This window comes from Meriones unguiculatus, chromosome 16, assembly GCF_030254825.1.
Source record: "Meriones unguiculatus strain TT.TT164.6M chromosome 16, Bangor_MerUng_6.1, whole genome shotgun sequence".
Lineage (NCBI taxonomy): Eukaryota > Metazoa > Chordata > Mammalia > Rodentia > Muridae > Meriones > Meriones unguiculatus.
Window position 1 is genome coordinate 19,400,585 of NC_083363.1, and position 72,089 is coordinate 19,472,673.

Consider the following 72,089-nt stretch of genomic DNA (forward strand, 5'->3'; position numbering starts at 1 on the left):
CTCGAGAGGCAGAGGCTCTTCAAGACAGCAAGAGTAAGATGACTAACCAAAGAAGATCCTGGCTTTCAATGAGCTTGTGTGCTTTTCCAGGGATAAGGGACCTGCAATGATTTATTATTGTGTATGTCTCTGTTTGTGTCTCTGTGTTTGTCTCCCCATAGGTGTGTCTGTCTGTGTATGTGTATGTGTGTGTGTCTGAATGTATCACATGTGTGCAGGTAACAGTGAAGGCAAGAGAAAGGCACCAGATCCCTTGAAGCAGGAGTCACATATAGTTGTGAACCACTTAAAATGGGTGCTGAGAACCAAATTTGGATCCTCTGTAAGAACACAGGGAATTCTTAAAGGCCAAGCCAAAATAAAACCTACTTATGATGAAGTGATCAAGTCAATCAGTGTTCTAGCATGGAGGGAGGATTTCTGCAAGAGCCCAGCCCCTCTCTGAGATACTGAGAGCCCCTGGCATTTAGGAGTGTAAAAGCCAGTTTTCCTTAAGAATGAGGACTCTGGTATGTCAGTCATGATCCACTGGCTGCTTCCTCTCCCCCTCTCCCACACTATGAGTACATAAGCAGGATAAATTAGACTTGGTGGGTTGTTTTTAAAAAGGGGGACTTGAATTTGAGGGAGAATGGGCTTAGAAGGTCTTTTAGGGAGATTTGATGATCTGGGAGGTGAATATGATCAAAATACATTGAAATTATCAGTGAATCAACGAAAGAGTTAATTTTCTAAAAGACCTGCAACCAAATATAATGCCACAAGAAGATAAATATAAACTTACTGTAGAAAGCAGTGGTGAACACTGCTTACAAAAAAACACACACAAACACACACAAAACAAAAGAAAAAAGCAAAAAACAAAAAAACAACAAAAAACTCCCAAGGCTTCTGGCTTTCCTCTTTTCCCTGAATGGGGTACTATTAACTCTATTTTGTCCTGTTCAAAGTTTTGGGTTGGGGGAGGGGTAGACAATGGTTAATATATTTGAAATTCAGGAAATTCAGAATTTCTTCTTTTTGCTCTCCTCATTAGTCATGTAGCTTGAACAAGTAAGTCATCCAGTGAGTCCTTTTGAGGGGGAACATGTTAGTTATTTGCATAAAGAGATAATCCCTCCAGCCATATATAAATTGCCAAGCTCGGATTTTATCATCACTGTTTCGTCTTCAGCAGTGTTGTAATTATATCTAATTAAGTAGATTTATGGTTTGGAACACCAATAGTCATGAATAAATACATTTCCCCTGAAGCTATTTGCTCAATTTACTCTTTATGTCTTTTAACTTGCCTCAGTGATACATATTCTGCTTAATCCTTCATTTATTTATTTAGCTAAAGTGAGAAGGAATCCTGCATGTGAAGGCTGGTAGATCTGCCCCTTGGTGTCCTTTTTAAACTACTTGTTTTGAATAAAGCACTTATCTAAGATGATTAGATGACCTATTGAACAAGAAAATGGCTATAGATTCTTCCAGGCCACAAGAGGCTTTTTTTTTTTTTCCTTTCCAAAATTGTAGTAGGAAAAATAGGCATAAGAAGTTAGACTAATGATGGTGTAATGATGGTTGTGGTGCTATCAGAGAAGTTGGAGGGGGGGAAAAAGAAGCAGATTTGATCAAAATGCATTATATGTATATATGAAATTCTCAATGAAAACAAGAAAACTGGTTAAATTGGGGTTAGATTTATATTTAGGAAGGTATTAATGACAGAAACAATGGCAATGAATATGGAGGAAAGTGCAAACCTATAAAGAGCAATCAGGAGGCTGAGATGACATGATAGCAAATTTACAGTCAGCCTTGAGTGGTAGAGAAGCCTTGTCTCCAAAAGCCAAAGTCAGGGGCTGGAGAGATGGTCCAGCTGTTAAGAATGAGTGTCTGTTGCTCTTGCCCCGGCCAAGGACTGAATTGGCCTGCCAATGCTCATGATGGGAAGAGGCTTGGCTGATATTAATATAAAGACTGGGTTGTCATGATCTACTGGCAGGTAAAGCACCAACCAAGAAAGTGTGAATACCCGAGTTCAGCACTCCAGGACATTTGAAAGGCTGGGTGTGGCCAGGACAGGTCTGCAATCCTGAACCTTTTATGGTGAGAAAGCGGGGGAGGGGAGCAAAGAGCTGAGAGTCCCTGGAAGCTTCTTAGCCAGACAGCCTGGGGATTACAACAGAGAACTGGAGATCCTGTCTCAGACATAGTGAGAGACAAAGACTGAGGCCACGTATGTCCTCAGACCTCCACACACTCCTACACACTGACATGCACAGACAGACAAACATAGACACACACAAACACATGCACACACAGGGCGGGGAATTTGTTCAAAGAAGACTGATGATGTCTTGAGAAGTTCTTGGTTCCTGGCTAGGTTGAGAGGAAGGTATACAGAACACCCACCCACTCTCTGACTCAGCACTGTCACCATCCCCATCACAACCACATCGTTATTCCTGTCAACTGAAGAGGTAAGTCAGGGTATGGGAAGGACAAACCACAAGGAAGATAACCAACCAGAAGGATGAATTCCAGCTGCTTAGAACTTATTCCTGCTTACGAAATAGCACCCAGGAACAGATAAAAGATACCAGCTATAAAACTGTCAGGCTGGTTTGTACAGTTGCCTTGGTGACAGGCTGGCGAGGCACAGTGACTGTGCTCAGGCACTGGTTACATGTTATAACCAAGAACGCAGTGAGAAGGAAAGGAGCTTTCCTGGGGTCATGATTGTTATGGTGTCACAGAGACGTTGAGTCTGTTGTGCCTGGTCAGAATGAGCAAGGGGACTGTAGTCTCATGCTTCCCCTGTGTGCAAGAATGTTGTGATCTCATTTAATTAACAATTGTGTGTGTGTGTGTGTGTGTGTGTGTGCACGTGTGTGCACCTCTGGGCATGAACCCATGCATGTACCACTGTGTAAGTGCGGAAGTCAGAGAACAACTTGCTGGAGCCAGTGTTCTCCTATCCTGTGAGCTAGGGATGTTATTCAGGTCATTGCCTGATGGTAAGTGGCTCTAAGATATTTCTCAGCATCTGCTTCTATACCCTGCTGGGTAGAGCCCTTCAGAGGCCCTCTGTGTGGCTCTTGTCCTGTTCCTTGTTTTCTCCTTCTTCTTATGTTCATCCCTTTGCCTTTCTGAATGAGGATTGAGCATCTTCCCCAGGGACCTCCTTTTTGATTAGCTTCTTTAGGTGTTCAGATGTTAATATGTTTATCCTGTATTACATGTCTAATATCCACTTATAAATGAGTATATACAATGTGTGTCTTTCTGCTTCTGGGATACCTCACTCAGGATGATCCTCTGGGGAGCAGCCTTACCAGGCTACAGAGGAAGACAATGCAGCCAATCCTGATGAAACCTGATAGGCTAGGGTAAGATGGAAGGGGAAGAGCACCTCTCCTATCAGTGGATAGGGGAGGGGTACGAGACGAAAAGAGGGAGGGAGGAAGAGCAGGATTGGGAGGGGATGAGGCACGGGGCTGCAGCTGGGCTACAAAGTGAATAAATTGTAATAAATAAAAAAATAAAAAAGATATCTCTCGTTATAATCAGTGAACTCATATTAGCATGTCACTATCATGCAGAGTCCATCATTTATTGGTGTCACTCTCAGCATCATATACTTTGGGTTTTGGAGAACTCAGTCATGATATGTAGCCATTATTATTGTATCAACAATTTTTTCTTTTGCTGCTCTCATTTCTCATGATTTGCCTTTTTACCATGACCACCCCATTCTGCTAGCTCTCCCCAGGAAACCCTGGTTTTTCACTATTTTTATAGTCTTATTTTCCAGAATTTTCTACAGTTGAAAAAAATATGCAAACCTTTCAGATTGACTTCTGTCCCTTAGAAACATGCATTTAAGTTTCTTTTATGTCTTTTATGTCTGTTGCTCTTCCCGGTTTTAGCAACATATAGCATTCCACTTCCTGAATGTAAGCTTGCTATCTTTCTACTTGGTTTTTTTGGAGGATCTTGGTTTCTCTCAGAATTCCGCAAATATGAATAAAGCCCCCATCCAAATTCATGTGCAAGATTTTGTGTGGACATAAGTTCTCAGATCCTTTGGCTAGACCTCAAGAAACATAGCTACTGGGTTGCAAATTAAGTCTATTTCTTTTTATAATGGATTTCTAAGCTATCTTCCAAAGGGGCACTTTCAATCACTCTGAGTCCCCACGAGCAATGAAGAAATGATTACATATCCACATCGCTTCACGCTACATCCTTGCACACATTTCTTGCTGTCGATGCTGTGGGTTTGACCATTTCAACAAGCATTTAAAAAACCTCACCCAGCTTTAAGGCACATTCCTGGACTGTTTTTTGAATGGAGCCTCCTTTCTTATGCCTGTTTGCCATTTGTGCATCTTCTTTGGTAAGGAGACTGATAAAGTCTTTGACCCAATATTTCAATCTGGTTGTTTGTCATATCGTTGTTTCAATTGAGTATGTGTGAATGCGTGTGAATGTGTATTTATGTATTTGTTCATATATATGGAGTCCAGATTCTGACCTTGGGTATCATAGCTCAGGACAACATCCACCTTTCTTTTTTGAGACAGACTCATTGGTTTGGGACTTGAAGATTTGGTTAGTCAGCTGAACAGTGAGCCCAATGATCCTCCTGTCTCTCCTATTTGTTTCTGGGATTAAAAGAATGTCACACCATTCTTGACTTTTCACATTAGCTCTGAAGATTGACCTTGGGTTCTCATATTTGTGTGGTAAGCACTTTAGTTATTAGGCCATCTCCCTTCTCCCACAGTCCACAGTCTCTTTAAAAATGCTTGCTAGTAATAGGATAAGCATTCAAATTAAGGATAGTACATAGGTCATTTTATGAGGCTATAAAATCATAAGCAATTTTTGAGTACATATGTGCCAGATTGTATAAGACCAACCAAAGAGATGTGGTGTTGATCCCAGATTATATAGCTTGCCTGGGTCCTGATATACACCTGTCACTTCTGAACTGTATTTGCTCTCTGCTGTTTGGTGTTGTCTGGTGTGATGGAATGCAATAGGATTTCCTTCCTGGGGATCTTGTGGAGCTGAAGTGAGCTTGGTATAATTAAAGAACTCGGAGCAGTTCCTGACACAAAGAAACTGCTATATAACCGTCATCATTATTCATCCTTTCTGCTAATATTGTTGAAATCAGAAATCACCCTGCAGTCTGAGATGTCCGATGAGAACCATGCTCACACAGCACCAATGTGACATCTGAGTGGGAAAAGACTGAGAGGAGACTAGTATAGTGATTGAAGCATATTGTCCATTATGATTGAATCAAAGAGAAGTTCATCTCACAAAACTCAGGAATACCAGAGACTCAGATGTTTCTTTGTTTAAGAAATAATAAAACTGATAACATACGGAGTTCTGATTCCAGAGGGGACAGAATGGCCTGTGTCCATTGAGCAACTTCTCATTTTTTTTTGTTTAGATTTATCAGTGATAACTCACATATCTCTGAAGTCACCCACAGTTGTTTTTGTTTCTATTTGTCCCCAGGGTACCCTAGGTTTCAGGGATGATTAGTGAACATTATTCATCAGGTCAGGCTGGTGACTCCAGCTTTTCATTATTTTCCCCTTTCACTGTGCAATTATTTTTTCCTGCTAAGATCTACTAGTGTTTTGTTTGTTTGTTTGGCTGGTTGGTTTTGTTTATTTTTTTTTTCTCAGAAGATGTGCTAGGAAATTGCATTTTTTTTCTGTTTCTTTTTTATCTTAACAGTCTTTCAGCTCTCTCTTTGTCTCTCTCATTGTCTGTCTGTCTCATGATATTTATGGTGCCTTTTTAGAATCAAGGCTGTTTTTAAAAACTCCACTATGTTAGCAGACATCCTTGAAGGCTCATCCTAGTCTACTGAAACACTGGGCTTCTGGAAGTTATCTCAGTCCCTGTTGACACGGGAAACCCACCTGTTGCTTATTTTTGCACTAAAGAACCATGGTAGAGGCGACTTGTGTCTGCACAGGTTTCTCTTTCACCACAATTCACCACTTCCTGGAGTGCTATGATCCTGTTCCCTGGGACTCTGGGTGCATTTGCACTGGCAGAAACACATGCTTTTTTTTTTTTTTTAAGTTTGAAAACTTTATCTTTTAGACCTAAATTATCCCTAGCTTCTTTACTGATCTTCATGTCTGGAAACAACTAGTGTCCTACCAGCTGAAGACTATCTAATGGCATGTACTGTGTTTTTTTGTTTTTTTCCTCTTATTGATGTTTATGTTTTCAGGATTGATTTGTTATATATACTGAACTAACTAATAACTTTCTCATGGATGTTCTAGAGAAAGCTTCTCTTAGCACCAAGAAGAAAAGAAAGTCAGTGGAACACGTGGGTTTTGCCATTTTAATGATCTGCTATCTATCTATTATCTATCTACCTACCTACCTACCTACCTACTATCCACCCATCATCTAGCCATTTATTGTGTGAGCATGCACATGAGTACCAGTGCTCACAGAAGCCAGAAGAGGGCATCAGATCCCCTGGAGCTGGATTTACAAGGGCTTATGAGTTGATGTGGGTCCTAGAAACTGAATCTGGGTGGTCTGAAAAAACAGCAAATATTGTTAACTGCTGAACTGTGTCTCTAGGTCAAGGTTTTCAAGATTCTAAGGAAGAGAAGCATTTTCTTTTTAAAGTCAACTTGTCCATGAAGGCTCACATAGTAACTCAACAGTGGGGTGGACAAATATAGACACAGAGAAGGCTGCATGGGAAAGCCAGCGAAACTACAAGGAACTTTACTCCTAAGAGTATAGAAGTATATAAAAAGCATGTTTCTTTACATGACTCAAACAAGGCTTATGATTTTTAAATGATTTAGCTTTCTGTTGAAGAATTTCTTAGTTTAAAATGAAGACAATATGTGCTTGTACTTCATTGGTGTCATAACAGTGTTCATAGTCCTTGCTGATGTATTGACTATTTCTTTAGGTCCTGGCTTAATAGGGAGCAGGCAAAGAAAATGATTTCAGAGAAAAAATAGGTCTGAAGCACATCATCTGGGAGAAAGATGTTGCTTCAGGGAAATGTGTTTTCTTCATTTAGAATGAGATTTAAAGCTAGGAATATAGTGGGTTGTTATGCCTCAATCTTGCCAGGTAGGAATAACTCTACAGAAAATTGCTTCCTTTGAATGAAGATGTTCAAAGAAAATTTTTGTCATTTAATAAGTCACACTTAGGACAAAATTTAAACAAATACAAGTAACTTATATTGAATACATATCACTGTTGGCTTTTCTAGAATTTCAGAATTAAGTTGTTGAAATTTATCTATTTATTTATTCATGATTTTTAATTTTAATATTTCAAGGTTATTTAAAAAATGATATTATAGGTAATCAATCATCAGTGTTATTATCAAGCTATAAAAATACAGTGCACGTGCAGGGAAGGCACATCAGTGAGTAAGAGTGCTTGCTGTGGATGCAGGAAGACCTGAATTCCAATCCCCAGAAAACACTGGCAGGGCTACATTTGCCTGCATCCTAGAATCAGGGGATGTGACAGAGACACATGTCTCCCCTCTTTCCCGGCCAGCCAGCATCCTATTTTAAGGCAACGAGTTGAATATCAACAAGGGAAGACAGTGACACCCTTGATCTGACTTCTACATTGTGCATATCCACATATACAACACACACCACCACCCCATGAAAATAAATGGGCAAATAAAGACAACATTTTTACCATTTCATATCCGATGGATAGTCTCAGGATCTTGCTCAGGTTCTGCTTTCTTTGTTTAGCTTCCTGGACAGGCATATGCTTATGAAAAAATCCTTATGCTTATGACCATATATTTTATGGAGTTGTGCTTTTCTTGTCTTTTTATCCAAAACTGTAAGCAGAGCATAGGGAAAGCATGGACATTTCCACTTAAGGCAGAGGTTGAAATTGGATGAACCATACAGTGTTAAAATTGAGAAATTTCTCACAAAATCCTAAACCTCTGGCTTCTTTGGAGGACATTTACAGTCTTGTAAGATGGGTTCACATTTCTTCGTGAAAACCATAAATCAGGACAGAAGTGCTTTGTTTAGAGGAATCTCAATGTCTTTGCCCCTTGCCATTGCTTCTGCATGTACTTGTTTCCCAGAGAATTAGGGAGACATTTGGTTTTGGGTCTCTTGCCAACATATATTTGAAATGTTTAGTCTGTCCTAGCTCAAGGTTTGTAACTAAGGAAATGCTTCTGGCAACAGCACCAGTGGGGAGCAAGAGAAATGGGGGAATAGCTTACCATCTTGAAGCTCTAGTTATCTTAGTCAAGGAACACATCCATTTCTTCAAAATGCGCTTGAATTCAGGTAGGTACCTACATCAGGCTTATTTATACCTGCTTTAAACAATAAAATCCAGTCATTCCTCTTAGCAATCTTATGGTAACATGTTTTCTCTATTCAGACATGTCCTAGAACAGATTTTGGTCTTGAGTGATTTCAGGTGTACGGATATCAAGGAACATTCTCTTCTGAATGAAGTTTCAAGAAAGATCCCCTAGTGTCCATCTTGTGGTTCTGCATGACTGGGAGTAGATATGAGTCAAAGCAGATTCATCATGGGAAACTGACAGTAGAGAAAAGCTTATCTAACCCCAGTTTCTATCAATCAAAACAGAAGCATGAAAGCCATGTACCTAGTAACAAGCTCCCACTCCTCTTGTACCTCACAAAAAAGAACCCTCAAACTCAAAGGGCTGTTGATTGTTGATTATTCCATAATTCAGGTGTCCAGTTGCCTCTCTTGGCAGTGTCTCTAAAACTTATGCACTTTCTTTAGTCTTGTTTAAAATAATTTTTTAAATAAAATTTATTTTTTTTAAATATCAGTTACAGTTTATTAACTTTGTATCCCAGCTGTATCCCTCTCCCTTATTCCCTCCCAACCCCACCCTCCCTCCCTCATCTCCTCCCTGCCCCTTTCCAAGTCTACTGATAGGGGAGGACTTGTGCACAAGTGTTTGTGTGCATGTCTTTTCTTGTCTTGAAGGGGTGCTAAGAACCTGGAATGACCCAGATAGTGATGATCAGGATCAACCAGAGGGAGATTAGACATAACTGGCCTTTCAGAATATCTCCTTTAGGGTGGCTGTAAGCATCTAGAACAGTGGTTCTCAACTGTCCTAATGTTGTAACTCCTCAGTACACTTCCTCATGTTGTGCTGACCCCAAACCATAAAATTATTTTCATTGCTGTTTTATAACTGTAATTTTGCCACGGTGACAACCTAAATATAACCTGAATATCTGAGTTTTCTGATGGTCTTCGGTGAAACCCGTGAAAGGGTTGTCCAACCCCCAAAAGGGTCGCAACCGCAACCTGCAGGTTGGGAAGCTGATCTAGATCAACACTGAGACATCCAAATAGTCACATGACAATTAGCTACACCAAGCTATGCAACTATCATGTGTGCACCGTTTACTGCATCAGCTCCAGTTCCACAGTGTCCCCGAGGAAGTGTGCGCTCCAGGACATTCCGGGCACAGAGGTAAATCAAGTAAGTGGCAGACATCTTCAGGCTGTGAGGACTCCTGCACTGGTGCTGCTGTTGCATTTATGAAGGTAAATATTTACTTTATTGAAAGACTTATTTCTGTCCTTTATGTCAAGGTCAAACATACTGCAGAGAAAGAGTATGCTGTGAATTTGAATGCCAGTTCCGTGTGTGACTGGATCAGTGCACGCACTTATTTTTCTGAAAAGAAGTATTGGTTTCCATTAAACTCTCAAAGGGGAAGCTGGAGGGTGGGGGAGTGGGAGCGGAAGGAGGGAAACTTCAGTCAAGATGTAAAGTAAATAAATAAATTAATTAAAAATTTCTCTGAAGGGAATGGCAACCTAGAGAAAGGCTGAGGAAAATGAATACTCGAACAGACACACATGTAATGCAGAAAATTAAAATGGGAAAATTTGCAAATTTTGCCTCAGGCACAAACTATCAGTTTCCTATGTAATCCATTTGCTCAACATAGACAATTTTTCAGGGTCTTACCCTCATGGAGTAGAACGTTTGATTACCCTCGATTTTCAAATACCTCATTTCTTTTTGAAATTAAGAAAAGCAAATGCTTTCTGATTAATGATATTAAAATAGTTCCCACTGTAAGCATGCTATAAATTCCCTTTCATTTAATGCAACAAAATGATCTGGTGAGACAGCTCCTCTGACCACATCTGTATCCAACACACACACACACACACACACACACACAGTTTTTAAAAATGCAATAAAAATTTAAATATGTGAAAAGAATATCACACATGGACAACAAATATCAGTACCCCTTACCTTGTATATATCATTTGTTTAATATTCAGTGTACTTATTTGACTCCTTTTAACAACCCCTGCTATTTTGGAATCTTACATTCCCTTTTAGTCTTAATAAAGTTCAGCCTTATTTTAAGCTTTATTTTCCCAACATCCCCTTGTTCGGGTTAGAAAGCCTGTAACTTTTGTAGAGAAAAGCTGTAACATGTCTTTAGGCATTTTCCTAAGTTGATTTAATCATGCCAAACCTGTCAGAAACAGTTAAAGAGTCACATTTGTTTATTGGGACCACACGGTAGTTGAGAGAGTGGAATCAAAACAGAATGAAATAAACTAAATACCCAAGACAGACAAGTACAGCCAACATACCAACCCAAAATGCTTCCTGTGGTGACAGGGGATCACAAAGAAATTAAAGGAATTCACAGTGGAGTCAAAAGCAAAGCCCAGATTCATATTAGAGTGGCTCCATAGAAAGGAAAGCAATCAGGTTGCTTTTGTAGATATTGGCAAAGATAAATCCTCCCCAAATTCCAAATTCTTAAGTAGTCCCTTATATGTCAAAATTCAGCCTTGATGTTGATCATTTCCTGAGATGAAATTTTTCTGACTTGCCCTGGGTTTGCAGTTATTTCGATTTTGAGATATTGTAGAGTTATTATGGATGACTCTGGGTCCCTACTACCTTACTGTCAGGGCGTAGGGCTGAGACTGTGTCTTTCTCTTGTGTTATTGCAGTAAGCGGCTCTATGCCTGTGGTTCAGAGTTAGCAGTTAGGAAAAAAAATATTATATCTGTTCTTTGAGATTTTTGTACAATTTGGTTTGAACACATTCACTCTTTTTAGGTTCCTCCCAGGTCTTCTCTCATTTCTCTACCACCCAGATTTGAGTTATCATGGTTTTGTTTCTTTGTTTTATACCAATCAAGTCGAGTGTTTCCTAAGTGTTCTTGGATGTACGACCTCCTATGGGAGCATGGTCAGCCCACATGGGGCTGCCCCCTTAGAGAAAACCAGTATTGAACGGATGCAGTAACCGTGCAACAGGCAAGGTTAAAACATTTCAGTTGAAGATCACAGGTGTCTACTGTTAATGCTTTTACTATATGCATACACACAACTACCCATGCTCGGTTACCGTGTTTGGTGCAATCATTGATCTTAAAATATTTTATAAGTCAAATCTGTATCCATTTCCAATTTGATTCATTGTCTTTAAGAATAACAAAATTGCTGGATGTTTCCCACTGTCTTTTAGGATCTCCATGGTGTTTTTTTGTTCTCTGGATCTCAACTGTAGAGTCCTGTGTGTCCAAGTACATGGTACAAACTGTTACCCCATGAGGTCTTCAAATCCTAGAGCCTGACATCCAAGCTGTCATCTCAACCACCGCCCTAGTCTGTTTTGATCAAGAAATTTCGCAAATTCTCATAGGAATGATTTACTACTATGTAAGATACATTTGGTTTGTTCCTTCATTATACTGATTCATATATGATGACATATTGTTTAACATTATTGCTTTTTGAAATGTACCTGCTTGTTTTTATTAAGAGATTATAAACTACTAGAGTTCTGCCTGGCATCATGTCATCACTTCTTAAGTAAAGGCTTAGTTAATTTAATTGTTGTTCTTTTCAAATAACTATTATATGTAAATTGTTTCTGTGACGCCAAGATTACTCTCCCCTGCATCAATATGGAAAAAAAAAGTTTTCTTCATTGTCTTTCATGGAATACTAATCTTACTGGATATTAGTCTTTAAATTGTGAATACTACAGATAAGTTTAAACAATGTTAAATATCTCTTTCAATTGAAAGTCATTTCAGAGACTCTGACATTCCAACCCACCAATTGTGAATTTAAAAAAAAATTATTTATTTATTTATTCACTTTACATCCCAATTGTAGTCCCCTCTCTCCTCTCTTCCTGGTCCCATCCTTTCTCCCCCTTCCCCCATCTACCCTCCTCTACTCCTTGAAAAAGGGGAGCACTCCCACACCTACCTGTCCCAGCACATAATGTCACATCAGGAATGAGCACATCCTAATCCACAGGATTAGGATCTCCATGGTGTTTTTTTGTTCTCTGGATCTCAACTGTAGAGTCCTGTGTGTCCAAGTACATGGTACAAACTGTTACCCCATGAGGTCTTCAAATCCTAGAGCCTGACATCCAAGCTGTCATCTCAACCACCGCCCTAGTCTGTTTTGCAAGGCAGCCCACCCAGGGTGAAGTTATCAAGAAGCTGGCAACAGAGTTCTTGTCAGAGACAGCCCCTGCTCCCCTTACTAGGATACCCGCATGACACCAACCTATACATATGTGTAGGGGACCTAGGTCCAGTCTATACATGGTCCTTAGTTGGTGCTTTAGTCTCCACAAACCACCCTGAGTCCAGGTTAGTTGGCTCTGTCAGTCTTCTTGTGGAGCTCTTCTCTCCTCTTGGCCCTTTTGTCCTTCCTCCACTTTTCCACAAGGATTCCTGCACTCTGCCCAATGTTTAGCTGAGAGTCTTAGCATCTGTTTCTCAGCATCTATTTTGATCCATTGCTTGGTGGAACCTCTTGGAGGAGAGCTGTGCTAGGCCCGATTGTGATTTTTTAAGAGAGCTTATATTCTACAGTATTTCCAAACTGTATCCAATAATAGGATCTTCCTTGGGAGGAGGAATTTATAGCAGTGGTTCTTGACTCTCCTAATGCTCTCACCCATGAATACAGTTCCTCATGTTGTGGTGACCCGCAACGATAAAATTATTTTTGTTGTTACTTCATAACGGTAATTTTGCTCCTGTTATGAATCATAATAAAAATATCAGTGTCTTCTGGTGGTCTTAGCTGATGCCTGTGAAAGGCTGAGAACCTTCCAGATTGTGAACCACTGCAGTATAGGCTGTGCTCTGAGAACTCGTTTTTTACAAGGTGGCTTTAAATCATTGTTGTGGTAGTAACTCCTATCTATTCAACACTGGACTGTGTCAAGCTCTTTGGTGGTAAGGTACAGAGACAAGTGTCTTGAAAAGACCAAGTAGACACAGGAAGGATTTACTTAGGCTCACAGTTGGAGGTAGCAGGAGCATAAGACAGCTTGCTCGAATCTAGGCAGAATAAGAAGCAGAGAGAAAGAGAGAGAATGGTCATGATGTCCCCCCCCCTTATTCTCTTTTGGAGATAGCCATGGATGGTATCAGTCATATTCAATAGAGTCTTCTTTCATAAGTTACATCTCTCTAGAAATGCCCTCACCAACATGAACAGATTCATGTCTCCTAGATCACTTGAAATTCAGTCAAGGTCACGACGAAGATTAACCACCAACACTGTTTAGGATAGATTGGAAGTCGGTAAAAGGCAGATCTGTGGTTGCCACTTTAAGATGTCTCTGAAGATAGAGTTCTCCGGATCAAGTAAATGTGGAGAAGAATAGAGCTGAGAAAAAAGTGAGGATAGGACACACATGTCTAGAGTCAACTTTATTTAAAAATATTCTGAATTTTTAATATAGCAATGGGATTTCTTTGTTTGGAGTCCATTTGACTTAGTGTTTTTGTTTTTGCAACAAAGAGTGTAACAGATACAGGGTTATTTCTAAGTAGCTGTGTGCCTAATAGCTAGTCACTCATTCCTTCATCTCTTCACTAAGAATATGAAATAGTTGAATTAAATAAGTGGAATTAATATTTTTTGCCCTGGAACATATTTCTTTTTCAAGGAGATTTTTCTATGTTGTATCATTTATTTGTATAAAGAGTTGGGTTTCCAGAAATCTGTGACAAGACTCCATACCACGACTCCAGGTTTCTGGCTAGGTTGTCTTCTAAGAATATTTTTAGCTATAGTATTTCACAATTCTGGTTTCTTGAGGATAATATTTAGGCAAATGTTTCAGGATTAAGTGAATAAGTTCAATCAAATGATTTAACTATTGGAAGAGCTGTTCAGACAACCCTGAGTCCAGTGGAATTCTGGGATTTGGGGGAAATTCCAATGTAAAACTCACCTAGTGGCCCAGTCGTGCTACAGTACACATATAGTCTTAGCTGTAGTATTAGCTGTGTGTCATTTATAAAGGATCTAATCTGCTAAGCAGAATAATATGCAACATGGCCATTATTTTGTATGTTGTTGATTGGATTCACCAAAAGCTCTGATTGAAATGACTGGGGAACCAGTTACATGCAAGCAAGACCTTCATTTCTAAAACAGATTAGACCAATATGCTGAGTGACCCATTTATTTTTTTCACATTGCGTTTGGATTTCATTACAAAAGTCAAAAGGCCATTTTCATTTTGGACTCCAGAAAGGTCATTTATTACTCTTGTTTTTATTTCTCTGTTCTAAGTTTTGATGAGGAGGAGGAAGAAGAAATTGAATGCTAGCAGTATTTGATTAGTCTCAACATGAATTCATTATTTTCTGATGATGCCTGCTGGGCCTTCAGACTGTAACTGTGTCTGTCAACATGGTGAAAAACATTTTGGATTTAGTCAGAGTGCTGTAGACTATTTGAAAATGGTGTTTCAGAAACAGAGGCTTCAAGTCTCCTGAAATTTTTCTGTGCTGGTGGCATCTAAGGTCCCCCAAGAGATACCTAGCCAAGCACAATAAATACAATACCTTTCTTCTATGAAAAGATATAAGATGGAAAAAAATAATTCCATGACTTTATTTTGAGGATTAATCTTGGTCACAGGTATGAAACGATAAGGAACCAGGAATGGTAACGGTATAAACACCTCTGTAGCTTCATCTTCTCAGGCTAGTGTGTTGAGTATTTTGATTCCATGGAATTGAGTCTATATTTTATTCCAAGCAAATGAATTAATCTTCCTGGTACCTGGTAAACAGCCTTTATTTGTTTAAATCCTATTTTCATACCATACCAAACGCTAACCATAAAAAATATTCTGAAAAGCTTCTTTATTAATATTATTTTTTTGGCTCAAGAAATGTAGCTTTAAAGTACTTAAGAATTTGAAAAAGAGAGAAAATCATTTAAGGAAGAAAAATATGAGCTAAGTAGCTTCCAGCTGAGTGAAATCAACTGGTTCTAAAAACACCTATTAGTAAACAAAGGTAAAGGGACAGTGTATCCAGTCTCCATTCAGTTTATTCTTGGAACCAGAAGAATAAAACAGTTTGAAAAGAGGCTGCACACTAGACTTCTGATTTTTTATATTGATTTATTTTGAAACCAAGAAAACCCCAAAAGAGTAGTTGAGAATTTAACAACCCTCTATTAACTTATCTATTTTCATCTCTTCTCGAAGATTAAAAGTAAGTGGAGTCATTCTTTTGTAAAATATCTCCATTTACTTTCCCTCTCTGATAAAAACAAAAAATAAGCCAAAACAAAAAAGAAAAATGTGGATTTGCCTTCCAAATTGATTTTTTTAAATTAGCAGTAACGTTCCAGAATCAGCATTTGGATACAGATAAATTAACGTTTTTATCTACTTTAAATTTATACCATTTTACTTGTTTACTTTTATTAACAAAATACGTTTGAAGAATACTTTGTGTCAGAATATAGTGTGCTACTATTGATATGATTATATTTTAAAAATATTTATCAAAGTATGTTCTGTTCTATGTAAACGTATCATGACATACATTTCTTTACTACGAAACAAATTAAAATACTTTGGTGCATCATATACAAAAAAAATGGCTTATTTGGGAAATTTGTCCAAAAATTGACAAATGATATGCTCCCACAGTCAACAAATGTTTAAAGTGGGTTGATTATAAAATTAGCTTTTATTCACCTTTTGTAATGTTTGTCTCAGAGGCTTGCTGCTGAATAGCTGGCTCTTCCCTAGCTCTCTCTGAACTCTTGCTAGCTGGTTCAAGGCAGCTGTTCTGGCTCAAATCTCCTCTCTAAGCTGACTAATTCAAGCTGGGTTCTCTTGATTTCTCCTGAATTACTCCACTTCTTAAATCCATGAACTGAACTGCACTCAACTTCACAAGCTCAACTGAAATCAACTGAACTGCCTGTACTGAACTCTCTACTGTATTCTTGTACTCTACTGTGTTATCCACTCAACTCAATGCCCTCTCCCTTTGCTCTCTTGCATCTCCTCTCTTTCCTGTGTTGTTCTCACGAGAGTTGGGTGTAGCCTGTTCTGTCAAATCTTTCTCTGATCCATCACCTTTTCTGTCTTTCAATTAGATGTCATTGTTTGGGATTAAAATTGTGTACTAAGTGTGTGTCTATATTCCAGCCAGAAGGATTAAAGGTATCCTGTATTAAAATTTCTCCACAGTTGATCATATGTTAGATACTGGTGGGGGCTTTAGTGTGGTTACCAAGAACAACAGGTAGGAATTCTTGTCCATAACAGGGCTTTCATTTGGTTGGAAACATAATAAGCAAACACACAAAAAAGTTGTTTGCTGGAGATGTTAGAGTCCATGAAGAAGAGAAACAAGTGGGCTACATGTTCTAAGGTGAAGGTGATAAAATCCCCCCATTGTATGACGTGGTCTAGGAAGGCCTTTTTGAAAGCAATGTGTTAGAGGGGGAGGGAGATACTCATGTTGTGTGTTACTGCCTTGATTCCTCTAGTACACAAAAAGTCCCAGAATAATGTCTTCTACATGGTTGGAGTTACAGGTAGATTTCTTTTTATTTTTATCTATCTATCTATCTATCTATCTATCTATCTATCTATCTATTCATTTATTTATTTCAATTTATTCACTTTGTATCCCCACTGCAGCCCCTCCCTCATCACCTCCCAGTTTCACCCACCCTCCCTCTTCTATGCCCTTTCCCTAGTCTCCTGATAGAGGAGGACCTCCTTCCCCTTCTATCTGACCTTAGCCTATCAGGTCCCATCTTGGTTGGCTGTATTATCTTCCTCTGTGGCCTGGCAAGGTTGCACAACCCAGGGGGAGGTGATTAAAGAACCGGCCACCGAGTTCATGTCAGAGACAATCCCTGTACCACTTACTAGGGAACTAATTGGAAACTGAGCAGCCTATGGGCTTCCTCTGAACAAGGGGTCTAGGTCCTCTCCATGCATGGTGCTTGGTTGAAGTATTTGGTCTCTGCAAGCCCTGCCTTCTTGATCCCAGGTTTTTTTGTTTGTTTGTTTGTTTGTTTTTTGGCTCTGTTGTTCTCCTTGTAGAGTTTCTGTCTCATCCAACTCTTTCTGTTTCCCTCTCTTCCATAAGGGATCTGACACTCTGCCCAAAGTTTCACTTGGAGTCTCAGTATCTCCTTTGATACCCTGGTGGGTAGAGTCTTTCAGAGGTCCTCTGTGGAAGGCTCCTGTCCTGTTACTTGTTTTCTCCTACTTCTGATGTCTATCCTGTTTGCTCTCCTGAATGAGGATTAAGCATCTTTCCTATGGTCCTCCTTATTGTTTAGCTTCTTTGGGACCATAGATTTTAGTATGTTTATCCTATATTATATGGCTAATATCCACTGATAAGTGAGTATATACCATATGTTTCTTTCCTTCGGGATGATCTTTTCTAGTTCCCACTATTTGCCTGCAAATTTCATGATTTCCTTGTTTTTAATTTCTGAGTCATATTTCATTGTATAAATGTACCACACTTTCTGTATTCATTCCTCTGTTGAAGGACATTTAGGTTGTTTCCAGATTCTGGTTATTACAAATAGAACTGCTATGAACATAGATGAGCAAATGTCCTTATTAATAGTGGAACATCTTTTTGGTATATGCCTAGGAATGGTATAGCTTGATCTTGAGGTAGTACTATTCCTAAATTTCTGACCAAGTGCCAGATTGATTTCTAAAATGGTTGTACAAGGTTACATTCCCACCAGCAGTGGAGGAGGCTTCCCCTTTCTCCACAACCACCTCTCCGCATGCATCATATCTTGTTTTTGTTTTTTTTTTTTTTAATCTCAGCTGTACTGATGGATGTGAGGTAAAATCTCAGGGTGGTTTGAGTTGAAATTCCTGGATGACTAAGGATGTTGAGCATTTCTTTAAGTGTTTCTCTCCATTCGATATTCCTCTGTTGAGAATTCTCTGTTTAGCTCTGTTCCCCATTTTTTGATTGGATTACTTGGTTTGTTGGTGTTTAACTTCTTCTCTTCTTAGCCATTCTGTATATTAGCCCTCTGACAAATGTAGGGTTGGTGAAGATCTTTGACAAAGAAGCCAAAACCATACAATGGAAAAATTACATCTTCAGCAAATGGTGCTAGACTAACTGGATGTCTACATACATAAAATACAAATAGACCCATATTTATTACCGCGCACAAAGTTAAAATCCAAGTGGATCAATGTAAAACTAGACAAACTAAATCTGTTAGAAGAAAAAGTTGGGAAGAGCCTTGACCTCACTGGCACAGGAGACAACTTCCTGAACAGAACACCAACAGCATAGGTTCTAAGATCAACAATTAATAAATGGGACCTCATGAAACTGAAAAGCTTCTGTAAAGCAAAGAGCACTGCTATCAGAACAAAATGACAGCCTGAAGACTGGGAAAAGATCTTCACCAACCCTACTGGTAGATTTTAAAGTCCTACTGCAATGTCAAAAACAGCAGTGTGGAGAAATTTGTGAACTGGAGGAATTAATCTTACATGAAGAGTTTAAAATATTTAATAGTAGAAAGTACCACTCCTAAGTATCAAAGCCAATGACAACTGGTAGGAAAAGTTAATACACTAATCAGAAAAAGTAAAGGCATGCTACAAATCATTGTCATTATAAAAGTTTTGACCAAATGAAGGGAAGCCAGGCTTCAACATTCAAGCACATTACTCTTTACCAGTGACTCTCAACCTATCTAACGATGTGAGCCTTTAATACATATAGTTGCTCATGTTTAGTGATCCCTAATTATAAAATTATTTAGTTCCTTCATTGTAACTCTAATTTTGCTACTGTTTTAACTTGAAGTGTAAATATTTGATATACAGAATATCTGATACGTGACCCCTACACGTATCAGATATTTCTACACGTATCAGACCCCTACATGTATCAGATATTACCCCTATTTCTACCTGTTGCAACTACAGGTAGAAATCTTCAGAGGAAGAAAACACAAGCAGAGTTCCATGTGATGCCGCCTTCATAGGTAAGTGAGGATCAGGACACTCACTTTACATAAGAGAAGTAGCTCCTGGTTCACATGTGAACAGTTCAACAGTGGTCTTGGGTTTTGGCTGAATACCATGAGTTAGTTGTATTAGTCAGCCCTGTGTTGGGTCTGTTGCTTAAAAAATTTTTCCTGGATGGCAGTTGTCCTGGTTATCCTTGGTTGTAAAGTTGATATATCTTAGAGTCATCCGGCAGAAGAGGCTTCAATTAAGGAACTCTCTAGATTATGTTGGTCTGATATCTGTAAGGATAACCTTACTAATTGATGTAGGAAGCCTAAGCCCATTGTGGGTAACATCATTTCCAAGGCAGATGGTTCTAGGCTTCATAAAAAATCTTAGTTGAGCACAAGCCTGTGACCAAGCCTGAAATCAACATTCCTTCCTGGTTTCTATTCCATGTTCCTGTCTTGTGTCCCTGTTTTTATTTTCCTCAACGATAGCTTGTGATCTGGAAGCGTAACAATGGTAATTATTGGCTAATGTCATTCATTTGAGCCATTAGAAGGGAAAATAAATTTTTATTTTCTCTGGTAAAGAAAAAGAACCAGGAAGTTAAGCCTTATCCTGTAGAGAAATTTTAATCCAGCAACATGGCTCGTCTGGCAAGGTATCACATTCAAAGACTTAGGTCTGTGTGATCTGTCTGAAATGACAAACTTTTAATCCCTCTGGCTGGAATACAGACATGCCCTTAGTACACACCTTCAATATCTCACAATGAAGGTAAAGTTAGTTGGTAGAAGAAATGTTTGGATGTTTGAAAGTGATGTCTAATTGAGGGGCAGATAAAGTGTCAAATCAGAGAAAGAATTGACAGAATGAGTCAGATATGTCTAACTCTCACAAGAACAGTGAGGAAAGAGTGGAGGCTTAAAGGAGAGCAGTGCAGAGAGAGGTGGGGAGGCAGTTTTACCTGGACAGTTGTACTGAGACCAGTTGCAGAGAGAGAGAGAGAACAAGCTAGACACAGATGAAGAGAGAATGAGCCAGAGAATGAGAAGGAGCTGGAAGATTGGAATATATTGTCAAAGTTAGTTTGAGGTGAAGCAGAGGAATTCACTCAGAAGCTGAGAGAAGCCAGTCTGAATCAGTCAGCTCAGAGTTTTGAGCCAGAACAGCTGTGTTGAACCGGCCAGCCAGAATTCAGAAAAAGCCAGAAAGACTGAGCTTATTCAGCAGTAAGTCTCAGAGGCTAAAAACATTCTAGGCCTTGATAAGGTCGTACAGAGGCTAGAAGCTACCAGGAATAGACCTGGTTAGCAGTCAGAGGCAGTAAGTCATGTATTAGTTGGAATTTGATCCTATCACTACTGTGCTGATTGAATGACTAAATGACCTACCATTAGTAAGTCATTAGTAAGTCATCCTAACCTTAAGAGTAACCATAACTGTAACCCTAACCCTAACCAGAGTCAGAGTTCTTAGGACTAAGCACTCACAGAAAATTAGAAATCTACCTTCTGGTGGGGTAAAAGAAATGTTTCTGTGAAGATGAACCATTCAGACTGCTACCTCGGGCCAAAGCGATGGAGGCAGACTGTGACCTAAACCGTCTAACATGTTGAGCCAAATGTATTTTATCCATTAAGCCCTTTCCCTCAGGTATTTGCCACAGTGATGGAGAAGTTACTAGTATAGTGTGTGGGGAATGTGAGCCGATCTGTACATTTAAAGATCAGTTTAATACTATGTTCAGCTTCTAGGAAGGGACTTTGGGTGGGATGTAAGGAATAGATAACCAGTTCTGAGGGATGGCTGCAGGGTTACCATCCTATGAGGATTACTCTCCTTCGTCGGCCTGACAGGATTTTGAATCACCTAGGAATAACCGAGGAGACACGACCTGCTGTAAATGTAGGTGTTGCTTTTCTGTTGTCCAGGCGCAATTAGAAAGGGGAAAGTGCGCAATTAGAAAGGGGAAAGTGAGCAGGGTGGTGAAATTTTAACCCATCTGCTTTCTGAGTACAGATATAATGCACTCATTCACCTCAGGCTTCTGCTGTCATAATGTCACCATCGTGGACTCTTCACTCCAACTGTAAGTACAAATAGACCCTTTCTCTCACAAGTTGCTTTTGTCATGTGTTTTGTTATATGCATGAGAATAATGACTAAGCCACTCTCCTTCTTTCTCTATTCCGACCCTCCCTCCCTCTCCACTGTGATTCTTTCCTTACTTCTTTACTTCCATTTTCTCTTTTTCTGTTGGAAGATGGCAAAGGTTAAATGAAATGATTTTAAATAAAGCTGTTAGAACAGTACCCATTACATAGCAAATGTATAATAGATATTAATTATGATAATGATTGATATTCCTCTAATGATGTCTTTACTCTTCTTGCATTTTTAATGGAGAGGCTCCTGGAGTCTTTTGCCTAAAATGTTAATTTCTCACATATTTATAGTGCTTTCTCAGCTTCATAGGGGAACCTTCCAAAATCAGAAGCAAGGTAAAAGAAGACAATGAACATAAAGCATGCAAACAGCACATGCTTCCAAGTGAGTGGTCCTCAAATACTTTCCTCCCTCAACGTAGACTCATATCTTCTTTATATTGTTCTTTCAATGGAAGCAAGCTCAGCATATTCCATTGTGTAGATAAACATTATTTTCCTTTTTCCTTTGTGGCATCTGCAATGTAACTGGATATATTTGTGAAGATTCCTTAGAGGAAGGGATCAAAAAGTGAATTTGTTATGTTGGCTAATATGGTACAGTCTGAGCAATCTTACCTGTAACTGCATTCACACTGGGGGCCCAAGACCCTCATAGCTGTTTAGTCCATGGTTTCTGGGGTATTCCTGGGGAGCCACTGGCCTTCAGTCCACACTGCAGGACCGTGGCAAGCCGTGGCTATTAAGTTGCCGTGCCTAAAAGATGGCGCCCGCCGGATGTACTGACTGCTGATAAACAAGTCCATGTTTGGTCAAGGCGAGCGTTGAACTGGCCCATTGGCTGCCTGCTGTAGGTCTGATGAGTGAGCGTGGTTGGCTGTGATTGGCTGATGTGCTTGCCTATATAAGTGGGAAGGGCCCAGGGTATGGGGGGAGAAGAAGCTTGCAAATGCCTAAATAAACCGCTTGAGGAAGAGCTGGTGGTTGCATCTTTCTTGCTGGACTAGACAGGCACGACACAGGACTGAAGAAGCTGCACTCTGATGTCAATAGCAGCAGCAGAGTAGATGAATGTAATGGCAATATGCAAACAGAAAAGATCAATTTGGAAGTAGAATGCAAGACAATCTGAGGGAAAGTAGGCAAAAACCACCCAACAGTTTACCCTTGAACATCTTTTTATCTGGCTGTTATTGGACGGCACCATCTATGTTTAGGCACGTGTCTTTCCATTTCATATAACTTGAGCAAGAAATGAATGTATGTTCAATGGCTTATTACTTCACTGATTATAGATTTGATAAGGTGGCAACCAAGATCAGGCATGGCGCTGGATGACAGTTCATAATATTCTACTAATACTTGGCTCATTTTGCATGTGTTGATTCCTTACTATGAGAGTGTATGTTTACATACATGTATAGTCACATACCCACATGGATCTCTTAAAATGTTATGATTTTGAGCTAGTGAGATAGCTCATTGGGTAATGGCATCTGCTATGTGGCTTTATGTTTTCAGGACCCACTTGGTGGAACTAGAGAACTTACTCACACAAGTTGTCCTCTGACCCACACATACATGCTGTGGCATGTGTTGATCTACATACATAATAAATAAGATTTTAAATGTAATCAAAAGCTATGATATAATGAATTTAATGTCATGATTAAATGGAGTGCTTACCTGACCCTTGGTATGTCTTCATGGAATTCCAATTAAGTAATAGATAACTAAATGGTTCCTAATCTGTCACCAGAAGATTTGAAGTAAAGTTCCACAGCACTCTGACTGACTCTATTATGCTGTGTTTTTTTGTTTTGTTTTGTATTGTTTTGTTTTGTTTTTGTATTATCAGAGTCACTAATCTGATTTTCTGTGACTAATCTGGAGTGACTTTAATGACTTACATACTTTATTATATGCAGATATATAAAGAGAATTTACAGAGTTACTGTAGTTAGGAGCATTATAGAGATACAGTTTCAGCTTTCTAAGGTCCTTTGTTAAAACGTGCTGATTAGAATAGTCATAGAGAATGAAAATATGCCACAAAACAGTTGCTAAAGCATTTACTTAGAATTAAAGAATTGAATGAAAGTTCCAGTAATATATTTATATATATACAAACACACATGTGTATGTATGTATGTATGCATGTATGTATGTATGTATGTATGTATGTATGTATCTTCTACCAAGCCTTCTTCTGCAAGGTTTGATTGACTGATCAGAACGCCAAAGATTGTAGAGAATTTGGAATGGTGTGGGTCCAGAGCCCAATTACAGTTTATCTTGAGTTATCTTTAGTTTTCTTAAAACCCATTCCTTTCCTACCTTTAAGTCTGATTTAGCATACTTTAAATACTTATTTATTTATTTATTTATTTTTTTGCACCAGTGAGCATATTTATTTATTTTTTTTTTCAATGCAGTTTATTCAGGAACATTGAACAATCCTCGGACCACGGGGAAAGCCAGCCCACAGCTTAAATAGCCTCTGGGTAGCCAACCCAGGCGTGCCACGGGGGCAATGCAGATAGGTCCACATACATGGAAGCAAGCCAGATCCTCGGCCTTAGCCAAATGTGGAATTGTTCATGACAGAGAGCACTCACCATCGGGAAGGTGGAAGGCGGAAACCAGCTCCATCTTTAAGGCATAGCATTCCGCAGCTCTCTACAGTTCCCCCTTTTTGTTTTAGACGCATCAGGAAAGAGTAGAGGTCTGATCTCTGATATTAGAAATAAATTGGGACTTTGTACAGATGTTCATTTAGGTGTCATCCACCCAAAGAGCATCAGACCCGTCCGATACCTTTTTCTCAGAGGCGGGACCTGGGGCATCAACCCGCATGCAATCAGACATGCTCTTCTCTGGGTCCAAAGCGGCTGACCCTGAGTGCAGTGCTTAGCCTCGCATCCTGAGCATATCATTTTAGCTTTTTATGGTATCCAACCATGCTTGGGGAGAATGTCCTGCTTCAATGGCTGTAAAGGCCTGAATGATCATGGCTGCATCACACTGTTGTGAGACTCTAATCTTGCATATATACCACAGGCAAACCAAGGAGACCAACACCAGAAGGCCTGCTAACACTCCCATGCCCGCCCATTCCTTCAGATGATTCATGGCTGCAGCAATCCATGTTGATAATCCTGTGGCTAGTCCTTATTTATTTAACATATAAAACCTTTTACAATGCATTAAGAGACCATAAACTTCTACCAACCCAATGCTTAGAGAGCACTCTGTCCTAAGACCATATCTGAAGCCTACAGATGAGATTTCCCATTTTTCCATGACATTCATACTTGCTATTTTCACCAGTGTGCCTGAAAAGTGCCTTAATATGTAGATTACTTTATTCTGTTCCTATAAAAATTTTAATTGAACTGTAACCACACTGGAACATAAAATTTGTAATGAGTTAAACCTGAATTCACTTTGTATCCCAGCTGTAGCCCCCTCCCTCATCCCCTACCAATCTCACCCTCTCTCATCTCCTCCCATGGCCCTCCCCTAGTCCACTGATAGAGGAGGACCTCCTTCCCTTCCTTCTGAACCTAGCCTGTCAGGTCTCATCAAGACTGGCTGCATTGTCTTCCTCTGTGGCCTGGTAAGGCTGCCCCCCCAAGCCCTGCCTCAGGGGGAGGTGATCTTATTTTTTATTGAGAATTTTGTTTTCTGTAGATGAACAACTGTCCTTTGTTATATCAAAGAGATTGGTTCTAGTATTCCCCATGGACATTAAACCTCTACAATACTCAAATCCCATTTATAAAATTGTATAGCATTTATACATAGCTTATGTTTTAAATCATATTTAATTATTTTAACACCAAGTGCAATGAAATGTTGATTATGCTTGAGCTAATAAAATGTTTATTTTCTAAATTTTGCAGTTCATTTAATTCATATCTGAAAAGTAAGGCCAGTGATGTCCCTGTTTACTTTGATATACAAAGTAGACCCACAGGGAGAGCAATGATATGAAGCAGAAATCTAGTAACCTCTTATAGTTTTGCAGTGTACCTGGTCATTTTTCTTCTTTGATCCCAGGATAAACTCTAGATTTTGGGCTTAAGATCATATTAAGAAAAAGGTGAAAGGCAGATGTAGTAGCTTCTACCCATTAACCAAGACAGTCAAGAGGATGACTGTCCCATCAACCAGGAAAAAGATGACAGCTCTCTGAGAAATGTAAGCCCACTTTTCTTCTACTGTGTTTTAGTTTTCAACTTGCCCTTCTTTAAGACAGCAGGAGTCAGTTATATTCTTTTCATTGTGAATTTTTATTAGTATTAGATCCACATACTGAAAAAAATACAGAATGAAGCAAAGGAACAAATACCCACAAAAGCAATCTAAGAGTAAGGCAATTTTGAGATTTATATTTGAGACTTCTCTTTTTGATAAGAACAGATTTTGGAGTAGAGAGATGACTCAGTTGAGTGCTTGATGCTTCTTCAGAGGACATGAGTGTGGTTCTCACTTGGACATCTCATAAATGCCTTTAACTTCATATTAGGCTCCAAAGGATGCTGATGCCATCTTCTAGCCTCTAAGGACACCTGTAAACACATGATGTAAGCACACACACACACACACACACACACACACACACACGTAACACAAATCTTGTTTAAGCAGAAAATAGATTTGGGCAAAGAAGTATAGAGAAATATAATTTATTATTTATCATACACACATTTTTTAATTTCTAAAAGCATAAACAGGCATTCCAATGGCTTACAAGATTAACATAAGTTCATTATTTAAAATGAGACAGAGACACATGGCATGGGTCCATTTGCATTTGCATTGTGTTATATTATATCAACTTCCATAATTCCTACTTTATAAAACCAAGGTTACTAATGTCTGAGTAGAGAATCCCTTATACTGTCTGACGACGCAGAGAGACCACTGTTCCATCCTTGTGGAGGTAAAGAAACATTTAAATTGCATGGTATTTTCCTAGGATATTCAAAACCTTTATATTTCCTCTGGAATGCTACAAGGACTGAATATCCTCAGAGAAATCCATTTAATAACTTATTTCATGTCAGCTTCTTGAAATAGTTGTGTGGTTTGTATAATTTTCCACACTTTCAGTAATCATAATTCTTTGATGAAACCCATTATTGATCTCACTATTACTGGCGTTTTGAAGGGCTGATGGGAAAGTCTCAAGGTTCCCCTCTTTCTTCAGTCTTCTCTACTTCAGGGATTCCTTAGAAACGGTCTACTGTTATATGGTGAGCTGTTTTATTTTGATACCTGTATTTGCATACTTCTGCATGTGTGCGATAGTGTATGTACATGTGCATTCAGATGTGAAACTTAGGTGATCTTCTCTACCACTCTGCACTCTATGACCTTGACACAGGGTCTCTCATAGAACCTGGTGCTAGGCTGGCAGCCAGGGAAGCCCCTTGTAACCCTGTTGCTACCACCTTCATGGCTGGGGCTCCTGGGGCATGCACAGCCATGTGCAGATTTTTGCATGGGCGTTGGGTATCTAAACCGAGGTCCTCATGCTTCTGCAGCCAACGCTCTTATCCACTGAGCTTCCTCCCCAGCTCTCGCAGCATTTAAACATGCTCCAGCATCTAGTTCTTGTACCTTGTGTAAATAGAGAAACAAGATCTTGAATTTTGATTACACAATATAATGAGATATTTGCCTGGTCACAAAGGTCTTCTTGGACTACAGTGTTAATGATAATTGGATCTCCTTTTAAACTTTTAATTGATGATAAGCATGTGTATGATGATATTGCTGATCAATTGACCCAAATTTCATTCATGCCTTTGATTCCAAACGTCCCAACTAAACAGCCCATTGCCTTTATGTAATACATCGCTTACCTTGAGTACATTAGAATGCATGATCACGTTAGATGTGAATTATGTCACTGAATTCAGATTTACTAAACCTTTTACACATTAATAGAAACATTGTTGACTTTTCAATTCCTTCTAATTTTCACAAAAGATTTTTAATTTTAGTCTTTCTGGATAAAAGTTTTGTTTTCTTTCCCTAATGTTTTCTACTTCCATACCAACACATTTTATCCTCAGTGTAAATCACTAGTTGATTACCCCATTTGGCCATCCTGTTTTATAGTAGCCTCCAGTATTCTAATATTCTGTAGAGGAGCATTTTTACTGCTTGTACTGGTTTTAGCTAAGTTCCATATATGTAAAAACAACAAAACAACGTACACACACACAAAAAAATCTCCATTCTATTTTTCCCACTGCATTAAGTGGATACTTAATTGCTAATTGTTAAAGAAATAAATATGATTATTTTAATTTTAGGATAAAAGAACATCTAGATCTTCAACCTTTAGACCATGGAAGAACCACATTACCTTAACCTAGGTAAGGTTCATTTCTAATTGTGCTTATTATAGATAATCCTAGGACTTAAAGTATAGGTTAAACTGATGCTTATCAAATATATGAACTATATTTTATATATCAAATATACTGAGTGTATTTTGGGATTTAGTTGCAATTATCATGTTTTAACGTAATTGATATTTAGTTGCCTTGTAGTAGTCAGAATTAGTTTCCAACCTCTTTGCAGATGAATTTTCAGTCTTAACTTGGGTTTATTCAAACTTGTTTAAACATACTTGCCTTCCTTTTTCAGTTTTTCCTTTCTGTTTTTACCTGAGCTGGTATGTGTACTAGTTTCCTTCCAGACTGACAATATCCTGCAGGAAAGATCTTTGAGACAGAAAGAAAGCATCTCAAAATAGCTTCAGAAAGTCCCTGAAACTAACAAGATTCACTAGGCCCTTCTTCCAAGAGTAATCAAAAAAGACTATTGATAGTCACTCTCAAACAAGCCAAGCTGCAAAGAAGTCTCTGAGATCAGACCATTTGCCTTGAAGAAGCAGAAACTAGCTCAGCTGCAGGGAAATGGCTTAGGCCAACTCAATCACTTGGAAAGGACACTCTCCAACTCCTTGATGTAGCTTCCATAGTGTGCTCAAAGTTTCCAGGTTTCCAGTTTTTGTTAGCTGTCACCCATGGTGAGGTGGGCTTTGGCGATGCAGCTATCTTTGAGTCATTTGGGTAACTGTAAGTAACACCTTACCTGTATTCCTATAAGTAACCCCAGGAAAACTAATTGATTCACTAAGCTGCACATTGGTAGCATTCATCTTTTAGTCTGTTATGGACTCCCTGTCTGGGGTGAATAGATATGTGTTATGTTTCCCAGGAAAAGTCTTGCCACATAACAGCTGTGCTTCTAATGTCATGGCTGCCATCTTTGAATATTTTATTCCAGGTGGACAGTGTTATCAGAGGGCAGTCCCACGCACGGTACACGAGATTGTGTGGGTTGTATGATACACAATCCCTTGAGTATCTTGCATTGGTCACTTGTGTTGAGTATTCTTACTCTTGGAAATGTTAAGTACATATCTTACATGGATGAATGCAGTCTCCCTAAGCAGAGGTATACTCAATAAAAGTTTTAAGTCAATGGAAACCAAAAGTCATTGCTATCACCCGGTAACCATTAGCTATTTTAAATTTCTTTGAAAGGTGCTTTTCCTTTTACCATTTTAATTAATTTTGCTTTGTGCTCTTGAGACCAAATGGCTTTGATAGAAAATGACACCGAGAATCCTTATACCCTGGTTTCCTGGGAAACCAGGCCAAGAAGAGTCATCTTCGAGAATCCTGCTTTCCCCTAATGAGGCTGGTGATAAGAATGTGAATGTCACCATGCAACTGACAAATCTCAGGAAATCATTATTTTGTAAAGCTTTTAATGTACTTTTGCAGATTCTCAGATTAGAATGCAATCATATATACACTCACATTTAATTACTCCTGAGGCCTTTCACAGGTGTGCATGTGTGTGTGCATGGGTGTTTGTCTGTATGTGTGATTATTTTCACTTTCTTGCTTATAAAAGTGCATGTACAAAGAATGATGTGTCGAGTATGACAGCTTCTAGCAAGAAAAACATTTCCTGAGATGTGAATGATCAAGATTTTCAAGATTTTTAAAAAAAGCTTTAAAAATACCTTTAAATCCCAGCTGATTGTTTCTATCAACCAATGCTGACAATCAGCTTTCTGATGCTCATTCTGAATGCTTGCACTCATTGAAGTACTCAGTTCTCTTTCTTCAAGCCTTTTGCTGAGTGCACTTATTTATTTTATTTACTTGACTTTCACAAGTTATCTGACAAGCATCTCTTGGTTATTCAACACTGTTTATGATTCAGTCAGAAAACTTTTGAGAGCAAAGTTTTTAATTGTTAACACACAAGTTGCAATCTTCTTCATACATTTGAAAGCTGCATTGCATATACTAATAGTTTTCTATGTTACAAATCTCATTTTAATGCAATTTAATGTGATTTTAATGTACATTACTTAAAGAGGACACATATTTGCCATGTGTGTATCAACCCCAGGTACTACTAATCAATGGTCCTCTAGCACAGGTGATGGACAGAAGGGAATTGGGAGGCAAATGTGCTCTGTTCAGGAGTTCATTACTGTGTAGTCAGATAACATAAATCATAGATACAGTGAATGGTTGTGTTTACAGACTCAAGGCTGTCTTTTAACACAGAATGCGTTCAGGGAAGATGAAGTTTTAGTATAATGAACGGCTCTTATATACTATTTACAGATTGACGATAATATAATTTATGATTTTCCATTTTGGTCACTGAGAAATGAGATTTTTAACTGTTTAAATATTGTTTGAACACTATTTAGTATGTATTAAGGTGGCATTCATAGCCATATTGGGCAAGTTACATAATATTCAAAAGAGAGGACTGATGAGAAAAGTACAAATTCTTCCCAGGCTTTGTCTATGCACCTACCACCATGAAAAAGAATTCTGACAAGGTTCTAATGCAGTTGGAGCCAGCTGGAAAAGACTAATGGGTGACATAAAGTATTAGATGCAGAGGTTTTGATCCCTGAAGAGAATGACAGCTGCTTACCTCCATGCTTCCTATTGTTTCCTCCCGAAAAGTAGAGGGAAAAACAACACCCAAAACCATACCTTCCTCATGACTTAAATATCATCCAAGCTTTAATAAAATTTTAAGTAAAGGAAAACAAGAACAGTCAGATTTCTGTGGATGTTTCTCTTGTCAGTAACACCCAGGCTCCATGGGCAAGAGAAGCCAAGGTTAGCTATAAAACATTACCATCAATCGGAAATTGAAGTTTGAAGATGGAAATGGATAAAACAAGGAATGCGTTTAAAAACTCTACTGAACTTAGGAAAAAAAAGGAAGAAAATTGCCAAGATACCAGGAGGATTCCAGCTCCATGAGTAAGGATGCTGACCATCATCAGCTTGACTACTTGAGCTAAATCCCTGGTGCCCACAGGGGGGAAGGAGAAAACCAACTGACCTCCTTATGTGCATAATAGCACTGCTGTACCTGCATAAATGAATGTATGTATGCATTAATTAATTGGATAAGTATCACTAGACTATGGAGTAAAATTGTTTCTTAATTAACTAAGAAACAATACTTCATAGTCTAGTGATACTTATCTAATTAACTAAGAAACAATACTCTTAATTCTTAATTAACTAAGAAACAATACTCCATAGTCTAGTGATACTTATCCCAGGAATTCAAAGTTGGATGGCTACTTAGAAATCATTAATAATACACACTATAGACATGCAGGAGAATACCATGTGCTCTAGACAGAATGTTCCTTACAGATTTAAATTTCAAAAACCTGCCCTTCCAGTCAATGCCATCAGGACATGGGGTCTTCTAAGAAGTGGCTAAGTTGTAAGGGCAGAAACAAATAGGATTTATGCTTTTATAAAACAGGGTCATATACTGGTTCATTCCTTATGGTGTATGTGGTCTTTACCTAGTAGGTGATTTCTCTCTGAAGACAGGCAGCCCCATTCTTGACTATAGACTTCCCATCCTATAAAGTTTTAAGATTTGATAAATTTCTGTTGTTTATAAGTATTTCAACTTATGATACCCTCTAGTAGCAAAACAAAGTTACTAGGACAAATATCCTCCAAAATGCTTATGCAAAACCCCAACAAAATTCCAACTCCCTGCCACCTCCCCTAAAAATGTCAAGAGAACAAACTGTGGGATACTTTTCTTAGGAGAATAAAACACACATTTCTTTATTATAAAATTTATCATTTTTTTTGTTCTTTTTTTTAATGATTAATATTTAATTTTATTTTTTTTTAATTTTATTTTTTTTTATCAGTTACATTTTATTAACTCTGTATCCCAGCCGTGTCCCGATCCCTCATTCCCTCCCAGTCCCTCCCTCCCTCCCTCCCTCATCTCCACCGTGCCCCTTTCCAAGTCCACTGATGGGGGGACCTCCTCCCCATTCATCTGATCCTGTTTTATCAGGTATCTTCAGGACTGGCTGCAAAGCCCTCCTCTGTGGCCTAACAGGACTGCTCCTCCCTTCGGGGGTGGGGAGACCAAAGAGCCAGTCATCGAGTTCCTGTTAGAAATAGTCCCTGTTCCCCTCACTTTGGGAAACCAATTGGTTACTGAGATACCACAGGCTACATCTGAGTGGAGGTTCTAGGTTATATCCATACATGGTCCTTGGTTGAATGTCAGTCTCAGAAAAGACCCTGTGCCCAGATATATTTGGTCCTTGTGGAGCTCCTATCCTTTCCCCATCAGACTAACTCCCCTTCTTTCTTATGAGTCCCTGTACTCTGCCAAAGGTTTGGTCATGAGTCTTTGCTTTGAAAACACTGCTAGTTAGAGTCTTTCAGATGCGCTCAGTAGACTCCTGTCATACGTTCAATGCACATCCCATCTGTCTTTCTAAACGAGGATTGATCATCTTACCCCATGTCCGCTCAATTGATTATCTTTTTTAGGTGTATAGATTTCATTATGTTTTTATCATTTTTTTTAATGAGAAAAGAATATACATTCTAAGTACAGAAAGGATGGAAGGATATTCATCCCCTCCAGTTGTAGTCAACATTAAACTATCTTGCAATTATGTGAAGGAAGACATGGAATTATAATATGAATAAAAAAGGAATAAAATTATATGTATTACACTAGGATAGTATTGAATCCAGTATAGATTCTCAGGAAATCCTGAAGTATCAATAGCACAAATAATTTAAACAACACAATAAATTAGTTAATAATTTATTAAGTCCACACACTGAAATCAAAAAGCTTTTATTTTTACCATGCACAGTGCTCCCACAAAAGCAAAAATGAAGCTCTCATAGGTGACACAAGAATAGATTTACATAAACTGAATAATATTCGCAGTCCTCAGCTAACGCAAGTCAGAAGTCCAAAAATATCAGATTTATGAATGCTATTTTAGAAACTTGGCATGCATCCAGTCAAAAATACCATGAAGAAATATTTATAAAGTCAAACTAGTATTAAAATTCACATAACAAAATAAAGATGTGAAAAATCTATCAGTTGCTTTTTTCCTTGTTGATCCAAATATCCAACAAAAACAATATAAAAAGGGCAGGGTTTATTTTGCCTCACAGTTTTAGGGTTCAATACATCATGGTGGAGAAAAGGTGGTGGAAGAAATGGCTCTCCCATGGCAGCAGGGTTATGAAGTAGATGGTGGTATTGCATTTGAAGTCATAAAGCAGAGAAAGATGACTCCTGGTCCTCAGCCCATTCTCTCCTTTTGATTTAGTCTGAGACCCCAGCCCATGGGTTGGTGCTTTACAGTCAGGCTTCATCTCTCTACTTCAGTTAATGCAAGATACCCTCAGACCCATTAAAAGGTGTCTTTCTACAGCCCTAAATACATTCAAGTTTACAGTGGAGAGCAACTGTCCCATCTAACAAGTGAAAGACCGCTATAACAGCAGCTCTCTCAGGTACCCAGGCGTACCAGATGTTAAAATGAACCCTCTTCAGAAATGACAATTAGAACAAGATGGGGCTGGTGCCCCGGTAGATGAATGAGTCAATTAAATGGTTTCTAAGCCTTCAAATAGGTTCAGACATACAGGGAAATGTAAATGATCAAGGTGGCGTTTCCACGTGCCAGGGCAATGAGCTAATGAGTAAGCAGGAATGGGAAATCGAGGAGTCAGCGTGAAATGATAGGACTAGTCCAAGTGTAAACTATGCCACTCTACAAGCCCTAGAAACAACCACGAGTTAATCAAGTTTTAGTCTCCAACTAGGAAAAAGGTCTGTGTCTAAAATTCAGATGCAACCCCAAGAAAGACTAGTGAATTAAATAATATATGTTACGTTTTCATGGCAAAAACATCACAGACAAGGCAATGAAATGACTGAACATCTATTTATCATTTTCACTGTCTTTTTTTTAATTTTTATTTTTTTAATATTAGTTACAGTTTGTTAACTTTGTATACCAGCTGTATCCCACTCCCTCTTTCCCTCCCAATCCTACCCTCCCACCCTCATCTCCTCCCTGCCCCTTTCCAAGTCCACTGATAAGGGAGAACCTCCTCCCCTTACATCTGATACTGGTTTATTAGGTGTCTTCAGGACTGGCTGCAAAGTCCTCCTCTGTTGCCTAGCAAGGCTGCTTCTCCCTAAGGGGGGAGGGGGTCAAAGAGCTTGCCATTGAGTTCCTGTCAGAAATAGTCCCTGTTCCCCTTATTAGGGTACCCACTTGAATACCAAGCTACCAAGGGCGCCCAGATATATTTGGTCCTTGTGGAACTCCTGTCCTCTCCAGGTCATATAAATTCCCCTCCCTTTTTCTTTTTTTGGTTCCCTACATTCTGCCTGAGGTTTGAAGTTTGGTTGAGTCTTAATATCTGTTTTGATACACTGCTAGGTAGTCTTTCAGAGGCCCTCTGTGGTAGGCTCCTGTCCTGTTACTTGTTTGCTCCTACATCCAATGTCCATCCCATTTGTCTTTCTAAGTGAGGATTGATCATCATACCCTGGGCCCCCTTTTTTGTTTATCTTCTTTAGGTGGATAGATTTCAGTATATTTATCCTATCTTATAGGTCTATATAAGTGAGTATATACCATTTGTGTCTTTCTGCTTTTGGGATGACTCACTCAGGATGATCGTTTTTAGGTCCCACCATTTGCTTGCAAATTTCATGATTTCCTCATTTTTCATTACTGAGTAGTATTCCATTGTGTAAAAGTACCACAATATCTGTATCCATTCCTCAACTGAGGGACATCTGGGTTATTTCCAGGTTCTGGCTATTACAAATAAAGCTGCTACAAACATGGTTGAGCAAATGTCCTTGTTGTGTACTTGAGCCTCTTTTGGCTATATGCCTAAGAGTGGTATAGCCAGATCTTCAGGAAGCACTATTCCTAATTGTCTGAGAAAGCTCCAGATTGATTTCCAGAGTGGTTGTACAAGTTTACATTCCCACCAGTAATGGAGGAGGGTTCCCCTTTCTCTACAACCTTTCCAGCATATGTTGTCACTTGAGTTTTTTGATCTTAGTCATTCTGATGGGTGTCAGGTGAAATCTCAGGATCATTTTGATTTGCATCTCTCTGATGGCTAAGGACGTTGAGCGTTTCTTTAAGCGTTTCTCTGAGCGTCTCTTTAAGTGTTTCTCTGCCATTCTGTATTCCTCTACTGAGATTTCTCTGTTTAGCTCTGTACCCCATTTTTTAATCTGATTGCTTGATTTGCTGCTTTTTAACTTCTTTAGTTCTTTATATATTCTGGATATCAGCCCTCTGTCAGTTGTAAGGTTGGTGAAGATCCTTTCCCAGTCTGTAGGCTGTCGTTTTGTTTTGATGACTATGTCCTTTGCTTTACAGAAGCTTTTCAGCTTCATAAGGTCCCATTTATCAACTGTTGCTCTAAGAGCCTGTGCTGTTGGTGTTCTGTTCAGGAAGTTGTCTCCTGTACCATTGAGTTCCAATGTCTTACCCACTTTTCCTTCTAACCGATTTAGTGTATCTGGTTTTATGTTGAGGTCTTTGATCCACTTGGACTTCAGTTTTATCCAGGATGATAAATATGGATCTATTTTCATTTTTCTGCATGTAGACATCCAGTTGGACCAGCACCATTTGTTGAAGATGCTGTCTTTTTTCCACTGAATGGTTTTGGCTTCTTTGTCAAAAATCAAATATCCATAGGTATGTGGGTTTAATTTTGGGTCTTCTATTTGGTTCCACTGATCCACTATTCTATTTCTATGCCAATACCATGCCACTTTTATTACTATTACTCTGTAGTACAGCTTGAGATCAGGGATGGAGATGCCTCTAGATGATCTGTTGTTGTACAGGATTGTTTTGGTAATTCTGGGTTTTTTGTTTCTCCATATGAAGTTGATAATTTTTCTCTCAAGATCTATGAAGGGGCTGGAGAGATGGCTCAGCCATTAAAGGCTAGGCTCACAACCATAAATATAAAAGCTATGAAGAATTGTATTGGTATTTTGATGGGAATTGCATTGAATCTGTAGATTGCTTTTGGCAGAATAGCCATTTTCACTTTATTAATCCTACCGATCCATGAGCACAGATCTTTCCATCTTCTGATATCTTCTTCAATTTCTTTCTTCAGAGACTTGAAGTTTTTCTCATACAGGTCTTTCACTTGCTTGGTTAGGGTCACTCCAAGGTACTTTATGTTATTAGTGGCTATTGTGAAAGGTGTTTCCCAAATTTCTTTCTCAGCCCTTTTGTCTTGGGTATACAGGAGGGCTTCTGATTTTTTTGAGCCAGTTTTGTATCCAGCCATTTTGCTGAAGGCATTTATCAGCTGAAGTAGTTCTGTGGTTGAATTTTTGAGGTCACTCATGTATACTATCATATGATCTTCAAATAGTGAAACTTCAACCTCTTCTGTTCCAATTTGTATTCCCTTGATCTCCTTTAGTTGTCTTATTGATCTAGCTAGAACTTCAAGTACTATGTTGAAGCGATATGAAGAGAGTGGGCAGCCTTGTCTTGTCCCTGATTTCAGTGGGATTGGTTTGAGTTTCTCTCCATTGAGTTTGATGTTGGCTATAGGCTTGCTGTATATTGCCTTTACTATGTTTAGGTATGTTCCTTGAATCCCTGATCTCCCCAAGACTTTAAACATGAATGGGTGTTGGATTTTGTCAAGTGCTTTTTCGGCATCTAAGGAGATAATCATGTGGTTTTTCTCCTTCAGTTTGTTTATATGGTGGATTACATTAATGGATTTCCGTATATTGAACTACCCTTGCATGCCTGCAATGAAGCCTACTTGGTCGTGGTGGATGATATCTTTTACGTATTCTTGGATTTGGTTTGCCAGTATTTTATTGAGTATTTTTGCATCAATGTTCATAAGAGAGATAAGTCTGAAGTTCTCTTTTTTTTGTTGGGTCTTTTTGTGGTTTAGGTATCAAGGTGACTGTGGCTTCATAGAATGAGTTTGGTAATGTTCCTTCTGTTTCTATTTTGTGGAATAGTTTGAGGAGTATTGGTGTTAGTACTTCTTTGAAGGTCTGGTAGAATTCTGCACTGAAACTATCTGGCCCAGGGCTTTTTTTGGAGGGGAAACTATTAATGACTGCTTAAATTTCCTTGGGGGATATAGGGTTATTCAGTCTTTCTACCTGATCTTGACTTAATGTTGGTAGATGGAATCTATCAAGAAAATTGTCCATTTCACTTAGATTTTCAAATTTTGTGGCATATAGGCTTTTGTAGTGTGACCTAATGATTGTTTGGATTTCCTCAGTGTCTGTAGTTATATCGCCCTTTTCATTTCTGATTTTGCTGATTTGGATAGATTCTCTCTGCTTTTTAGTTAGTTTGGCTAAGGGTTTGTCTATCTTGTTGATTTTCTTAAAGAACCAGCTTGTTTCTGATTGATTGATTTCAGCCCTGAGTTTGATTATTTCCAGCTGTCTGCTCCTCTTGGGTGTATCTGCTTTTTTTTTCTAGGTTTTTCTGTTGGGCCATTAAATTGCTTTATGTTACAAATTTTTCTTGAAGGCACTTAGAGTTATGAATTTTCCTCTGAGCACTGCTTTCAATGTGTCCCATAAATTTGGGTATGTTTTGTGCCTTCATTTTCATTGAATTCTAGGAAGTCTTTAATTTCTTTCTTTATTTCTTCCTTGACCCAGCTGTTATTGAGTAGCAAGTTGTCCAGTTTCCATGTGCATGTCGGCTTTTTGTTATTTCCATTGCTGTTGAGGTCCAGCTTTCGTCCATGGTGGTCAGATAGAATACAAGGGATTATTTCAAACTTCTTGTATCTTTTGAGGCTTGCTTTGTGACCAACTATATGGTCTATTTTGGAGAAGGTTCCATGCGGTGCTGAAATGAAAGTATACTCTTTTGAGTTTGGGTGAAAAGATTTGTAGATGTCTATTAGGTCTAGGGACTCTGTAAGTGCCTTTATTTCCTTATTTGGATTCTCTCTAGTTGATCTGTCCCTTGGTGAGAGTGGGGTGTTGAAGTCTCCCACTCTTAAGATATTAGGATCAATGTATCATTTAAGCTTTATAATGTTTTATTTATGAATGTATGTGCTCTTGCATTTGGTTCATAGATGTTCAAAACTGTGATGTTCTCTTGGTGGATTTTTCTTTTGATGAGAATATAGTGACCCTCCTTATCTTTTTTTGATTAATTTTGGTTGAAAGTCTATTTTATTAGATATTAGGATGGTTACTCCAGCTTGTTTTCTGGAACCATTTGATTGAAAAACATTTTTCCAGCCCTTTACTCTGAGGTAGTGTTTATCCTTGTTACATAGGTGTGTTTCTTGGATGCAACAGAATGCTGGATCTTGTTTCTCCAACCATTATGTTAGTCTGTGTCTTTTTATTGGGGAATTGAGTCCATTGATGTTGATAGATACTAGTGACCAACAATTGTTACTTTCTTTTGATGTGGGGTTGGTGGTGTTGGTGAGTTTCATTGCCTGTATTCTTTTTTTTTTCTTGTGTAGTTATCTATTTCCTCTGTTTCCTTAGATGTATTTGTTTTCTTTGGGTTGGAGTTTCCCTTCTAGTAACTTCTGTAGAACTGGGTTACTGTGTAGATATTGTTTAAATTTGGTTTTGTCATAGAATATTTTGACTTCTCTATCTATGTTGTTTGAAAGTTTTTCTGGGTATAGTAGTCTGTGGTCCCTTAAGGACTGCATGATAAATGTCCAGGCCCTTCTTGCTCTCATAGTTTCTTTTGAGAAATCTGGTGTGATTCTGATAGGTCTACCTTCATATGTTACTTGGCCTTTTCCCTTTGCTGCTTTTAAAATTTTTTCTTTGTTCTGCAGATTCAGTGTTTTGACTATGTAGTGACGTGAAGTATTTCTTCTCCGGTCTAGTCTATTTGGTGTTCTGTAGGCCTCTTTTATGTTTATGGACATCTCTTTCTTTAAGTTGGGAAAATCTTCTTTTATAATTTTCTTGAAAATATTTTCTGGACCTTGGAGCCTGATGTCTTCTTTTTCATCTACTCCTATTATTCTTGGATTTTGTCTCTTCATGATGTCCTTGATTTCTTGGATGTTTTGTGTTTGGAACTTTTCTGATTTTATTTTTTCTTTGAGAGATGTGTCAATTTCTATAAGTGTATCTTTGGCACCTGAGATTCTCTCTTCTATCTCTTCTATTCTGTTGGTGATGCTTACCTTTGTAGTTCCTGATCTTTTCTTTATGTTCTCCAGCTCCAGGTTTTTCTCTATTTGTGTTTTCTGTATTGATTCTAATTCTGTTTTCATGTCTTGCACCATTTCCTTCATCTGTGTGAATGTGCATTCCTATCTTTCCATGATGGCTTCTATATTTTTGTCCTTTTCCTCTCTATATATTGCTAATTGTGCCTCTCTTTGTTTGGCTGTATTTGCATGTATTTCTTTGAGAGCTTTGTTCATTTCTTCTTTATTGCCTTCATTTGTGTAGATATTTCTTTGAGAGCTTTGTTCATCTCCTCTTGGATTGCCTCAATTTTCGTAGTCATTTCTCTGAGAACTTTATTTATTTCCTCTTTGTTCGTCTCGATTTCTGTGGCTATTTCTTTGAGGGCTTTGTTCATTTCATCTTTATGGGCCTCTAATAGCTGGAAAAACATAGTTTTAAAGTCATTTTCTTGTGTATCTAGTGAATTGAAGTGTCCATTGGTTTGTGGGGTTGCTGGTGAAGCCATAATATCCTGATTTTTGTTGGGTGTGTTTTTATGTCTGCCTCTGGCCATCTGGTTATCTATAACCCTCACTGTTGGCTCCTGGAGTTTGTAGTTCAGGCTAAGATTGGCTCTTTCTGTTTTCTGGACTGTTTATTCAGGAAGATGAGAGAGGTTCAATGGTTTGAGAGTGTGTGTTGTGGTTTCAGTTTTACCTAAGTAAGGAATGTGACGCTGGCACTATTCGCATATGCTTTTAGCAGGCTCAGTGTGCATGCACGGATTCCCTGACTATTGCTGTGGCCTGAAGGCCACTATTATGCAGCTCTGTCTGGGATCCTGGGATTGTTTGTTTGTATTTCACTCTTAGTCTTGCAAGGCAGAGGCTTCAGCGTTGGGCTCGCTATCCCAAGAATCCCTATGATGCCCACACTAGGGTGTGGGTGGCAGGGATCTCTTGTCTGGTTGCTTAGTAGAGAAACCCTGAGTCTGGGGCAAACACTCCCTAGATGGCACACTCACTTCCTTGCAGGACCAGTTGGATTGCACAGGGGTTCCCCTTGATCTGTACTCTTTGATTTGATCCTGCTGGGGCAAATGCAGGTGTAGGCTAATAATCAGCTCTGTGGCACTGTAGCAGCGGGACTCAGTGTCCACCTGCCCTGTGTGCCACTTCTCTGACCTTCCCCTCTGACAGGGAAGGCTTATGATGGCTGGTCACGGGGTAGCACAGGAAAGAGTTGGGTTGAGTGTCCTCAATCCCAGATCCCGGACCCAGATCTCCCTGCCAGAAGCCACCAGGTGCTAGCGCATATGTCGGCGGTTCCAGGAGAGTACCAGATAGGGTTGAGTGTCCTCAGATCCAGAACTCTGGTTTCTCTGCCAGGGGCTGCTGGGTGTGCTGGAGAGGGGGTGCTGTGACCTGTGGCAGGCTGCCTCTCTGACCTTCCCCTCCGCTAGGGCAAGCTTATGGCAGTGCTCTCAGGGGAGTGCCAGGAGGGGTTGGGAATTCTCAGTGCCCGATCATGAGCCGGGGGTTTCTCTGCCAGGGGCTGGGGCCGCTGGTGCTAGGACTTTGTTCTATACCTTATTGAGCTGGACCTGGGAGAGTGTCAGGACTTGGTTTTTCTCAGCCCCAGATCTCGGGATTTTTGGGGAAGCTGCAGCTCTCACTAGGGCTGGAGTACAGACAGTATAGTCTGTGGCGGGTTCTGCTGGCCACCTCCAGCCTCCTCCAAAGAGGGAGTAGGGAGCTGGATATGTGGAAGTGCCTAGGGATCACCTCCCGGGGTGTCTCCTCCCAGAGGAGTCTGCCATGACCGGATTCTAGATGGACTCAGTTCATAGTCTTTTTCTTCCTGGAAGTCTAGATAACTCTGTTCAGGGTTAAACAGCCCCTTTACTCACCAGGTTTGGCGTTGCAGGTCCTTTGTCCTTCAGCTAAGGTGCACACTAGCCGCTGCCATCTTCTTCTGCCCTTTACTGTCTTTTAAAATTAAAGGGAGGCGTTAGCAAACATTTCACAAGATACCTACTTGCATAAGTTCAAATATCCTTTAAACACATGTAAAAACGTTCAGGTATACAAATGAACAGAAACATTGGATAAATTCCTGTCATATTGATAAATATGAAAAAAAAGATAGTGAGGCAGGAAAGATGGGTCAGTGGTTAAAAGCACAGATTACTTTTGCAGAGGACCGAGTTCAGTTCCTGGAACCTTCATGGCAGCTCACAACCATCTGGCACTCCAGTTCCAGGGAGCCTGGAGCCATCTTCTGACTTATGTAAGCATCATGGTAGACAGTCATACATTCAGACAAACCACTCATGCACATAAAAATAATGAATAAGCGAATGAATGAATAAACAAAAAGAATGTGCTGCTGAGGAAATGGGAAAACAAAGCCTTTTTTAATATCACGGAGGACCTTAAAAACCAGTAGGACCTTTGTAGAGAGCGTGTGGCCAATGCATAAAGTATAGATTTGTTTTTTGACTCAGCTATTTTACCACTAAATGTATGTTATGGAAATGTACGTTATGGAAACACAGCAATAATGAAATGAAAACATTTGCAACAACACGAAAATAAATATAAGATGAAAATGAAGATATTAGAAATTAGATTTTTGTTATCATGTGTTAATTCAGTAAAATTATGAGTTTTCCATGTAAATGTATATTATGTATGTAAATGTATGTTTATTATGTACTTTGATCATAAGCATCCATTCATACTTTCTCTTGTTCCTCCTCCATCTTCCTTCTCTTCCTTTTTCCAAATAACCTCCCCATAGACTTTACTTTTTTTTTTTCTTTTTCTTTTTTTTTTTTTTTTTCATTTTGGATTCCATGTATAACAGAAATCCAATTTTGCTTCATCTAGTGATTTTTAGCTTGATCTGAAAAGACATGATTTCATTCTTCAGAACTGAGTAAAAGTGTATTGCGTATATATTCAGCATTTTCTTTATCTATTCATCTGACTGTGGACTCCAGGCTGATTCTGTAACTTTGAATAGTGATACAACAATTGAGAGCCTGCAGATATCTCTAGAGTATGTAATGGTAATGTTAGGATTTATTAAACTTGAGTGTGCAGGCCATTTTAGTGAATTCTGACTGTGATAGTGTTGGGAGTTATTTCTAATGGAAAACTTTTTGATATAGCCTGAATGCCTACAGACTGAATGTTGTGTGAATCAACACTGCATGTTTATATAAGGAAGTCTATGTGCCTGTAGATAAGAATTAGATAGAGATGAACCAATGATGGAGTCATTTCCAAATTAAACAGAAAAAAATGGCCCTGAAGATTTTATATTTGAACTAAGCCATGCTGCTAGACTCTTTGTATTTCTAGCATGTAGCTAGATGGCTGGTCATGGAACATCTCAGATTCTGTAAACATTGTATGACTCAATTGATCTGGGTAATATTTGTCTATACAGGTCTGTATCCATCATCTATGTGCCTGCCATATATGTATGTCTGTTCATCTATGAATAACAATATAATAATGAATATATATGTATGTGTATGTAAGTTCATGTGGACTTAAGTCAGCTTTGTAGCACTGTAACAAGTACTTGAGCTATCCCAAGTTAAAAGGACAGAATGTTTACTTTGGGTCAGGGTTGCAGCTGTGGGTGTCTGTTGCTTGGCCTGGGAAGACACATGTAGCATAGACATCTGGAGTTTATGTGGCAGAAGCTCCTTCACCTCATGGCAACAAGAAAGTAAAGACAGTAAGGGTGAAGAAGAGGGTGAGGCTCTGCTGTCCTCAAGTCCAGTGAGCCAATTTCCTCTGATAAGCTCTATCTGTAACCACTAACATTGGCGGTTATAGAATACAGCGTGTGGTCCTTTGTAGGACACAGAAAATCAACGCTGAATGTATAGATAAAAAAACCTCTGTGTGTGTGTGTGTGTGTGTGTGTGTGTGTGTGTAACTACCACTTAAACGGATGCTCGTTACCTCACTGTCATTTTTGATTTTGATCATCAATTTGATTGGCCCTGGAATAAGATAAAAGACACATGTCCATTTAAGGGATCAAGTTTTCATGCCTTTGGTACTTTCTACAGCATGGCAAAGAACCTCTGGATGTTACTTTCTGGATATATTTTCTCATGCTGCCCAGGTGGATGTTCGCATTTGAACCAAGGAGTTACTGAAGTCTTTTGACAACAATGTATCCCAAAGATCCTGAAGAGGAAATCATGTTGAATTTGACACATCATCAATGAGCAACAAGGAGAAGTGATAGGACTTATTTTATGAATGGTGGTGGAGACATCCTTTCCAGACTCAGTCTGTATCTAGTTGAAAAAGAAAAACCCTACTGAATCTGGAAGGGATGTCTCAGAGAACTAGAATGCGGAGGCTATGTAGGAGGAGGCTGAGTGCCCTGCTCTGTCATCCTCCACCTTAGCCCCTTGAAACAGGGTGTCTTACTGAACCTGGGGAAAGGTTGGTGGCCAGCAAAAACACTCTATCTTCTGTCTCCACCTGCCATCCCCCACCCCACCCATAACACTGGACTTGCTGTGCGTGCATGCGTGGCCACACCTGCTTTTACATGAGTGCTGGAGATTTGGATGTAAGGTTCCCTTGCTTGCACAGCAAGAGTCCTTACCCTCTGAGCCATCCTTTTATCCCTGTTACAATTTTAAAAGATATAGAAGACTCTTAATGACATTCTGAACACTCTCCACTTCTGTAACCCTCTGCCCTTTGTTGGCCATCCCCACAGGCTGTATCATTTGCTTTGAAGTGTGAGAAAGTGATCTCAGCTCGAGATCCTGCTCCACAGGGAGGCATCATCGATTTCTTAGAGAGAAGCAGAGAGTTGAGATGTCGCCTTTAAACTTGGCTGACAGATCCCAGCAGCTTGTGATATCTAATTTACTATAATGAAATCATGGTGTTCTCTGGTCCTCTAGCAGAGAAGGGAAGGTGAAAGGTCATGGAAGGGAGGATCTTGAGCAGCCAAGTGTAAATGACTGTTCATTCCCATAAGTCCAGTCTCATTCTGAGAGGTGTTGGATAAACTCACCTACTCTGTGTTAACTAAACAGTCTTCTCAGAAAGTGAAAAGGGAAAAATATATATGTATATGATTGTGTGTTCATCAGTGTGTTCATTATGATTTAATTACTCAAACAGTAAACTTTATCTTTCTGTTTTATATTTCTGCTTCACTATAATAGATTCTTGCAATTTTACAGTTGATATGTTCAACAGAAAGGATTTCTTTGTGCTCAACAATGGTTTTAGGCATCTTTTCAGTTCTTCTAAGTCTCTTCCTTCAATAATTAAGTCACACAATACTTGGAGAGATTTTGAAGTTTATTTAACTCAGCTGTGACTCAAGTTATATTTTTCCATGACTGCTTTATTTTCATACTGCACTTGGCTTTTAAGGAGAAAGAAACAAACTTGATAATGACGTTTTCCACAGAGTCAGTGCCTTTTCAGGAATCTCCACCGCTCTGAGGAAGCTCTTAGCTCATTATATGGGTCTGCATCATCTCTGGGTGGCCAGTTCCTCTCTTTAGGGGTATAATGAATGAGATAAATTATGATAAGGAGCAAGAAGTCTTTCACTGTACCATCATGATTCCATGTTGTATTATGTTTCATCAGAAATAGATGCTATAATGGAATCTCCGAGGCACACAATCATTGCTGCATCATTAGGACACTTTGAGTAGGATTCACTCTACTTTTCTTACTAAAAGCTATTGTTCACAAATGCCAAAAAAAATTAGTACAGTCTTTCAGCCAAGCGCTGGAATGGATACTTGTAATCACAGGTTCTATTTTCAGGACATCTTTTCTACTCATTGAGCAATTATGGATTTCTCTGTCGTTGCAATTGATGTAGTTCCTGAACGTCTGTCTGGAGATGGAGGAAGGCAGTTTTGTATATGCTGTCTAATTACTTCAGAGTCTAGAAAATTTCATGGGGAAAGTAGAGGCAGCGTTATTAATTCACAAATAACGCTGAGGCAGAGGGCAGAAATCTGATGGCTGAAAAATGTCATAGCTGGTATTTAAATCTTTTCAGTCCAGGTAAAGCGATCTGTCAGCTATTTCTCTCATATTCTCTTATATTTAGTAGGAAAAAACTCCATGCTTATTACAGTAGAAATGCATATATACACAATTATAAATGCACACATACCCAGCACATATGCACACACATGTGAGACAGCTAAAAAAGAAGCAAAAGTCTAGGTCATCTTGGTTACAGTGTGTCCAGGAAGCAAATCAGACTCTATAAAGTAGAGCCCTGTAATGCATGAGGGAGGTCGTTCATTAAAAATTCCCATGTGAACACACACTCACAAAGCTTTGCATTGTGATTCACATTTTTTAATCATGACAGTTGACTCACTTCTCTTTGGACTAAAAAGCCACAGGTATCAATGACAGTACCTTTATGAATTACTACCCCCAGTCCTCTCTACAAACTCTGCAAAGCAGGTTTGAGTAGCTCTTATTGTACATCTGAAAAACCACCGGGCTTTGAGGGTTATCATTTAATTTACTGCTTTTCTGCTTTGGAGACTGTTAGGTTTGCTGGAAAATGGAAAATAAGGCAAAAGTCTTGGGAATTTCTTAGATGAGATTTTATTGTTTTTGTAAAGTCCCACAACTGTTTATCTCAGCGTGGAGAGGAAATTGGAACAGTCGGAGAGCTGAGCTGACTATAACTTTACATTTGGCTTAAAAGAAAGGATGCCTTTTTGTTGCAAATTGCATGGGTCCTCTGGAGACACTACAGTGAATTAGAAGGCAAGAGACTCTTCATATAATTCTGAATGGGGCAGATGAGTTGGGGCTGTTACTCACAGGTGTTGTGTAGGAGTGTTCATTTTTCAGCAGTTGGAGTGGGTACTTTCATGCTCCTTGCTTCTTCTGTGTAACCAAGATGACCTAGACTTTTGCTTCTTTTTTAGCTGTCTCACATGTGTGTGCATATGTGCTGGGTATGTGTGCATTTATAATTGTGTATATATGCATTTCTACTGTAATAAGCATGGATTTTTTTCCTACTAAATATAAATATTTTAAAATTTTACATTCCAACATAACTCCTACATTACCTGTGATATGGAGTTGGAGCTCCTGGTAAGTACACTACAATAGAATAACAGGGGCTTTTTTTTTCTATAGAGAATGCCCTGTTTATTCTCAATATCTTAAAACATAGATAGCAAACTACTTTCCATTATTGTAAAGAGAGCAATTTACATCAAAGATCTAGCTAACAAAGTTATGCTCTGATACCACAGAGAAGAATCATCATCTCAGGCAGGATGTACAGGTGAAGAAGATGGGCCAGTTAACCCATGATTCAAGATCATTTTCTTTTTGTGGGGAGAGGTTGATGGGTCAATGAACAAAACAAAGAATGAGTGCTGAGAATACACTGTACACATACCCTTCCCATGCTGAGTAGGGTGAATTTGGGTCTCAGATTCTGCAATGAGTTTCTGGCCATGTGTGAGTTGATATTTGACAATGTTTTACAAGGACCATGCATGGAGATACCCGAGAACCCCTGCACAGATGCAGCTCAGTATCCAAGTGTACCCTAGTAAGGAGAACAGGGACTGTCTCTGCTATGAACTCAGTGGCTGCTCTTTGATCACCTCCCCCTGAGGGTAGAGCAGCCTTACCAGGCCACAGAGGAAGACAATGCAACCAGTCCTGATAAAAACTAAGCTAAGGTCAGATGGAAGGAGAGGAGGATCTCCCATATCAGTGGACTTGGAGAGGGGCTTGGGAGGAAATGAGGGAGGGAGGGTGGGGTTGGGAGGGAATTAAGGACAGGGATGCAAAGTGAATAAACTTTAATTAATACAAAAAATTTTAAAAAGTTAAAAAAAACAAAGCCTATACCTGAGCTTAATGTTATGTGAATCCCAGCAACTGTTATAAAGAGACTTCTAATGTTCCCCAGTATTTGGCAAAAGCAAAACTAAATCATTTGGTGAAATTATTTGGCAAATATCATTTGATAATATTATTTTATTTTGGGATGTTTTCACCTTTTGTCTATTGCTATAAAAGCTACAATAAAGTGATCAGTACAAGGTAAAAAATAAATAAAATAAATCAGAAATACAGTATGAACAAACCACAGCTGAGAATGAAAAAAGACAAAGGAAGAAGGGTCTTCTTATGTTGGCATTATTAGATAAAATTATACATTCAATGACAAGATTTTAAATTATGAAAATTACAAAGATAAATCAAGTAACTGAAAAATGTCATAAATTCCACGTAGAGCTTAAGAGCAGAGGGGATACAGCTAATGAGAGAATGAGTGAAGAGGAGCCAAGACCAAAAAAAAGTTACCTTTAAGGACAGAGAGCTGAAATATTAGAAATGTTTCAGTATAGATAGAGTAATTATAGGAGATTCAATAAGACTCATGATCACAAGACTCAGGAAAAAGTAAAATAAGGTAGAAATAATTTTAATAAATAACTGAACATATTTGACAGATTCAAGAAGGCCTATAAATCACAGTTTTGACAACATCACACTAAACATTTTCAACAACCTGAAAAAGTAAAGTGCAATGTAAGGGAAATCAAGAAATAGTAACCACACCAAGACTAAGAAAGGGGCTTGAAAGAAGTCACCATTTGCTTGATATCTAAATTATTAATTGAAATGAAAATAATTATAGGCCATTTCTACTCAGTGTGGATGAAATATTTCTAACTAAATAAAATATTTCCAGACAAAATATATCAGATCAACCACCCATTCTTGCTCTATAGTTCTTATGGCCCAGTCTGGTTCACAAAACTCTGTTAAATAAACAAACAAACAAACAAACAAAAACCAAAGAAACAAAACAAACAACAACAAAAAAAGTAAATGGAAGACTTCTAAACTACTCCGAAGATAACGTAGTGATTTACTATGTTAGAACCATGTTGGGTTAATTTAGAACAGGAGACTAAGTTTTGTGAATCAACATAATTCATTATGGAGTAAAGAGAAAAGGTGAGTTGATTATTTTAATTAAAGTAGAAAAAACAAGGTAGAGGTGTAGCTCAGCTCAAAAAGCGTTTTCTAGCTCGCACAGGCCCTGGGTTCGATTCCCCAGCATGACACAAATGAGTCATAGCAGAACATGTCTATTAATAACAATACAAAGAGTCAGAGGTAGGAGAAACAGAAATTCAAAATCATTTCAGCTGCACTACATAGTGATTTCAAAGCCAGCCTAGAATGCGTGAGACACTCCTCTCAAAATAAAAAGCAAAGGAAAAAGAAGTAGGAAGAACATTTCAAAATCTGTTTATTTTAAGCATATTTATATAGGGATTTGTACTATTCCATGCTATCCTAGCACTGTAGAAAAGGAAGGGACATTTATTAATCATTCCTTATAATTTTCTTTAGGTTCTTAAAAAGAAAAAAAAATAAAATTTTGTTGTTTAAATTTTTATTTTATTTTTATTAATTACAGGTTATTCACTTTGTATTCCAGCTGTAGCCCTCTCTCCCATTCCTTCCCAATCCTACCTTCCCTCCCTTTTCTTCTCCTATGCCCCTCCCCCAGTCCAATGATAGGGGAGGTCCTCCTTCCCTTTCCATCTGAGCCTATCTATCAGGTCTCATCAGGACTGGCTTCTTTGTCTTCCTCTGTGGACTGGTAAGGCTGCTCCCTCCTCAGGTAAAGGTGATCAGAGACCCAGCCCATGAGTTCATGTTAGAGACAGTCTCTGTTCTTATTACTGGGAAACCCTCTTGGACACTGAGCTACCATGGGCTACTTCTGTGCAGGGGTTCTAGGTTATCTCCATGCATGGTCCTTGGTTGTAGTATCAGTCTCCCAAAAGGCCCTTGTGCCCAGACACAAATCATGAAATTTGCAAGCAAATGGTAGGATCTAGAAAAGATCATCCTGAGTGAGGTAACTTAGAAGCAGAAAGACACACATGGTTTATACGCACTTATAAGTGGATATTAGACATATAATATAGGATAATCATACTAAAATCGGTGCACCTAAGGAAGCTAATCAAGAAGGAGGACCCTGGGTGAGATGCTCAATCTTCATTCAGAAATGCAAAGGAGACAGACATTGGAAGAGGGAGAAAACAAGGAACAAGACAGGAGCCACCACAGAGGGCTTCTGAAAGACTTTACCCAGCAGGATATCAAAACATATGCTGAGACTCATAGCCAAACTTTGGGCAGAGTGCAGGGAGTCTTATGAAAGAAGGGGGAGCTAGAAAGACTTGGTGGGAACTGGAGAACCACGAGAAGAGCAACAGAACCAAAAAAAATTGTTTTTAAGAATCATAGAAAGTAAACAAGAGAAGTTTTTGTTTTGTTTTGTTTTGTTTTGTTTTTCTCTGTTTAACAGTGTTTTGTGAACCAGGCTGGGCCATAAGGACTATAAAGCAAAAATTGGTGGTTGATATGATATATAGAAATTGCAAAATATTCCATCAGTCAATTACTCAATTTAATATGTAGCTTTAGTAGGACTTAAAAACATATAATCAGGGAGATCAATATGTAAAGGCACAATGCATTTCTCTATATTAGTAATAATAGTCAGATAATTTAAAAATGCTCACCTACAAAAAATTGAAGAAGCTCAGTCTTGTAGAACAAGTAAAGTAACTGCATTGGACCTTGGCGAAGCCTATAAAATAGTATCAACTGTGATTCTTTTTGTATGTGTGAGTACACATTTTTGCTCATTAGTGTGAGGGAAGAGAGCAACCTCCCTCAGGGGTTGTTTCTCAAGGGTTGTCCACATGCATTTTTGAGATAGGATCTCTCAGTGGCCTGAAAACCACCAAGTGTGCTAGGATGGCTGACATATAAGCCCTGAGAATCTGCCTTGAACTCAACTGCTTGGTGCTTTCGATAGCAAGCAGAGCCCACCACACCTTTTTATCCCACACCATACTGTTTACATGGAGGCTTGAAAACTGGATTCTCCTCACAGATGTTAGGCAAGCATTCTCCTGACTGAGCTGTCTCCCTAGCCCCTGAATCTTTTTAAGATCATAAGAAAATGGAATGATGAACTAGACATGCGCTGGGCAAAGGACGCAACGCTGTCAGCCTGTCAATACTCTCCAAACTGATTGACAGTTTCAACGAAACTCCTGTCAAATCACAAAGTAGTTATAGAAATATTAGGTTTGCATGTAACTTGACATGTCAATTTGAAAATTTTATGAAAATGTGGAAAAAAACTACAAACTAGTTAAAACACAACAGATGAAGAGGAAATAGGAGAGTTTTGCTTTGGCCTAAAACAGATTGTTTTAGATCTACAGTAATCAAGCAAGGACAGCTCTCTACAAGAATAGACTGTAGGTTCCTTGGATGACAATGAACATGGGAAAAGAGCCTAAAAGATAGGGAGAGATTGCTTTGTGAGAAGTTTATATCTCACAGCACTGGGAACAGAGCAGGCAGGTCTTTAATATAAAATGTGTTTGTACAATACGGTAGTGTATAAGAAAAAATGTGATTTGAACCTCACAGCATATGCAAACATCAGTCCCTGGAGGAGTAGCTATAAATGTGAAAAAATAACCTCAAAATCCCTTAAGAAGGCAATAAATATAGCTATGTCTTGGAATAGAAAAAGCTAAGATTTAATAATTGAAATGAAAAGATTCAAAAGCTGACTTTATAAAACTAACAACTTTAAAAATACTTATTTTCACACTATCAGGGACTGGAATTTTCAGTCGAGAGATAACCCCAGGGTACAGGAAACAATTGGGACCGGCCTTAGGTCACCCAGACATCCCCTGGAAAAGACTTGGGTTCCACGGGCACCTCAGGAGCCAGCCCGGAGCCAGAGCCAGGGATCCAGGCTCCGGCACCACAGAGCTCTGCCTGCCTGCACGCCTGATTCGCCGCCTGAGATAGAACTGTGGGCACCAGGGCACCAGCGAATGAGTTTCACTGTCCGGTGCAAACACAGAGGGAGGGAAACGGCTGGTCTGATCTCAGAGCACTCAGCCGACACCCCCATCCGGAAAAGGTCCCCAGGAAAATTACCCAGCTTAGGGAAGCACCCAGGCTCCCAAAGGCCGCAAAGGCAGACACAGGCAGTTTCTGTGCACCAGACAGCTGGCGGAGACTGAGCCGCCATCACTCAGCTGTGCTCCAGGCACAGGCAGTTTCTGCGGCCAGCCAGCTGGCGGACACTGAGCAGTGTGCACCAGGGCAAAAAAAGACACTGGGAGTCCGTGTCTCCAGAGAATCCACAGGGAAGGAAGGAAACTGTACTGACTTAAATCACCCAATCCTTCCCTAGAAAAAGTCTAGCAGACCAGTGGGGCCGAGGCGCGATCACTCAGCTGTGCTCCAGACAAAGGCACAAACAGTTGCTGCGCACCTGATGTCCAACTGGGTCACAGCAGCTGATCATTAAGTTTACAACAAGAAACCCAGAAACAGGGCAGCTCCCCTCAGGACTTCCCTGGGTGAGAGGAGAGCCCTCTTGACTAACAAAGACCACAGTTACCACTCAGGTCTATATCCCTGAGGTGAGCAACTCCTGAAAAAACACCAGCCATCCAGGGACTATACCCAAAAAGCTGAGAAGACATCCTTCAGGAAAAACCAGCTTTCTGCAAAGGGGATTCTCTCCACCACAGGATCCCCAGGAACCACCAGAAAATAACCCCAAACACCTAAGATAGCACAATGGGTAGAGGCCAGCGTAAAAGCTCAAGCAACAAAAGACAGAGCAATATGGCAGCTCCAGAACCCAGTTACCCAGGGGCAAGTAGCCCTGGACACCTCAGCATAACTGAAACCCAAGAAGATGACCTAACAACTATGCTCATGAAGATGATAACAGAGGAAACAAATAAGATACGTAAAGACATAGAGGAAGATAAACTCAAACAGAATATTGCCATCCGTAAAGAAATAGAGGAAGCTGCAGCCAAACAGTTTATGGCCTTTAGAAAGGAAATGCTTAAAGCACTGAATGAAATAAAAGAAACAGAGTTGAAGGAACTAAAAGAAAAACAGGAAAGTACAATCAGACAGGTGAAGGAAGTAAACAAAACAACTCAAGACCTGAAGATAGAATTGGAAAAATTAAAGAAAACACAAATGGAAGAAATAATGGAAAGGAAGAATCTAGGGAAGAAAACAGGAACTACAGAGGTAAGCATAACCAACAGACTACAAGAGATGGAAGAAAGAATCTCAGGTGTAGAAGATACAATGGAAGAAATCGATGTATCTGTCAAAGAAAATGTTAAATCTGAAAAATTCCTGACACAGACCGTCCAAGAAATGCAAGACAATATGAAAAGACAAAACCTAAGAATAATAGGTATAGAGGAAAAAGAAGACTCCCTTCTCCAAGGCCCAGAAAATATTTTCAACAAAATCATTGAAGAAAATTTCCCCAAGCTAAAGGAGAGGCCAATTAGAATACACGAGGCCTATAGAACTCCCAACAAATTTGACCAGAAAAGAAAATCCTCCTGCCACATAATAATCAAAACAGTAAGTATACAGAACAAAGAAAAAATACTAAAAGCTGCAAGGGAAAAAGGCCAAGTAACATATAATGGCAAACCCATTAGAATCACACCTGACATTTCAACAGAGACTATGAAAGCCAGAAGGGCCTGGACGGATATCATGCAGACCCTAAGAGAACACAGATGTCAGCCCAGGCTACTATAGCCCACAAAACTCTCAGTCCTCATAGATGGAGAAAACAAGATATTCAATGACAAAAACAAATTTCAACAATACCTACAAACAAATCCAGCATTACAGAAGACACTAGAAGGGAAAATACAACCCAGGAAAACTAGCTACATTCAAGAAAACACAGGAAATAAATAACCTCACTTCAGTAAAACAAAAAGCAACCAAGCACACAACCTGATGACCACAGCCAATATCAAAATCAAGGGATCTAACAGCCACTGGTCATTAATCTCTCTCAACATCAATGGACTCAACTCTCCAATAAAAAGACACAGATTAACAGAATGGATACGTAAACTAAACCCAGCCATCTGTTGCATACAAGAAACACACCTAAGACACAAAGATAGACATTACCTGAGGGTAAAGGGTTGGAAGACGACTTTCCAAGCAAACAGACCCAAGAAACAAGCAGGAGTAGCCATTCTAATATCTGATAAAATAGACTTTCAACCAAAATTAATCAAAAGAAATGGGGAAGGACACTTCATACTCATCAAGGGAAAATTCCACCAGGAAGACATCACAATCCTGAACATCTATGGCCCAAATTCAAGGGCACCCACATTTGTGAAAAAAAAAAAAACATTGATAAAATTTAAAGCACATATAGATCCCCACACATTAATAGTGGGAGACTTCAGCACCCCACTCTCAACAAAGGACAGGTCAACAAAACAGAAATTAACCAAAGAAACAATGTCTCTGACAGAGGTCATGAATCAAATGGACCTAACAGACATTTATAGAACTTTACACCCAAACACAAAAGAATTTACCTTCTTCTCAGCACCTCATGGAACCTTCTCCAAAATAGACCATATAGTGGGTCATAAAGCAAGCCTCAACAGATACAAGAAAATTGAAATAATCCCTTGTATTCCACCATGGAATAAAGCTGGACCTCAGTAAAAACAGAAATAGCAAAAAGCCTACACACACATGGAAACTGAACAACTTGTTACTAAATGACAGTTGGGTCAGGGAAGAAATAAAGAAAGAAATTAAAGTCTTTCTAGAAATCAATGAAAATGAAGACACAACATACCCAAACTTGTGGGACACAATGAAAGCAGTGCTAAGAGGAAAGTTCATAGCACTAAGTGCCTTCAAGAAGAAATTTGAGACAGCTCATTCAAGCACCTTAATGGCTCACTTAAAAACCCTAGAAAAACAAGAAGCAGATACACCAAGAAGGAGTAGACGGCTGGAAATAATCAAACTCAGGGCTGAAATCAATAAATTAGAAACAAATAAAACAATTCAAAGAATCAATGAAACCAAGAGCTGGTTCTTTGAGAAAATCAACAAGATCGACAAACCCTTAGCCAAGCTAACTAAAAGCCAGAGAGACACCACCCAAGTCAAAAAAAGCAGAAATGAAAAAGGGGATATAACTACACACACTGAGGAAATCCAAACAATCATTAGGACTTACTTCAAAAGTCTATATGCCACAAAATTTGAAAATCTAAATGAAATGGACAATTTTCTTGATTGATTCGACTTACCAAAGCTGACTCAGGACCAGGTAAATCAACTAAATAGACCTATATCCCCCAAATAGAAGCGGTCATCAAAAGTCTTCCATCCAAAAAAAGCCCAGGAACAGATGGCTTCAGCGCAGAATTCTACCAGACCTTCAAAGAAGAGCTAACACCAATTCTCTTCAAACTATTCCACAAAATAGAAACAGAAGGAACATTACCAAACTCCTTCTATGAAGCCACAGTCACCTTGGTACCTAAACCTCATAAAGACTCAAGAAAGAAAGAGAATTTCAGGCCAATCTCCCTTATGAACATTGATGCAAAAATACTTAATAAAATACTTGCAAACCGAATCCAAGAACACATCAAAGATATTATCCACTATGACCAAGTAGGCTTCATCCCAGGTATGCAGGGGTGGTTCAATATATGGAAATCCATCAATGTGATCCACCATATTAACAAACTGAAAGAAAAAAACCACATGATAATCTCCCTAGATCCTGAAAAAGCCTTTGACAAAATCCAACATCCATTCATGTTTAAAGTATTGGAGAGATCAGGGATACAAGGCACATATCTAAATATAGTAAAGGCGATATACAGCAAACCTATAGCCAACATCAAACTGAACGGAGAGAAACTTAAAGCAATCCCACTAAAATCAGGGACAAGATAAGGCTGCCCACTCTCTTCATATCTCTTCAACATAGTGCTGGAAGTCCTTGCTAGAGCAATAAGACAGTTGAAGGAGATCAAGGGGATACAAATTGGAAAGGAAGAAGTCAAATTATCACTATTTGCAGATGATATGATAGTATACATGAGTGACCCCAAAAACTCTACCAGGGAACTCCTACAGCTGATAAACTCCTTCAGCAAAGTGGCCGGATACAAAATTAACTCAAAAAATTCAGTAGCCCTCCTGTATACAAAAGACAAAAGGGCTGAGAAAGAAATTAGGGAAACAACACCCTTCACAATAGCCACAAATGACATAAGGTACCTCGGAGTAACCCTAACCAAGGAAGTCAAAGACTTGTATGAAAAAAATTTCAAGTCTCTGAAGAAAGAATTAGAAGAAGATATGAGAAGATGGAAAGATCTCCCATGCTCATGGCTTGGCAGGATTAACATAGTAAAAATGGCCATTTTACCAAAAGCAATCTACAGATTCAATGCAATTCCCATCAAATTACCAACACAATTCTTTACAGACCTGGAAAGAAAAATTCTCAACTTCATATGAAACCCAGAATTGCTAAAACAATCCTCTACAATAAAAGATCTTCTGGAGGTATCTCCATCCCTGATCTTAAGTTGTACTATAGAGCAACAGTTTTAAAAACTGCATGGTACTGGCATAGAAACAGAATGGTGGATCAATGGAACCGAACAGAGGACCCAGAAATAAACCCACACACTTACGGACACCTGATCTTTGACAAAGACGCCAAAACCATTCAATGGAAAAAAGATAGAATCTTCAACAAATGGTGCTGGTCCAACTGGATGTCTACATGTAGAAAAATGAAAATAGATCCATACTTATCACCCTGCACAAAACTGAAGTCCAAGTGGATCAAAGACCTCAACATAAAACCAGACACATTAAATCAGCTTGAAAAAAAAGTGGGAAATACTCTAGAACTCATTGGTACAGGAGAAAACTTCCTGAACAGAACACCAACAGCACAGGCTCTAAGAGCAACAATCAATAAATGGGACCTCATGAAACTGAAGAGCTTCTGCAAAGCAAAGGACACCGTCATCAAAACAAAGTGACTGCCTACAGATTGGGAAAGAATCTTCACCAACCCTTTATCTGACAGAGGACTCATATCCAGCATATATAAAGAACTAAAGAAGCTGAAAAGCAGCAAACCAAGTAATCCACTTAAAAAATGGGGAACAGGCATGCGAGTAACTAGGGCATACTTAAATTCACTAGCATTCCAGCATTGGGCAAAAAAGCAAGAATCATTACCACAATTACTTGGCTCTATCTGGCTAATAATGAATAAAAATGGGGGATATAAACACATAGGTGAAGGTTTATAGGAAATATTATGAGAAGCCTTAACCCCCTCATTGGAACATCCTGCATCAGTTCTAGAACTAGCAATGGTGGAGTCCGAGGTCTGAGTAGGTTCAGGAGACCATTGCCCCCAGGGGCGAGACGTGCTCCATGTAAATTGACTAACTCCATGTTTTCCTCCACTTTTGAAAGTCCTTTAAGGTTCTTAAATTATTTTTTTCCCTGTTTTTTAAAATTTTTCAGCAATTACACTTTATTCATTCTGCATCCCCCCATAAGCTCCTCCCTCCTCCCCTCCCAATTCCACCCTTTCTCCTCCCTTGGCTTGCATGCCACTCCCCAAGTCCACTGATAGGGGAGGTTCTCCTCTCCTTTCTGATCTTAGTCTAACAGTTCACATCAAAAGTGGCTGTATTGTTACTCGCATGCCTGGCTGGGTGCCTGTGCCCGTTGATGCCCCTCACGCTATGACTCTCTTCAGACAGAAAAGGGATCTTAGAACTACAGCCACCATTGTCACTGCCATCTCATTGGTGGCTGTTGGAGCTACCACCGCGGCATTAGCCATGAGTCATACTGTGCAGACTGCTCAGACCCCGAATAATCTTTGAGCCAATGTAGCTCATGCCTTAGTTGTACAAAAAGGAATTAATGCTCAACTAAAAGGAAGCTTGATGGTATTCAATCAGAGGATTGACCTCGTGCAGGAGCAAATTGATACCCTATGGCAAATCGCTCAACTTGGCTGTCAATGAAAATATGCTGGACTTTGAGTGACTAGCATACAACATGAGAATTTTTCCTGTGCTGCAAATCTGTCTAAACGATTGTCGAGCTACATTTTAGGTAATTGGACTGGAGAATTCGATACTACGATGGAGCAGCTGTGAGTGGCCATTGTCACAGTAAATTCTACCAGAGTGGACGCAGGACTAGCCACAGGATTATCATCATGGATTGTTGCAGCCATGAATCATCTGAAGGAATGGGCGGGCATGGGAGCGTTAGCAGGCCTTCTGGTGTTGGTCTCCTTGATTTGCCTGTGGTATATATGCAAGATTAGAGTCTCACAACAGAGTAATGCAGCCATGACCATTCAGGCCTTTACAGCCATTGAAGCAAGACAGTCTCCCCAAGCATGGTTGGCTACCATAAAAAGCTCAAATATTATGCTCAGGATGCGAGGCTAAGCACTGCACTCAGGGTCAGCCGCTTTGGACTCAAAGAAGAGCATTTCTGATTGCATGCGGGTTGATGCCCCAGGTCCCGCCTCTGAGAAAAAGGTATCGGACAGGTCTGATATTCTTTGGGTGGATGACACCTAAATGAACATCGGTACAAAGTCCCAATTTATTTCTAATATCAGAGATCAGACCTCGACTCTTGCCTGATGCGTCTAAAACAAAAAGGGGGAACTGTAGAGAGCTGTGTAATGCTGCGCCTTAAAGTTGGAGCAGGTTTCCGCCTTCCACCTTCCCAATGGTGAGTGCTCTCTGTCACGAACAATTCCACATTTAGCTAAGGCCGAAGATCTGGCTTGCTTTCATGTATGTGGACCTATCTGCATTGCCCACATGGCATGCTGGGGTTGGCTACCCAGAGGCTATTTAAGCTGTGGGCTGGCTTTCCCCAGGGTCAGATGATTGTTCAAGGTTCCTGAATAAACTGCATTGAAAAAAAAAAAAGATAGACTGCCAACTAAAAGTCAGCATCAAAACCCTGGAAGGCATCATCTGACTACAAATTCACTCTGGACTCAGATGTATGGAATATTGTGAACCCAGAAGTGACCTTTATTGAACGATCTGAATAAAATATCTAATGATTCTTCAAAGAAAAAGCAGTCACCATTACTCTACACTAAAAGGGACTTATTTACAATGCTCATTGTGGAATTGAAATGATTTCTTTGGAAAATTTTATAGTTTTTTTTTTTGTTTGGTCAAGCATGCCTTAATAAATAAAATAAATAGAAAAAAATGGGGAACAGAGCTAAACAGAGAATTCTCTGTAGAGGAATATAGAATGGCAGAAAAGCACTTAAAGAAATGCTCAACCTCACTAGCCATTAGGGAAATGCAAATCAAAACAACACTGAGATTTCACCTTACACCCATGAGAATGCCCAAGATCAAAAACTCAAGTGACAACACATGCTGGAGAGGTTGTGGAGAAAGGGGAACCCTTCTCCACTGCTGGTGGGAATGTAAACTTGTACAACCACTCTGGAAATCAATCTGGCACTTTCTCAGACAACTAGGAATAGCGCTTCCTCAAGATCCAGCCATACCACTCCTGGGCATATATCCAAAAGAGGCTCAAGTACACAAAAAGGACATTTGCTCAACCATGTTTGTAGCAGCTTTATTTGTAATAGTCAGAAGCTGGAAACAACCCAGATGCCCCTCAACTGAAGAATGGATGCAGAAATTGTGGTACATCTACACAATGGAATATTACTCAGCAATGAAAAATAAGGAAATCATGAAATTTGCAGGTAAATGGTGGGATCTGGAAAGGATCATCCTGAGTGAGTTGTCCCAGAAGCAAAAAGACACACATGGTATATACTCACTCATATAGACATACAACATAGGACAAACCCACTAAAACCTGTGCATCTAAAGAAACTAAGCAAGAGAGAGGACCCTAACTAAAATGTCCAATCCCCATCCGGAAAGGCAAAGAGGATGGACATCAGAAGAAGAAGAAAACAGGAAACAACCTAGGAACCTACCACAGAGGGCCTCTGAAAGCCTCTGCCCTACAGACTATCAATGCAGATGCTGAGCCTGATGGGCAACTGTTGGGCAGAGTGAAGGGAATTTTATGTAAGTACTGGGAAATAGTAAGAGCTGGAGAGGACAGGGTCTCCACAAGGAGAGCAACAGAACCAGAAAATTTGAACACAGGGAACTTCCCAGAGACTCATACTCCAACCATGGACTATTCATAGAGGTAACCCAGAACCCCTGCACAGATGTAGCCCAGGGCAGTTCAGAGTCCAATTGGGTTACATAGTAATGTGAAGAGGGACTGCCTCTGACATAATCTAATTGGCCTGCTCTTTGATCACCTCCCCCTGGGGGGGGGGGGGGAGCAGCCTTACCAGGCCATAGTAGAGGACAATGCAGCCACTTTTGATGTGAACTGATAGACTAAGATCAGAAAGGAGAGGAGAACCTCCCCTATCAGTGGACTTGGGGAGTGGCATACATGCAGAGGGAGGAGGGAGGGTGGGATTGGGAGTGGAGGAGGGAGGGGCTTATGGGGGGATGCAGAATGAATAAAGTGTAATTGATAAAAAATTAAAAAAATAAAAAGAATGAAAAAAAATACTTATTTCATCTTTTATTTGGGTACTTGAATGCATGTGCCTGTATGTGATGTATGTTCATTGAGGCACAAGAATTACAGGTGGTTGTGAGACATGAACTTGGGTGCTGAAAACTAATCTTGGGTCTTTTGGAAGAACAGCCCACTCTTAGCCACAGATTCCTCTCTCCAGGCCCCAAATCAACAACTTTCTCTGTGGAGGATGTTCAAAACATAATTAGTCAGAGCTGATGTTTATGTTCTAACATTTCCATATAGTCTAAGTGAAAACAAAACTATTGAAAGACTCATGAAGGCATTTCATAGACACTATTAGCCAAGTGACCAGGAACCTCAGAGAAGTGTTTCTGTCATAACAACAGATCAGTGCTACTAGAGTTTGGGCATTGGACATTTCCTGAGATACCCTGTGCTATTGGTGTGATCCCAGCATGAGAATTAAACCTGTTATATAATGGGATAATGGAGAAATGGAGGATAATTTGAGCTTCTGTGGCCAAGGATGTAATGATCTGACTCCCCAGCAGCTATGTGTGTCCTTGATTTTACTTCCCTTTTGATACCAGCATATTCCCATGGCCTGATGTGTTGTCTCACCATAGGAACAAAGCAACAGAGCCAACTGATCATTACCTGAAGTGCCTGAAAGTGTCAATTGCAATAAACCCTTCCTTTTCATAATGGCTTTTCTTGGTTATTTGAGTATAAGGATTAAACACTGCCTGACATGGTATGATGAGTAAAAGGACAATTAGGTGCTTTCACATACTCATCATAATAATTATACATAAAGGCTGACATTTCCAAGTGGTTAGCAAGATTACAGGACACTGGAAGTTGATGCAAGACTAGACACCAACCATATATTCTACTCTGATGTCAGTTTCTGTGATAGGCACCACGGCCACCACCAACTTGAGGAAGAAAAGTACTTTCTGCTAACAACAGCCCATTTTGGAAGGAAGTCAGGGTGGGAATGAAGCAGAAACCTTCAAGAAATGCTATTTACTGTTTGCTTTTCATCTTGCTTAGCTTTCATTCATATACAACCCAGGACCACCTGTGTGGTCCCAATGGACATGGCCATAGGCCAGTCTGAGCCGGACAGTCTCTCAACTGAAAGTCCCTCCTCCCATGTGCCTCTTAGTTATGTTGATTTGAAAAATAAAACTTACCAGGACACTGCTTAATTTGAAAAGCCCATATCTAGCAGCCTTGGTGAGATAGAGAAGTCCATTTAAAGAGGTGTCCAGCATGTTTCTGCTTCTGTGGCTTAGTTGACCCCTGTCTTGATCAATGGAACCAGCAGATGTGGAAGAATAAGGCATATGCAAAAAGAGTAGAGAAAGGCCAAAACCCACCAGATACACATGTAAAAATGAATAAAGACATTCTGAGAGAAATATTCTTTCAGTTCCTTCTCTTATCACCTCTTCCCTTCTGCTCTAAACTTCATTTATATTTCTCTTCTGGCTAAAAGAACCTGGTGGAAAACATAATCCAAAACATAACAATACATGCAGTAAAAATGTTGCAGTGTGCTTACCATAAGAATGTAGCCATTTGTAAGCAAACCAAAGAATGGGAGGTGATTTTACAGGGTTGTTGAACATACAATGTTAGATTTGAATCTTGATGCAGTGTTTTTCTCTGTTGTTTGATTGTGTCCAAGGTTCCATGAAGCTTTAATTTCACTGCCCCTAATACACTGCTCACTGATGTACAGTTGTGGGTGTAGCTCAGCCCTAAGGCACTTGTCTAGAATGAATAAGACTCTAGGTTCTGTTCCTGGAATCACTCACAAAAATACATCTCATAAACATGTTTAAGGAATAAGTAATGCTCTATATACATTTAAAAATAGTGTCTATGGTTTAGCAATAAGGTTCAACAGGTTGAGGCACTTACAGGGGCTCAAGGCCTGAGTTCAATCCCAGGAACCCAGAAGACAGCAGGAGCAAACCAGTTCTGGAGCGTTGACCTCTGATCTCTGACTGCTTGCTAAAAAAGTACAGTTTTCATTGAGAATATTAATAAATGGTTCCCATTAATTACCTGGTGAGTGGCTAGACTCTTAAAAGCCCAAGGAACTTATATAAATGCCAATACCAGCCCTGACTAAGGATCAATAAAATTGTGATACCTTCTACTTAAAACTTGCCTTAGCCATAAGCTCAGTAATACCCTTCATTAGTGTTTGTTGGGCCATAACCTTTGGCTTGTGTGTTTTGCTCTGGTTATTTTTCTAGTGAGTTGCACTCCAGCACTCACTGAATTTACAACAGGCAAAGAGGGGAAGCTCTCCTAGGTTGAGAACATGCAGTTCTTGCAGTTTAGTGGATGAGTACAGCTGTGTGGGAAGCAGGAACTGTAGGCTAGTGTTTCCTGACTAGTCTACACGCCACTTCTAGGCAATAATGTTGGCATGACCTGAACCAGCCAGGAGGAGGGTGGGTGCCTAAGGAAAAAAAAGAAGAAGAAGAAGTTTGAGATTCTTGGTTAAACTGAAAACTTATTTGGGCACCAGAAACCTTAACATGTAATTTCACACAGTGAGCCATGTTCTTTCCTTAAAGTGTGCTTTATCCCTCCCCACCCCCACACACATCTCTCTCTCTCTCTCTCTCTCTCTCTCTCTCTCTCTCTCTCTCTCGCACACACACACACACACACATTCTGTTTGGAATTATGATTTAAGGCATGAACTGAGACAAATGTTATGAGGTTTATTTAATGACATACTGTGCTGGAACGCTAAAGACCTGCAGCAGATGTAAATTCCAAGTCTTGTGAAGTTATCAAAATGCACATGAATCAAGTTTTTAAAATATTTATTTATTCATTATTTATACAGCATTCTGCCTGCTTGAGTGCCTGTGCACCAGAAGACGGCACCAGATCTCACTATAGATGGTTATGAGCCACCATGTGGTTGCTGGGAATTGAACTCAGAACTTTTGGAAGAACAGCCAGTGTTCTTAACTCTACAGCCCATGAATCAAGTTTTAATACACTGTCTGGGTAAATGAGGCTGTCCGTTGCACCATTTCTTTCTTTGGGTTCTCAGCTATAGTTGGACAGTGCCAAAACTCTGTAGCATTGATATTGAACAAAAAGTAAACCTAAAAAAAAAAAAAAAAAAAAAAAAAAAGGCCAAACAAAACAAAAAACAAATCAATCTGATAATCTTGAGAAAAATTATGAGAAGTCTTTAAAAGAGGCTCAGGAAACCTTCCCATTTCTATCAACACTATTTTGGGTGTCTGGTTCCATACAGGATAAAACTCATTTGTTTTCAAAACAAACAAACAATCAAAGAAACAGCTCTTTTCATTAGCTTCTGCCAGCCCTAGCTCCAGGGGTTGACCCTTTTATGACCTTTGTACAAAGTTGGCTACTTGAGAAAAAGTCATTCTGTGACCCACCCCCACCCTCCTCATGGATTACGAAGGAAGAAATATCACACCAGAAAACAGTTCTAATGTGAGATAACCGTGGCTTACTTACATCACTACTACTTGTTAGGTGGGTGGAGACACGAAAATCTGTTCTTAGAATTCAGAGAGAAGACGTCCACAAATCGCTGCATCTCACATGAGTTCCTTCTCGTTGGCAGGTGCTCTTTAATGCTTTAAAAGTTTAATACTCTCTGGAGAGGAGTTAAATGCATTTTAAAGTGCCACTTGTTGTATGTTCTGGGGAAGTACAGAAGAGTGAGAACATTAAGGTCACAGTGCGCTGTTATTCAAAATGAATCCCATTTTGCTTTCACTTTGCAGTCTTCATATATTTTTCATAAAATAGGTTCATCCATATTTTAAGATTTATGATCTTGTGTTTCTGTTCTGCCCTTATCTAGTGTGTAGACTGGTGTTATATCTTTCTTCTGAGAGTTTACCAAAGAGTAAACTCTCTGTTGTTAAAGTTTTTATTTTCTTTTTTTTTTCTTCTTTTTTATTTTTTATTTATCACAATTTATTCACTTTGTATCCCAGGCATTAGTCCCATCCCTCATGCCCTCCCAATCCTGTCTTCCCTCCCTTCCTCCCTCCCTCTTCTCTTCCATCACTTCTCCCCCAGTCCACTGATAGGGAAGGTCCTCCTCCCCTTCCCTCTGACCCTAGACTATCAGGTCTCATCAGGAGTGGCTGCATTGTCTTCCAAGGTTGTACTAAACTGGAAGCATGAATTGGTGAAAAAATAATAGTGAAGAGAGACATAGGAACAAAAATATTATGGCTGGGGACAAGTTACACAGTAAAACTTTGGAACCAAGGTAAGAAGAGAACAAAATTTGGAGGTAGTATAGATTTTCTTGCATGGTGGGAAAAGATCCAATTTTTCTATGTGTTTCTCTCAGTGTAGATACACAGTTTTGTGTGGTTCTTCATTCATAGCTAAGGAGTTTGAAATGTTTTTGCTCTCATCTTTTCTTATCCCTCAAATTTGGCAACAGCTACTTAGCACAAGCATAAGTTATAGAATGCCTATAATGTGCTTTAGGTGGTAGTAAAAACTTAAGGTGTGCATTCTCCCAGATCACTTTTGGTTCATCTCTGCAACCGGGGATGGCTGTCCTTGATGAAACTGCCATTCATCACAGGCTCTTTGAAGATTGTTCTTCCCTTTGTTTTCATGGGCCTTTTGTTCTTTAGTCGCAAATAGAGAGATGAGGGAAGCTTTATCAATTCTTCACTCACTAGATGCTCAAGCATCCTCTGCTTAGCTACAGTCTTCAGAATGTAGCTAATAATGGGAAAGCTATCAGTTACCAAATCAAAGGCATGTGTGGTGATTTGAATGAGACTCTCCCAACAAGGCTCTGATCTTATAGGCTCTGAACATCTGGTTTCTAGCTGGTGACTCTGTGTGCAGGATTAGCAGGTGTATGCCTTTACAGGAGGAGGTATATCATAGGTGGTGGCCTATGTAGTTTCAAAGCCTCTTGCCATTTGAAAATGTCCCGTCCCATAGCTCTGCTTTCTGTCTGTGGTTTAAGATGTAAACTCTCAGCTTCCAGATCCAGCTAACATGCTTGCTCACTGCTATGCTTTCCTGTATCCCTCATTGCTGCAAACCAAATAAATCCTTTCTTCTATAAGTTGTGTTGGTCGTGGTATTTTTGTCAGTGATGGAAAAGTAAAAAAAAATAATAATATATTAGACCTTCAATATTTTCTTTTTTTAAAAAAGAGTATGTTTTCAAAATATTATTTATTTATTTTATATATGAGTGCTCTGTTACATATATACATGCATGCCAGAAGAACACATTAGATTAATTTATAGATGGTCATGAGCCATCATGAAGTTTCTGGAGGCAAAACTCAGGACCTTTAGAAGAGCAATCACTGCTCTTAACTGCTGAGACATCTCTCCATCCCTCAATATTTTCCTACTTATCTGCCATCTTAACACAGACAACACTGTTGTGTTTTGTTCTCTGGCTTGGATTCTCCTACTTAATAAAAATTTCCCATGCCATCTGGTTATCCTCAAAAATGAGTATCCATTTCTGTGGATGCCAACTAGCCTTACAGATGTAGTCAATGTAAAGTCTACATGCTATGTATTGTGGGAATAGCTATGAATGTGGCCCAACACACAATCATGAACATACTTAAAGCATTAGGACCTTTTTTGCATCTGTTTATACTCGGCTGTACAGTTCTGAAGAATGAACTTTGTAAATGATAGCACTGTGTAGCAATGTCAAAAGCCTGAGCATGCCTAGAAAATAAATAACACAAACAGGCAGGCATAGAGTGATCAGATAGAGCTAATGTCATATGTCTACTTGACCAGACACCCTGCTTAAATACTTATATTATTTATTTATATGTGTATTCATGTATCTGTATGCATGTTTGTGTTTGCATGTGTGTATGTGGATGACAACTTGCAGGAGTCAGTTTCCTTCTTCTAAAATGTGGGTTCCTGGGTTTGAACTCAGGATATCAGACCTGGAGGCAAGTGCCTTTACTTGCTGAGTCATCTTGTCTATCAATGACTTCCTGTCTCTTTTATTTGCCCTCAGAGTCTGGGAAATATTCTGTCTTTCTTATCTTATATTCAGTCTGGGATACTGGTCAGGTATTTTTCTCATAAAGGGAGTTTCAACTATCTTAGGTGAGGTGGGTCTTGGATTTATGGTAAATGGAGGGTGACACCTGTGATGATTTGGTCTTTGCATGTTTTCTTTCTGTTTTTTTTTTTTAAGCTCTGGACAAATGATAGAAATCCTCATTCTTATAAGTAACATAAAGTGTTCTGTCTGAGAGGTGTTGGAGTCAGCCTTATAGTTTTTGTTACTATTATAACCATAGTATGATGTCTTTTTTTCATTTTATTTTATTTTTATTAATTACACTTTATTCACTTTGTATCCTCCCATAAGCCCCTCTCTCCTCCCTTCCCGATCCCACCCTCCCACCCCCTTCTTCACGCATGCCCCTCCCTAGGTCCATTGATAGGGGAGGTCCTCCTCTCCTTCCTTCTGATCTTAGTCGATCAGATTTCATCAGGAGTGGCTGCATTGTCATCTTCTGTGGCCTGGTAAGGCTGCTCTCCCCTCAGGGGAGGTGATCTCCATGAGGTACAGACATGTTTTGCCCGTTTTACATTATTAAACAAGTTCTGAAGAGGCAGAAGACCTTTCAAAGTGATGTTATTTGGGAGGAAGATAACCTAGTTCGTGATTGATATGGGAGGACCTAATCCACCAGGAGTGATGCTACCCATACTAGGAAATCTTGGATGGTATGGGAGAGCAGTCTGAGTAAATAATGGAGAGAAGGTAGTTAGTAGCATTCAACTATGGCCTCTGCTTCAGTGCCTGACTTGAATTCCTTCCTTGGTTTTCCTCCATAAAGGTCTGTAACCTGTTTGATATAATAAACCATTTCTCCCTCAACAAAAAACCAAACAAATCCCCAACCCAAGATCTTTCCTTTCTTTCCACATGTTTCTCTCTAGACTGAAGAGACACCCTTTATCTAGACAAGACACCTAGTAGACAAGGAGATCACCCATCCATCCATAAAACCACAATCCAAAACTACCCTACCTACAAGACCTGTAGGGACAAAGAACAGATAAAGTAGAGATTGAGGGAATGTCCAACCAATGCTGGGCCCAACCCTAAGACCTACCCCATGGAAGAAAGCCAACCCCTATCAGTATTAACAATACTCTGATATGCTTGCAGACAGAAGCCTACCAGAGTTGTCCTGTTATAGGCTTCATCCAGCAACAGTTCAAAACAGATACTGAGACTCACAACCAAACTTTGTGCGAAGCATAGGGAATCTACTAAAAAGGGGGTAAGGAGAATAAATGAACCTAGAGGTAACAAAAGCTCCACAATACCATCTCAGCCAATCAACAAGGGCCCAGAGGGTCCAATGGAGTCTGAGGAACCAACCAAGGACAATGTGTTGTCTGGATCTAAGTCCTCTACTTTGTACTCTTATTCTTCAGATGCATAAATGCCATGGTTCATTCAAAGAGATTCAATGATATCATGGTATTTTTAATTTTATACATTTATAAATGTAGAAATATGCTGTTGTGTGTGACTGTGCTCAAAAATTATTTCCAAATAAAAAAATGAACCCACCTAAACCCATTTCTGTTGATAGAAATGAACGTCACAGACGGAGAAATTTATAAAGGACGAGAGTTTAGTTAGCAAATGGTTTAGACATTTAAAAACAAGGCCCTTGCATCTATTTTTTATCTAGTGAAGGTCTTCTGGACACACAGCATTGGAAGGACATGGTGAGACAGAGGAAGGAAGCCAAAGCTCATTTTCCTTTTATAAAATAACTCCCATGGTAACCCAATAATCCAGTAATCTGTTAATACACAAAAGGATTAACCTACAGAATCTTCACGGACCAATTAAGCCTTAACAGACCCATCTGATCCTACTGCTAAATATCTTCCAATAAGCACTTAATTTTATTGTGTTTTGCTAGAGACAGTGAAGGCATACACCTCTACACTCAAAATTAAATATGCGTTGCTTCTTGTAGGCAAAGGAAATAGTTTGTTTATGTTGGTATTCATGGTGCTTAGACATGTCTATTGCTTAGAAGGCAGGGCACATTTGTTCAGTTGTAGGTGAATAGATAAAATGGTTTCATCATTGATAAAGTATAACAATAGTCTAGATATCTAAAGAAAGTAAGATCTCAGTAGTAATTGTCAGGCATATGTAACATTAGTGCTAAAAACTCAGGAGTTGAGGTCTACATGGTCACTTAGCTGTCTCAGGTGCTTTTCTTGGTATTTATTATGATAAAATATTATGAAACAATTGAGGAAGGAAGGTTCATTTGTATTCATAGTTTATAGATCATGGTGGAAAGATCATGGCTTCAGGAGATTAAAACACTGCACATTTCATCTGTAGTTAAAAAGCAGTGGGAGATGAATTCCAATGCTCAACTCACTTTCATTTTTTTTTAATTCAGTTGGGGGTGGGTTTGGTATCTCCCACACTTAATGTGGGTGTTTACACTTCAATGAAACTATTCTAGATAACCACCCAAAAGCAAACCCAGAGGCTAGTCTAACCTAGGTAATACCTCCCATGTGTGCCCACAGGCGTGTCTCCTAAAGGATTCCAGCTCCCATGAAGCTGACATTCAGAACCAACTATCTGTCACAGTAGCCAAGAACAAGAACAAGTTTGCTGTCCGCACCGTTCTATGAGGCCAGTGGTAGTAGAAGAGGAAGTCACACATCACCTCCATCCGATCATGGCGCACGAGTTAGATGCAGTGTCAGCTTCGTTTTTAATGGAATATAAATATTAAAATGCAGTCAGATGACTAGATGTTTGAAAATATGATGTACTGGATGTAGGGGGCAAAATGAACAATTAGATAACAGTGGGTAGGTAAATAAAGGGTTATGTGGGAGACAGGTGTTGGATCCACACAAGAAGATGGGGAAAGTTAAGAAGGGCAAATGCCTTTTTGCACGTCCTTCCTATTCATTTACTTAAACTGATGCCAAGAGGACTCATTCAGAGAGAATGCAAATATTATTGAAATGTAATGCTTTTTGGACGTAACTATGCATTTTGTATTCTTGTAACCCAAGCCTAAACAAGGGTATTCAGATTTCAGAATGAATCTTAAAAAGCACATTCTATGCTACATCTTAGAGAGCACGTTCTCTTTTGAGATCCCCAAAGAATTAATTAACTGCCTTTCCACCTTATAATTATATGGAGACCAATAACGGTTACTGAATATTTTCAAGATATGGCATTATATGCTTCTTATTTCCCCATTATAATTTTCCAATGATTTTAATGGTACATTGAAATGATGTCCCAAAATTAAAAAAGAAAAAAGACATTTAAATGAAATTGTTTCCTTGAATTGTATTTTGCACTATGATTTGAGATTTCTTTCTTTTTCCTTAAGTCAAATTTGATACAGAAAAAGTGAACCCCGGGAGAGTGCTCCAAGCTTCAGCTCTTGTCTGAGGTGAGTGGTGTTTCATTAATTTTCTGTGAAATCTCCTTAGGTGACAGTATAATTATAATATTATACAGCTTAGCTAGATGACTTCAAACAATCTGCCACTGCAACCCCAGAAAGAAAGGGTCATGTAGGGTACAAGGAGGCTTCAAGATTTCATTTTGAAAACTAAGTACTCTTGGCAAGGGACAAAACTGCTAATGGGTTTCTATATTTGAGGTGACTCCCATTGCTCACATGGCAACGTTCAGCTCATTGTGATGACTCAAGTTCTTCATGATGCCAATCACTTTCGTTTACACTTCTTCTTGCCTTGGGTGAGAGCATAGGAAAGTGTACTGACTGAGGAGTATTGCAGGAAGGGAGGATTAACTACTTTTTATTTTGGCATGAGGTTAGAGAAAGGTAGTGGTGTTGGGTATCAGAAATGCACTCAGAATAACATGAGCACCTCTCAGTGGGGTAGAGCAAATAGGGTAAAACATTTGACTGGTGAAAAGCAGCTTTCTTTCTTTAGTGTAGAGAACACATTAACATTAACATTCAGAACTTTTCACTAGGCTTTAATTGGCTATTGCAGTATTATGCTTTTGAATTTATCACCATCCATCGATTTCTTAGCACAGTGGACTGCCTGTTGCTTTTAATGGAGGTTATAGTTTAAAAAAAAAATCACATCAGGTCTAATATCAGCACAGTGAGAAATCAGACTTTTTTATTCTATGGTATCTGTAGACCTTGGCTCTGTAACAGAGTTCAATTTTCACCTACCTCAGAACAGGACATAGAAAAGAAATCAATCAGAGTCCAGGATTGGCACACTAGATTTTGGACTTTGTTATTTCTTGCTTAGTACTTTTTTTTCCTTAAATCCCAAAGTGCTGAGACAACACAAGTAAATGGAATGGAAAAAACCAGTTCAAACAATTTGTATAGCATTAGGGTTAGGAGTACACAAAATGCTTTGTGGCTTGCGTGCTTGATTGGTGATATCAGGGGGATTATCAGAGGATCTTCTTGGAATGCTGGGCTAAAAATCAATCAGTGGGAGTCATTCCTGCTATGTGACTATGACTATGGAATCTCCAGAGAATAATTTACCCCTAGAAATGGTCTATGGTAGTATCAGGTAATTCTGAGTCCTGAAAATTATTGATCCCAAGGTTATATATAAATCCCAGTGGTTCTCAGCTTTCCTAATGCTGTAGCCCTGTACTACAGTTACAAATGTTGTGTTGACCCCAACCATAAAATTATTTTTGTTGCTATTTCATAACTGTGGGATTGCTACTGTCATAAATTGTAATGTTAGTACCTGATGTGTGGGATATTTGAAATGTGTCACAACGCACAGCCTGAGTGCCACAGGTATTCTCTCTGGGACTTTGGTGTGATATGCTACAGAACTAGGATGTGATGCCAGAGATAAGAAGTGGCTGAATACTTTTCTTCTTAGTGGGATTACAGTTTTTCTTTCTTATTTATTGTTATTACTTTGCAGAATTAGATATTGAGCCCAGGACCTTGTGGTCACCTCCCACGCAATCTACCACTATGCTGTACCCCCAAGACTAGATTCTCTCTTAAACATAATAAGTACCTTGAACAAACTTTCAATGAATGCACATAATTTGGGAACTTTCAAATTGCTCACATCTTAATCTTCGTATTGACCTACAAAAAGTTAGTGAATTCTACTGTGAATGAGGGATATTTGAGAGAAAAAAAATACTTGTACATAACCTTTAATTCTAAGGACTTAAATGTTAAAGCAATACCATTAAAATGTTGTATAGTCACCGAATGACAATCAAACCCATTCCAATATTTCTGGAAGATTATCCATCTCAAAATATGCAATTCTTTCAGAAACAGATTTATCCCTTGATCTCTGTGGGTTGCCATGAGATGAATTTGGTTGCCGTGACAGCATTAATAGTTTTAAAAATCAATAAATTCAGTTTTTCACAAGTATAAGTATAAAAATTTACAATAAAATATTAATTTTATGTTCTTTCTTGAATTTGAGAGGGGGGAATAGTGTTCTTTTTTTTCTTTAATTTTTCAAATGTGTTACAGCCAAGCATATATGGAGTTTAAATAACTTTCTAGATAATTTTAAGAAGGGAAACTGCTAAATATATGCATGTTGATTTTAAAGTAGGCATACAATTTGAAAAAAATGTAGGTAGTTTATGTTACATATATACAATTGCATTTTATGTATTTTTAAATAAATGAATTTGGTAAATAGCCAAGTAATATGAAGACAAACACACAGGTAAGGAGGACATACAATAATACATTCTTCTTATTCATTATAAAGAAAATAGTGACTTTTCTGTTCAGTCATAAGAGAAAATGGGCAGTATGTATGTTTGTGACATATTTGTTAGTGTTTGAGACAAAAACAATCTTCAATTTTAAGACTAGTATAAGGAGAATAAAAATATGATGTGCATATTGGTGAGTGGAGGGGTGACAGAAATCAGAACATGAAGACTGAGGCTTCCTGGGTGAGAGGGGACAACCCGTGAGCTGGGACAGTTTGGATCCAGGTCACCCATGAGTGTCTCTGAGGTCTGAGAGTGGTGAATATAAAACTCCCCTGTACTCCCCCTTATCTTAAACAAAGGGTTCCTAGCTCAGCAGCTCCTGCTGTCGCTGCCCCAAACAGAAGCCTCTCTGCTCAGTGACAGAGACAGCAGAGGCCGCTGCCCCAATAATGGGTCTCAATGCCCGGTGACCAAACAGTGGACACCGCTGGGTGAGGGATCTCCTACATTTTCATTTGCCCCTGCTGGCTTAAATCGGAGAGTAGAGAACAGGAGG